The sequence below is a fragment of the Malania oleifera genome, chromosome 9 (genome assembly GCF_029873635.1).
Source record: "Malania oleifera isolate guangnan ecotype guangnan chromosome 9, ASM2987363v1, whole genome shotgun sequence".
NCBI classification, from domain to species: Eukaryota; Viridiplantae; Streptophyta; class Magnoliopsida; order Santalales; family Ximeniaceae; genus Malania; species Malania oleifera.
This window is the reverse complement of record NC_080425.1, coordinates 75,881,260-75,953,348: the sequence shown is the minus strand read 5'-3', so window position 1 is coordinate 75,953,348 and position 72,089 is coordinate 75,881,260. Positions and strand designations below refer to the sequence as shown.

Here is a 72,089-nt window from a genome sequence, read left to right as displayed (position 1 = left end):
TTTTCTACGCAAATAATTTCTACTCACGTATAAATATCACATCAATCATTATCATTTCAATATTTTATCAGAAAATACACATCATTATATTTCACATTTCAACACATGTCATGTGCCACACAATTTTCATCTAATACTCATAATATGTTAATTTCACACTGCAAAGCATTACAATTTAATATTACCAAAATGCCATACAATTTAATATTACCAAAATGCCACACAATTTATCTAATATTTATATCTTAATAATTTTTAGGTCAAATACAATATGCTCATTTTCATATATTAATTCAAACGGTAATTCTAAAAATACTGCTATAATTTATTCCCCTTACCTGACTTACTGAGAGACTCGTTAACACTCAGATTCCACGCCCTTGGTGCCCGAAACTCAAATCCTGAATTTCACATTTTTCCTAGATTAATTAACTTATTTCCCCCAAAACAATACCCAACTAACCTTCCCTAAGCTCCATATACCCTAAATTATCATTTAAACTACTATTTAACACCCTCCACTTAATTTTTTAAATTTTGCATGCGGCGCTCACCCGAGCCTTAAATTTCAGAAATCTTACTTCAACCTCAGATGCTCAATATTTTAGCATTTATAAATCAATACTAATTAATTAAAAATAAGCCTCTTAATAACCCCCTTACCCCAAATTTGGGGTTTTGCCCACGATGACCCCACGAGAATTCCATCCTACTAGACTTGTAGAGAATCACCCTTAGATTCTCGTGGTGCTGTCTGTTCGTCAATCAGGCTTATAATTTGCAAGAAATTAAAGAAAAATGGAAAATTGGCTTACCCCAGGAGATACGTCTATGCCGCTCCTACCACCAATCCGCCTCGATAGAAATGACGGTAGCGGAGAATGGAGCTCAACGGTATCTTCTTATTCTCAATCAAGCGAGAATTCGCCACGTAACTGAGGAGAAAGAGAGAGAGAGAGAAAGAGAGAGAGGGAACTTGGGCTTTGCGCAAGGATCTCTCTAGATCCCCTTTTTTTTTTTTCCTTATGAAATCCTCCTGAAGGTTTAGGAGGATTGTTGATTACATATATAATAATAATAATAATAATAATAATAATAATAATAATAATATTTAATTAATATTAATAATAATATATTTTATTAATAAAAATAAAAATAAATTTTAATTATTATTATTATTTTCTTTTTTTAATCCGATTAATTAATTAATTAATTATTATTTTATTTTTTTTGGAATCACTCCACTGATCTTCTATATCCCTTTTTGGGGTTATTACATTCTTCCCTCCTTATACAAATTTCGTCCTCGAAATTTGCTATTCATCACAATTTCATTATTAAAGAGAAACTCTCCAATTTTATTAATTACCCTCACTTATGGCGAAAGAATATCATGGTTACAAAGAGGGTTTTTGGAGATTACAACTTTTCCAAAATTCTCCCAAAGCCATTCATATTTCAAAACTAAAAACCCTATATATAATACGTTATACTGTACAAATAAAAATATACAATATTATTTCATTCACTTGATTGACTCAATTATAAGCTCCACTAAATAAGTGTGGATATCTCTAGCACATCTGATCCTCTAGTTCCCAAGAAGCCTCCTCAACAGCATGATTGCGCCACAAAACTTTCACCAGTGGAATCTTCTTCATGCGTAGCTCCTGTTCCTTCCAGTCAAAAATCTACACTGGCCCCTTACAGACTCTTTCAAAAACGAGATGTGAACCGTGGGTCTCTGTCTGAAACTATGGACACTGGGACGCCATGGAGTCTAACTATCTCCTAGATATATAACTCAGCTAATCTGTCCATGGAGTAGCTAATTCTGATCGGCAAAAAGTGGGCAGTCTTTGTCAGTCGATCCACCACTACCCAGATAGCGTCTTGTCCATGCAATGCCAGCGGCAATCCTGTAACGAAATCCATCACTATATGCTCCCACTTCCACTCAGGAATGTGGAGTGGCTGCAATGATCCCGCCGGTCTATGATGCTCAGCCTTAACTTGTTGGCATGTCAAACACTAATCCACATACTGGGCTATCTCCCTCTTCATGTTGCTCCACCAGAAGGACTCCCGAAGATCCCTGTACATTTTAGTGCTACTCAGATATACAGTATATAGGGACCAATGTACTTCTTCCAGAATGACCTTCTTGATCTCAGGATCGGCAGGAACATATAACCTGGTACGGAACCTCAAGGCTCCATCATCTGAGATGCTGAACTCTGTTTCCTAACCATCTTGTACCTTCCCCATAAGCTCTACTAGTTCTACATCATTCTTCTAAGCTACTTTAATTCTCTCCTGTAGAGTCGACTGCAAAACCAAGTCAGTAATGAACACCTGGTGATCACCTTCTACCAGCTCCACACCAAGCCTCTCTAGATCCATTTGGATCAGGTGCTGAATCTCCACTGCGGATATAGATGAATCCACTGATTTCTAGCTCAAAGCATCAGCAACCATATTAGCCTTTCCCGGGTGGTAGCTAATAGTGCAGTTATAATCCTTTATTAGCTCCAGTCATCTCTTCTGCCTCATATTCAATTCCTTCTACGTGAAGAAATACTTTAAGCTTTTATGGTCAGTAAATATCTCACACCTATCCCCATATAGATAATGCCTCCAAATCTTCAGCGTGTAAACAACCGCCGCCAACTCCAGATCATGGATAGGGTAGTACTTCTCATATTCTTTCAACTGTCATGAGACATAGGCTATCACTCTCCCTCGCTGCATCAACACACATCTGAGCCCTTTATGGGACGCATCACTATAAATCACAAACCCTTCTTCTCCTGAAGGAATCGTCAACATAGGCGCAGTGATGAGTCGCTGCTTCAATTCCTGAAAGCTCTATTCACATTCATCGGACCACTCAAACTTCAGCCCCTTATTGGTCAATCTGGTAAGTGGGCCTAACAGTCCAGAAAAGCCCTTAACAAATCTGCGGTAGTATCCAGCCAATCTTAGGAAACTCCTAATCTCGTGCACGTTCTTTGGTTGTACCCAGTCTACTACTACCTCAATCTTACTCGGATCAACAGAAATACCACCCCTGGATATAACGTGTCCAAGGAAGGTAACCTATTCCAGCAAGAACTCACATTTCTTGAGCTTCGTATAAAGCTTCTTCTCTCGCAATACCTGAAGCACTATACTCAGATGCTTCTCATGCTACTCTAGGCTCTTCGAATACACCAGCATATCATCAATAAATACTACCACAAACTGGTTCAAGTACTGGTGAAAGACCCTGTTCATCAAATCCATAAACACTGCAGGAGCATTCATAAAACCAAATGGCATAATTAGAAATTCCTAATGGCCATACCATGTTCTCAATGCCGTCTTCGGAACATCTTCTGCCCTGACTTTCACCTAATGATACCCAGAGCGTAAATCTATCTTCGAAAAGATCTGTGTCCCCTGTAATTGGTCAAACAAATCATCGATACGCGGGAGCGGGTATTTATTCTTGATAGTTACTTTGTTTATTTCTCGATAGTCGATGCACAATCTTATCGAGCCATCCTTCTTCCTCACAAATAAAATCGGTGCTCCCCAGGGCGACACACTAGGCCAAACAAATCCCTTATCTAACAGTTTCTACAACTGCTCCTTCAATTCTTTCAGCTCTGTCGGTGCCATTCTATATGGCACCTTCGAAATCGGCTCTGTCCCCAGAACCAGATCAATAACAAACTCTACCTCACGATCAGGAGGTAGTCCCTGCAAATCCTAGAGAAATACATCAGGAAAATCCCTCACCATTGAGATATTCTCCACCCTCAGCTCCCCTTCTGATACTACCTTCACACGGACTAAATATCCCTAACAGTCTTCTGATAGCAACCTACATGCCAGAATAGCATACAGTAACCGAGGTTGGGTATGCACACATGATCCCATGAATCTGTACTCCTGTCCCTCTAGAGGTCTGAATACTACCGCTCTCTAATGGCAATCAATGCTAGCATAGTGGGTAGCTAGCCAATCCATACCCAAGATTATCTCAAACTCATGCATGTCTTGAACCACCATATTAGCTAACAAAGACCTCCCCTGAATACCCACTGGATAGTCTCTAAGTACCTTTCAACATATCCCTACAACCCCAGTCGGCGTAGCAACAGATAAACTAATATCTAACTGCTGAGGCTCAAACCCACACAACTTAACATAATCTTGGGCGATAAAAGAATGAGTCACCCCATAATCAAACAAGATAGTAGCTTTAAATGACAGTATTGAAACAATACCCGTCACCATATCTCCCACCGCCTCAACGTCTCCTAGCATCAGTGCATAAACTCGTGCCGGGGTAGTATTCCTCTGTTGTCCATCTTGAGGTGCCTGATAGCCTCCTTTGTATGGTCGAGGAGCAACCGCTACAGTTGGCGATGCCTGACAGTTCCTTGCAAAATGCCTAGGCTGGTGACACTGATAGTAGACAACCTCCCTCGCTCGATACTCTCTTGGGTGCCTCCTCAAACATTTGGGACAAGGACAGGGCATCCATCTACCCTACACTACTCGCTCTCCTCCTCCCTGTCGTCGTTTCCCTCTGCTATCATATCTCCTCCACAGTCCTCGACTGGGCCCTGCCTAAAAATCAGAAGGCGTGGGCCTTTTCCTATGGCTCTAGGCTGTTGCGCCTCTCTGTATGCTACTCTCAATCATTACAACCCTGTCCACTATCTCCGAGAAGGTCTGAGCTCGGAAGCCTACCACCTGCTCATACATATTATGCCTTAGGCCCTCCTCAAACTTCCTTGCCTTCCTCTCCTCATCTAGCACCATATATGGGACGAACCGGGATAGCTCAACAAACCTCACTGCGTACTGCTGCATCATCATAGACCCCTGTGTCAGATATAGAAACTCTAACTCCTTTGCATTCCTAACCGTAGCAGGAAAGTACCGCTCGAAGAAAATCTCCTTGAAGCGACTCCATGTCATCGCTATAGGATCAGGCCTCTGCTCCTTTAGTACTCTCACTGACCTCCACCAGCGTTTTGCCTCCCCGGTCAATTTAAATGTGGCAAATAACACCCCCTGCTCGTCTGTACATGAGAGGACTACCAGTATGTCCTCTATGCCCTAAACCCAATTCTCTGCTACCAGTGGGTCCGCTCCTCTAGTGAAAGACAGGGGTCGCATACGCGTGAACTACTCGATCGTGCAGCTCCGCTCCCCCGAGCTCCTGACCATCTCAGCCATCACCTGCTAAGTGATGCTATGCAATACCACGTCAGGGTTTGCACTACCCATACTGGAAGGTCCTACTCCATCACCTCCCGCATTCGAGCTACTGTTCCCCGGATCCATCCTGCAAAGGAAACAACTAATCTCAGCATACAATTACTACGATACAATCATTACACTGCTATAATTCATAAATTACCCTTTTCTATGACCATTTATCTTCACATCCTTAATCCCCATTTAGGATTCAACCTTACCACTCAGAAACAAGACCCAGCGATAGTATCCATGGTTTTCCTAAAATCGTCACCTCAGGAAAAACACAGAAACAGCCCCGGTACCCTTGTCTCTAGGCTGCAAGATAGAACCCTAAATTCTCACCTCATCCTCAAACAACCACGAACTCACATTTCAATCTACCCATCTCCTATTTCCCTCAAAATCCACTCCTATACTTTGGTATTGTATTCCGCTGTTTACTAAAGTCTATAGAACCTAGCAACCTAGGTTCTGATACCAAACTGTGATGCCTCAATTATCGTACAAATTTTTTTCCCAATAAAAAATGAATTTTCACTTGTCATCCACAATATCCACAAATCGGCCACGTCAACAACCCTATTACCATTCATACAAGTCGACCCGCATTTGGTACTGGGTAAAAAGTCATTTTATTTAGACAACCTAACAGCAAAAGACAGTATATTTATATCATCCAGAATACAATATCCAGAGTATTAACATACATATTTACATAATACCATCTCATACCCAAAAACAATACAACCCTAGGGAATCACACCTCCCTAGTCCAAACTCACCCTGTATATCAGGGTTCCAGCTCCTTATGATCACAGGGCTCTATCACCTGGCTTATCCCTGTTCCCTGAAAAATTTAGATAATTTGGGTGAGACACATTTCAGTAAGATTTAATAAATTATTTACAGTATGTGGTCATATGAGTTCAGTTATAATATGCTTCACTCTTTTTTCAAAACAACATTTCATCTGAGAAAATACACTGATATTCACATTCTCATAATTATATGATATACAACACAAGCTTTTATGAGCTTTAAAATCATTTCTCAAGGTTATTCATTTCCAACACACATAATTACCCACGAAGTTCCTGAGAATAGGGAAGATTGCCCCCCCATACATGTAGCTTCTCTCTGCCCTAACACATTATGCTGTCAGGAATGACCACATCTGATACCTATCAGGGCACTCACTTTACTCAGTAAGCCCTCAGACGGAGAGTTTCACTTCGCCTCAATTATTTATTTTATAAAACACACACTCTTTCATTTTTCATAATCATTTTCCATTTTAATTTATTACATATCTATGTATACATAAATTCACATTTATGTACTTTACCTAATACATTAGATCACATAATTCCAATTCTCAACATATTCACGATTTTCATACTGAGCATACCTCCCTAACGACATCAGTAGGAATCTCAAGACACAATTTCCATACAGAGCATACCTCCCCAACGACATCAGTAGGAACTTCACACACACAATCTCCCTACTGAGCATACCTCCCTAACGGCATCAGTAGGAGTTTCACTTACACACACAGTCTCTATACTGAGCATACCTCTCCAACGACATTAGTAGGAACTTCGCGCACACACACACACACACACACACACAGTCTCCATACTGAGCATATCTCCCCAACGGTCTTAGTAGGAACTTCACACACACAATCTCCCTACTGAGCATACCTCCCCAACGACATCAGTAGGAACTTCACACACACAATCTCCCTACTGAGCATACCTCCCCAATGACATCAGTAGGAGTTTCATACACACAATCTCCCTATTGAGCATACCTCCCAAACTGCATCAATAGGAACTTCACACACACACACACACAATCTTCATACCGAGCATACCTCCCCAACGACATCAGTTGAAACTTCACATGCACACACACATAGAGTCTCCATACTAAGCATACCTCCCCAACGACATCAGTAGGAAATATCATCAATCATATTTCAGTATATCTCAATTTAATTTAATATAAATATTCTCATCATTTTTCTGTGCATATTTCATCATCTCATAATAATATATATTATATTTCATATATTTTCACATTTCCCAAAATACTCATATCAGCAATTTGTACAAACTCATTTTCCACGCAAATAATTTCTACTCACGTATAAATATCACATCAATCATTCTCATTTCAATATTTTATTAGAAAATACACATCATTATATTTCACATTTTTCAACACATGTCATGTGCCACACAATTTTCATCTAATACTCATAATATGTTAATTTCACACTGCAAAACATTACAATTTAATATTACCAAAATGCCACACAATTTATCTAATATTTATATCTTAATAATTTGTAGGTCAAATACAATATGCTCATTTTCATATATTAATTCAAACGGTAATTCTAAAAATACTGTTATAATTTATTCCCCTTACCTAACTTACTGAGAGACTCGTTAACACCTAGATTCTAAGCCATTGGCGCCTGAAACTCAAATCTTGAATTTCACATTTTTCCTAGATTAATTAACTCATTTTCTTCAAAACAATACTCAACTAACCTTCCCTAAGCTCCATATACCCCAAATTATCATTTAAACTATTATTTAATACTCCCACTTAATTTTCTGAATTTTACCTGTGGGTCCCAAAATTACACCTGTGGCGCTCACCCGGGCCTTAAATTTCAGAAATCTTACTTTAACCTCAGATGCTCAATATTTTAGCATTTCTAAATTAATACTAATTAATTAAAAATAAGCCCCTTAATAACCTTCGTATCCCAAATTTGGGGTTTTACGCACGATGATCTCACGAGAATTCCGTCCCGCTAGACTTATAGAAAATCACCCCTAGATTCTCATGATGGTGTCTGTTCGTCAATTAGGCTTATAATTTGCAAGAAATTAAAGAAAAATGAGAAATTGGCTTACCCCAGGAGATACGTTTACGCCGCTCCTACCACGGATCCGCTTCGGTAGAAATGACGGCAGTGGAGAATGGAGCTCAACAGTATCTTCTGATTCTCGATCGGGCGAGAATTCCCCACGTAACTGAGAGAGAGAGAGAGAGAGAGAGAGAGAGAGAGAGAACTTGGGCTCTGCGTAGGGATCTCTCTAGATCCCCTTTTTTTTTTTCCTTATGAAATCCTCGTGAAGGTTCAGGAGGATTGTTGATTACATATATAATAATAATAATAATAATAATAATAATAATAATAATAATAATAATAATAATAATAATAATAATAATAATTAATTAATTAATTAATTAATATTAATAATAATATATTTTATTAATAAAAATAAAAATAAATTTTAATTATTATTTTTTTCTTTTCTTTTTTTAATCTGATTAATTAATTAATTAATTAAATTTTTTTTTTTTGGAATCACTCCACTAATCTTTTATATCCATTTTTGGGATTATTACAAAAATATATAATATAATAGTTTCAGACAGATATATGATATAACAGTTTCAGACAGATATACAATATAACAGTTTTAGACACACACACACACACACACATACACATATATATAATAACAGTTCGGGCGACTATATGCCGAGATCAGTATGATATAACAATTCAGCCAGCTTTATGCTGAGTACGGAAATATGATAAGACAGATTTTATGCAGAATTATAAAAATGAGATCAAGATATAGATTTAATAGTTATGAACAGTAGTACTATATGTTATTAGAACCCCGATGGACTAGTAGGATTCAGATTCAGAGCATGGTACTGTAACTAGTTAGTCAGATCAGACAGTGTAACCCTCTTGTGTGCCGACCTGAGAAGTGTTTTAACGAGTAGGATGGGCGGACCAGGTTGGGTGTTTAGCCGACAGTGCAACCACATTATTCAGAAAGTGTTGGGTCGGAGGCTGATTAGCCTCGAAGTGTTATGGCAAGTAGGATGGGCGGACCAGATTGGGTGGGCAATCGTGCGTAGTTATGTTATGTTTCCGCTGCATGAGTTATATATGAGTTATGAGACAGGTAATCCTAGGACCCACTTTGGGTTCAAGCTGTCATAGTATGGTATCAGATAATGATTATATATTATATATATATATATATATATATATATATATATAAAATATAGCAGGATTTTCGAGTCATTACAAGATGTCCAAACATGATAGTTATTCTAATGACGCTATATATGATTATAGGGTTACCATAATGTATAATGTGAATGGTGATGTTGTTATTTGAATAATTCCAACGTACATTCATTAATGGGATTGTAAGTGAGGAGGGATAGTTGAAGCTTTTGAATTTTTTGAAGACATGACCGCGAGAGATGGTCAAGCTTGGAATTTAATAATAGTAGTGGTTATGTGGCAAGGGCAGATGTTGAAATTTTGAAAAGATGTTGAGCATGATTTCGATTCATGGTACGAATTTATAAATAATTTTGTGAGTCATTGACAGATGAATGATTCCCCCGTAAATACCAATGATCATAGATTCAATCATTATGAAAATATTAAGTAGCCTGATATTTAAAGAAAATCATGTTTTTTTTTTTAAAAATATCTATGGGTGTCTTTGGCTTACGCACCAGACTAATCTCATGCCAATGCCAGCCGTGCCCTCAACCAACACGTAAGAGGTAAATCGCAGATGTGCACTGCAGGCGACAAAGTTCAAACCCCAGACGTCACATTTGTCCAAAGTCGTATAATGCAAGCCCTTACCACTTGAGCTTATACCCAAGGGCAAGAAAATCATGTTTTTCTTCTAAAAGAAATATAACTACTTCATGATGTTATGTCTTGGACGAATTGTTTTATTAGTTATTTGAAGTAATACCAGGAGAGCAATTAAATTTTTTGAATTAATCCCAAGGTGAGGTGCAACTATGTGGAACCCCACAACGATTACATTAAGAAAAATAATTAAGGAAATTAACATTATGAAAGGTAGCTATTTTCAGTGGGCATAATTGCACTTTTTTCCAAAAAAAATAAAAATAATTTTCTTATAATTGCATTGAGAAGTTCAAATAAAAAAATTGATAATTATATGAATGGGATCACCATAGAATGGAATTTACCTCTTTTTTTCTTGAATGATTCGCAAAGAATCTTATTTAACATGTGTTAAATTATTTGAAAAAAGTTTGTTTCTAACTCTCCAATGGTTTTTTAGTATTTTAGACATCTTTTTATTTTAACTTAAGCTATTATCATCAAAAGATGTGGTCAGAGTTTTATAATATTTCATGAAAATCTTATTACTTTAGGTTATGACTATACTTTAAATATTTAAAATTTTTCGAGTTATTTGGAAGGCTAAAGCACATTTTATATTTTGGGTATACATAACTTTACTGGACACCCGACCCTTTTCACCATTTTTGTTTGGGTCCGTTCGAATCAAAAATTTTGTTTGAGCAAAGCAAAGAAAAGGAAAATCGGGAAGAAACTCGTTTTCCCTTATATTTTTTTTTGTCTATAAAATACTGTGAAAAATGGAAATTATTTTAATATGACTAAAAATTAAGAAAAAATCATTATTAATGATATGTAAAATCAAATCTTTATTCATAAATTTGGTATTTTTTATTTTTTTTATTTTTTTCTCATTTTCCTTGATAACCAAGCATGAAAATGTAAATTCTTTGATATTTTATTTTCCTTTTTTTAATATTTTTTGAGTTCCAAATAGGACCTTAATAAAATTGTTTTTCCTCCGTTTTGTTTGCATGATCTTACAATTGACCTAAGATAAAATTACTCACTTTGATGTTTTTATATTTACATTTTGTTTCCAATTGTGTAGTTACACTTAACACTAAATTTCGGAGCATGAATTTCAGACTTTGGATTTGGATTTGAATGAATTTGGACAAATTTCAATACAATTTTATATTACATCTTATCCAATTTTAATATAAATATAAATTTGAAAATTTTCTAAACATAAGGTAAAGAAAATGTGAACTCAATGAATTGGTTGGTGTTAATACACTTAAATTTTCTCTAAGATCCAAAAATCATACTTAATACGCTTAAATTTTCTCTAAGATCCAAAAATCATACTTCCAAACACAACATGAAATATTTTAAAAAGATAATAAAAATTATTTTAGTATATTATTAAATAGTAAGAAGGTATAAGAAAATGAGATTGAAGGAAATCTATATCTAATCATGTTCTCAATGAATAAATTGAAAGAAAATTTTCTCTCATGCATGCGGTCTTACTAATTGATTAAAATAAGTAAAGAAAGTAGAATTTACCATCCTCAATTAGACCATGAGCACTTTGATACTATGTTATGAATAATGATCAGGTAAAGGATGCATGACGGAATAAAAACGCAACAAGCAAATGAATCACAACTAGTAAACAAGAAATAACAAGCACAATAACAAGATTTACGTGATTTGACAAAACTTACATCCACAGAAGCAATGACACAAGAATTTCACTAAGGAAATATCAAAGTACACAATACACTTCATAAATGATCACTCTCTCTATTAATATACGTCCAGAATGACATATATAACATTCTCTCGGAGGTTTCCCTCCAATTACCCAACCACCTTAATGTTCAAATTCAAAATTACTCTAAAATGCACAACTGTTGTTCTTATTCTTCCAGTTGCCCTGCCTAGCACCAACGAAAGAGATGGGATGCACTGGCCTCTTCTTCGGGATCTAGACCTCAGAATCCTCTAACAGACTCTCCTCTGCTACAGTGACTTTGTCTACCAGAGTAGTAGAGTCCTGCAGCTACAAAATCGTTGTCTGCTTAAGAATCTCTTTTTTCAGACCCCTCTGAAACTTCCAGGAATTCATTGCCACATTTGGAATCATGAATGGAGCAAATCAAGATAGCTCTTGGAATCTGGTAGTGTACTGCCAAACTGTCAGGCCCCTACGTCAGACTCATAAATTCCTCCATCTTCGCGTTTCTGACCGTGGCTGGAAAGTACCATTCAAAGAATATATCTCTAAAATGGACCCACATCATCACTACTGGAATAGGTCAATGCTCCTCTAGCATCTTTATTGATTCCCACCATCTCTGTGCCTTACCTGTCAGCTTGAATGTTGCAAAGGCTACTTTCTGTTTCTCAATGCAGTTCAGAACATCCAGGATTTTTTCGATCTCTCGGATCCAATTCTCAACTCGAATTGGATCTGCACTTCCTATGAAAATAGGAGGCTTTAGTTGGGTGAATTGATCTATAGAACACCCAACTTAGCCATAGGATGGTCGTGCCCCCTATTTGTTCGCACCACCTTAGCCATAAGCTGTTGCGCGAAGTCCCGTAGTACCATAGTAGAGTCATTGCCAGTGTCATGGCTGGCACCCTCACTACTACTGCCTCTAACGTTGGCAGTATTGTCCTTGGATTCCATCCTAAAAAGCAATTATGAACATCAATTAGAAGCTTAATAACCTACATATCAACTAATACCACAATACTATAAACTCATTTCCCTAAATCAACATTCCTACTACTGACGTACCCTCATAATTCAACATTCTCATTCTAACTCAAGTTCTGCCCCTTCACTCGAAAACAAAACCGTCGATGGATTGCCATGATTTATTGAACCCTTGATTGATATAGAAAAACACAAAAGTCTGTCAATAGATTTCTGTCTCCACGTATACAAAGCTAAACTCAAGATCTTATTTCCATCCTAAACTCTAGTATAGTCTAATCTACAGAACCTATCAACCTAAGCTTTGAATATTTGCATAACTAGGCAGTGTGAATCACATCACACTTTCGGCTGGTTAAGGCTTTGATACCAACTGTAACGCTTCGACCCTTTATATGGCCCCGGAGTGCTACTACACTTGTATAATATACTTGTCTCTCATAAACATACATATACAACCCACCTTAAAAGGGGCATATGGGTGTTTCATACTGATTTGTATTCTCATGCACAGCGAAAAATATAAACATTCATACGGAATCTAATAGACATACCAGAGTTTCTAACTGTATCCTTACATACGTACGATTGTACGTTAAACATAGCCTGTTCTTACAATCCCCAAAAAAATATTATGAACTAAGTCTATTACATATACAAAGCACTTACACACAATACTACGCTCCAAGTCCCTCTAGCAACTAAGACCAATGTCCTGCAAGGCCTGAAACAAAGGTTGTATGTTGGGGTGAGATACTTCTCAGTAAGGTGGAAGATATTACATTAGTGTGTGACAACATGTGTTTAAACCAGTAGAAAATAGTTACATACTTAAAGCATTCTCAATCCTATAATATATGAGATCTATATATATAGATATAGATATAATTCTGACAATAGATAGTTTAGCATCGTAATGAGTGAGAATTCCCGAGGTTAGGGTAGGGTACAGGCCCATACACTGTACAATCCCTTCGTTCGGTACTCAAACTTATGACTTTGCCTATTTTAGTTTTTAAATCTTGTATATGCATATTTAGAACACCGTCCATCTATGAAACAATCATAACTAATGCAAACACTACCTCTTAGCGCGGGTTGTGTGATCATAAAGCCCTGAACTAGCCCTACCTTGCGCAGGCACTGTTAGGCATTATACATATTATAGCCTAACTGAATCTAATCCATATGGTCCATTAATCCACCAGTGGCCACACCTAACCAGCCGACTATCTCGGTACCCACACTGAAAAATAGATATGTGGTTGCACTGTATCCAAATTATAGCAACGGTACAACGCTTAAGCTTTTCAAGGCTTCCATATAATATTGAGCTTTTTAAGGCTCTCATAGTATCAAGCTACAATTTTAATATCATATATACAATTTATAATAAAACAAATTAACTTGTTTCCAATTCTTAAATCACTTGTACAGTTCCAGAATTTTCACAAACTCATTCATTCATACTATGGTATCAACCGACACACACACTCTTGGTTTAACCCTTTTTCACATATAGAGCTCGGTATGTAACGACCTGCTATTTAGCTAGGTTTTTTTTTTTTCTATACTATGACATTTAACAAGCTCTGATACCATACTGGATTAAACCCAATCATCAACCTAACCAGCGTGAAGCAGAAATCAAAAAACATAACCATATATAACTATATACAATACCAGAGTATTAAAAGGTTTCTCAAATATACATGTACGACTGTTCCTCGAAATACCCTCAACTGGGTTAGGGCTATACAACAATACTCCAAAAACATACTCACTTTCTACTGACAAGGCAATACTGAAGCCCCTCTATTTGCGATCCTGGTCTGCTCGCCTACTTGAATTACCTGAAAAATGTTAAATTAAGTGGGATGAGACGACGCTCAGTAAGACGAAATATGCTATTACTAGTGTGTGGCAAATGAGTTACAATACTATGAAAATTCGTTTCTATATAATCATGTATAACTAGAATTATGAATAACATATAAATAACAGAAACCACCACCAATTCCATATTACTTAACATATCTGTAATTTTCGGTTACTAGTCAAAATACTTCTAATGTACATAAGTATATTCTCTGTCTCTGCAAATCTGTATATACATAATAATAACTGAAAACTTCTCTGTGGATAACCGTGTGTCATGATTTAACCCCTCATAATAGGATTGTGCAGCCCGTAGGTGAGATCTACCTTGGCTGGCTGACCAGGGTAAACCACTATACTCCCTCAATCAGATCAGCCACTCCTCAACCCATATCCGATGAGGAGCCTGTCCACGTCTGGGCATGATCGATCTACTACCACGTATTATCTAAATAGGTGGTTGCACTCTAAAATGAAATATCTGTAGTTACAGTACCGTGCTTTGTAATTGTAATGGTCCAACAGGGTTTGATACTGTATAATATATTTCTACATACAACTATCTGAATTACCATGATTATGAAATAACTGTAACTGTATCAACTGTATTTCTGAACTGAACTGTAATATGTAAGTCATGGTATTGAAAACTATATAATCATGATATTCTATAATTATTATAAAACATATCCACTGGCTGTATATTCTACAAAACATACCCTAAAAATACTGTAAAACATGCTTCTGTACTATATTTATATTCTCAAACCACACAATGATTTAATACATAATATTCGTAATTAATAATATGTATAATGTCCTGTTGTGAATAATAAACTGGTAAAAATATACATTTCGTACTGGAAATCATTTTAGAACCACCTTGCATAACATATTTCGCTTACCTAACTTCTGCTACAATCCCCTTACTGTAATAGGTCCTACACCCGTAAGGTTCTCCACTCAACACCTTGAAAACCGTAAATCCTAGAACAAAACATTACTATTTCTACGTTTATTACATTTCTTACAATTGCTGAAAAGTCAAATTTCGAATAAAAGACCTTACCCTGGATTTGGGATGAATTCCAATTTCGTCCCACCGACGATCCACTCCGGTAGACTTGCAGAGAACTCCACCAGAAGTGTCGTGGTGGCCTAAGATCGTTGATCCGGCGACTGACGGGGCCGAAATCGAAGAGAGAAGGGGGAAGGGCCATAGGAGAGAAAGAGGAGAGGGTTTGCGACCAAATTTCTGCAATTAAAATCAATTTAGGGCTATTTATACTGCGGGATTCGTCGATGAGCCACGTCACCTCGTCGACGAGTCCTTCAATAATTTCGTCGACGAACTTCCTCCCTCGTTGACAAATTTCAGTCTGTCCCAAAAACCCTTCTCGGTATCTTCTCGTCGATGAGGTCCCCTTATGCACTCGTCAACGAACTCCCTGTGTTCGTCGACAAGGCCCTGTGGAAAATCTTTCGGGTTATTCCATCCAAAATGCCTCCTTCTGTTTCTGTTTCCATTTCCCTCTCTCTTAATTATTTAAATATCATTATTTTTTGGGTCGTTACATGGTATCTAACTGACACCTATTTTTCATATTTTCTAATAACAATTTGGAACTTCAGTTCCCATAGTTCATGCACGTGTTAATCAGTTCCACATATTCCATTCCATAACATATGCCACCCTCATTTGGGTAAAAACAGATCATACATGGTATATAGTTCGAAAAACATCATTTAAACAGAAAACAAGGGTTCCAAGCATCTCCTATGTTAAGTTCAATACAAATAAAGAAGTTTTGGATAGTTTGGAGGTCATATGCCGAAACTCGGCTTTTTACCAATACCGTAAAATCGTAAAATCGACATTTTTACCCGGTGAAACTTTGCAAATAAGCAGTCATATCGTACATATAAACATAAGTTATAGTTCTAACAGTTTAGTTTTATAAAATAAGTGATGTAAACAAATCCCCTTACCTTTCCCCGAACACTGAAACATGAACTATACGGCTCCAAAACAGTGAACCGAGTTCCCAAAACTTAAAAACCAAAGAACAATACTCCAACACAATCCTATTTACTATAGATCTACCGAACCAAAAACAAACTTAGGCACTTACCTTGATTTCGGGATAAAACTCAAGAATCCTCAAAACGAAGATTCGATCCACTACAATCGTAGATGTTTTCCCCTTGATCCACGTAGTAACGTCGGATCATTGATTCGAGTAACAGACAACTCGAGATCCTATAGAGAGAGAGAGAGAGAGAGAGAGAGAGAGAGTCCTTTGAGTTCTAGAGATAGAGAAAGAGAATTTTGAGTTTCTTAACCATGAAGCAATGAATAAAATATTTACAACTTAGTTAACTTGGCCAGACTCGTCGACGAAGTGGAGCGCTCGTCGATGAGCATTAGAAGGGCGCTCGTCAATGATGGAGTTGGCCACGTTGACGAGCCTGAGATTCTAAAATTCCAGAAATCTCTTGGTATCCTTTCGTCAACTATCCTTTGAATCTCGCCGACGAGCCATAGAAGAGATTTCGTCAACGAGAGAAGGATCCTCGTCGATTATCCCTACTGTTTTCACCTTTTTAAATTCCTTCCCCTTTTCTTATTTGTTTAATCCACATTTCTTGGGTCGGGTCCTTACACTCATCTTAAAGGGGGTGTTGGAGTATAGCATCTCACATAGATAACATGGAATTGAAATCCAAGGAAAAAAAGTTCAATGCTGAAAAGGAGGCAAAAAAATTTTAATAGTTAGTTGTTATTGTCATTTCGGTTTTTCTGTTATGGTCTTCTATATATATATATATTACAAAGACCTCTCTGTATTCTGCACTTATAGAAATTAATTCTTGTTCAATTCAGATTAAAGTAGATAAGTGAATTCTTCAATTTCCTTCTCTGTTTTTTGTTTTATGTTCTCTTTGTTAATGTTCATCAAATTCTTTTTGTTTGCCTCTCTCTTCATTGAATTCTCAATACAACCTAGTGGATTGGATCCGAATCATTAAACCAACCTGTTGGACTGGGTCTGATCCATTGACCTATAACCTAGGACCCATCATACGAATCCAATCTGAAAGCCCATTGGACCTGGGTCCACTATTCAATTCCATTTAATCAAACCTGAAGCCCAATTAGGCTAGAGAGAGTTTAGCCCATCAGATCCAAGTCCATAGGCTCACTGCCACGTCAACAATGTTTGTGATGCCACGTGGCAACATGACGTCACTATGCTATAGTAATTTTAAATAATAATAATAATAATAATAATAAAAGAGTGAATAGAATGTGCCACGTGTCACTACTTTGGGTGGACATGTGGCCCATTAAGCCGAATCGGTCGACTCGGTTCAGATCGACTGAACTAGACTACTTTACCTAAACCATATTTTTATTTTTATTTTTATTTTTTTAATTATTTTATTTTATTTAAAATTTAATTAGTTTTTAACTTTTGGAAATTGAGAAAAAATGATAAAAAATCAGAATAAAATAAGGAAAAATGTTTGAGTTATTTTGGCTCAATTTTTTTTAAAAAATAAAAAATAAAAAATAAAAAATAAAAAAGTCAAAAAATGAGAAAAAGTCTTTGAAAATCTTATAAAATTTTAGAAAGATGTTGAAAAAATTCATAAAATTTCTACAAAATTTTGAAAAAATCCGGGAATGTTTTAAGGATATTTTTGCTTAAAAATTTGACGACTTTACTTGATTTTTGTGTGTGTGCATCCTACTACAAAAATGGTAACGAAGTATTTCAGATCTCACTCGTAATTAGCCCTGAGGGGGGTTTTATCTAACAAGATCTCCTCGTTTGGAGGTCTTATTAGACATTCATAATCGCACTTTGATTTTCATTTTCCTTTCAAATCTTATTTATTTATTAATTTGTTTTTTTATTTGCTTGCTTATTTATCTAATTGTTTATTTCAAAAGGGGTTAATTAAAGACCATTTGCTTCCATTTAGGAATAATTCATGATTACTTAGGTACCATTTGTAGAGCGAGTGTGAAAGGGGTGCTGATACCTTCCCCTCGAATAAATGTACTTCTGATCCCAATTCTGGTAAAGTAAACTGAGACTACTTGTAACGACCCAAGAAAATTTATCAGGTCCCCATTGACGAACACAGGGGATTCATTAACAAGGGTACAAGAGGGTGTCGTCGACGAAGTCATGTTTCGTCAATGAGAAGATACCGAGGGACTATTTTTCAAATTCTGAATTTCGTTGACGAGGAGATAGCATTCATTGACAAACCTCCTTCTTGACCTCGTCGACGAGATGACGTGGCTCGTCAACAAAGCCCATGACATAAATAGTGCTAAACTCAGATTTTGATGCAGGAAAAATCAGAATGTTTTTTTTCTCTCTCTTTTTCTCTCTCCTCTACGATTTTTCTCTTGTCTCACTTCGATTTTGGCTATATCGTTCGCCGAATCGATGATCTGAGGTCACCACGATGCTCCTTGGGAAGTTCTCTCCAAGTCTGCCGGAGCGGATCGTTGGTGGGGTTAAGCTGAATTTCATTCCAGATTCAGGGTAAATCTTTTTACTCAAATTAGGCTTTCCGGTAGTTGTAGGAAATGTAGTAGACGTAGAAATAATGATATTTTATTATGGGATATATGGTTTTTTGGGAGTTGAGTGGGAAACCCTACGGGTGTAGGACCTGTCACAGTAGGGGACTTTCGTAGGAAACATGTAAGAGAAATATGCTATGCTAGGCAGTTCTAGTAATATTTTCAGTATAAAATATGTATTTTTACCAGATTATTATCCACAATAGGAATTTAATACAGTTATCAATTATGTTTAAGATGTTTTAATTACTGTGTGGCATGAGAATATGGATACAGTACAGAAACACGTCTTACAGTATTTTCATGATTATGTTTTACAGAATATACAGATAGGGAACATGTTTTACAGTATTTTTTCTCCGAATACCATGGTTATACTATTTTACAATACCATGACATACAAATTTATAGTTAATTTCTGAAACACGATTGATATAGACACAGTTTATTATAGCGTCATGTTTAATAAAGATATTATAGAATCATGGTAAAACAGATATTTGTATATAGAAACGTATTATATAGTATCAGACCCTAATGGACCATTACAGATACAGTTTACAGAGCACGATACCATAGCTATATACAGTTCAGAGTGTAACCACATATTCAGATAATATGTGGTATATAGAAGTCGATTGTGCTTATGTTGTGGATAGGCTCCCCATCAGATATGAGTTGAGGGGGCCAATCTGACTGTCAGAGTATAGTGATTTATCCTAATAGGCCAGCTAGTGATAGATCCCGCCTACTAGCCGCACAACCCTATCATGAGGGGTTAAATCATGACATACAGTTATCCACAATAAAGTTTTTCAATATTTATATGTATATACAGTTTACAAAAATAGAGGATGTATTTATGTATATTAGAAGTAATATGAATAGAAAACTTAAAAAGACAGATATGTTAAGAAACGTGATTAAAAGTGATGTTATACATTATTTGTACCTATATTCCTAGATTCAGTTATGCATGTTTTTATAGTATCATATTTTTATAGAAAAGTAACTCTCTTGCCACACACTAGTAATAGTATATTTCGTCTTACTAAGCATCGTCTCATCCCATTAAATTGACATTTTTTAGGTAATCCAGCTAGGCGAGCAGATTAGGCTCGCAGGTAGAGGATCTACAATGCTGCCCTGTTAGTAGAGTGAGTATTTTTGAGAGGTCACTTCTGTATAGCCTAGTTTCAGTTAAGGGTATCTTGGGAATAGTAGTATATGTATATTTTAGGAGCATTTTAGCACTCTGGTATTGTATATTTATGACAACCCGAATAATAATGGGATTCAAATAATAAAGAGGAAGGGAAATGGAAACAGCGACAGAAGGAGGAAGTCGATTTCGTCGACGAACGCTGTGTGTTCATTGACGACAATGCATTTTGGAAATAATAACCGAGGGAAATTTCAGGGTCTTGTCAACGAAGCTAAATTTCATCGACAAGAAAATACCGAGAGATTTTTTTTGAGCATACTGAAATTCGTCGATAAGGAGTGGATTTCGTCGACGAAATTATTGAAGGACTCGTCGACGAGATGATGTGACTCGTCGACGAATCCAGTCCTATAAATACTAAAAATCTGAATTTTAACTTCAAAGTTAAGCAAAACTCTCTCCCTCTCTCTCCTCCCTTCATCTCCCTCTCCTTCTTTCTTCAATTTCGGGGGCCAAATTTACGTCGGATCAACAATCTGAAGCCACCACAACGCTTATGGGGAAGTTCTCTCCAAATCTACTAGAGTGGACTATAAGAACCCGAACCGTGATAAATGGGATTAAATATTTAAAGAGCGGGACATTTTGGTAAAAGAGCAAAAAATTCGTCGACGAAGTCTTTGTTCTTTTCATGGACTAAATTCAGAGACTCGTCGATGAGAAGAAGCCAAGGAGTCTCGGAAAATCGGCGATCTTAGATTCGTCAACGAGGCCATCGATTCATTGACGAAATCAATGAAAAATTTGTCGATGAGAACACTATTTTGTCGACGAAATTGGGCCGAGTCAAAGGGCTATAAAAGGAAAATTTCATTTCTTCTTCACTAAGTAACTTAGATTTCTCTCTCTCTCTCTCTCTCTCTCTATATTTCTTCACCGATCATTGACGGAATCGAAAATCTGAAGTTACCACGAGGATCGTGGAAGGATTCTCTACAACTTCTATGGATTGGAATCTCGATTTAGAGATTTTCAGGTTTTGGTGAAAAATCGAGATAAGGCTTGGTTTTCATTTCTGATCTGGTAGTTTTGTAGGTAATGGTCTTGTGAATATATTCTGTACTATGATTTGTAGGTTTTGGAACTCGGTTCGCTGTTTAGGGGCCTTGGAGTTCGGGATTTGCTTTTCGGGGAAAAGGTAAGGGGAACTATGTTTATATTGGTTATTTTTGAAATCAGACTTGGTGGAACTGTGGGTTACAGTCCTGTGTGTGTTTTAGCTACTTATTTGGGGGGATCTAATAGGGAAAACTTTAGGTTTTTCATTATTACAGTTTTGGGAAAAAGGGGGCGATGGGCTGCATCCCTGATTTTGTTGAAAACCGTGGGTATATGTTGATTTATACTGTGATATTGGGATGGTCGTGCCTTGACTTGTTTAAACTGTATTTGTTTGAAAAACCATGATTTAGATTACCAAATGAGTGTGATTTGTTTGGTTATATGAGCATGCATGTGTGTGTGTGATATGTTGAAATGCTAGTAGGAACTGGGTTCCAAAATTGTTCTAGGTACTGAGAGTGTCCGGCTCTATATTCGAGAGCATGTGTTTATCGCCTGCCACGTAAGCAAGAGTGTCCGGCTATATATCTGAGGCCGTTAGCCTATACTAGTAGATCAGGCCGAAGGGTGTGGATCCACCAGTTAGCGTCGGTACGATGCCATGGGAGTTGGGGACTAGCCATGTGCCGGTGGTGTCGTGCTTCGCGGGTTGGCCAGGCCAACCTTGGATTTCGCGGATCGGCTTCGGGACGAAGGGTGTGACGACACCAGGATTGCTGATCATGTGTTGTGTGTGCGTGTATGCACTGTGTAAATTAGTACTGGATTGCATTCAACTGCATATATGTTGCATCATGATAACACTCAAATGCTACACACCGATATAACATGTGTTCTTCCTTACTGAGAGGTGTCTCACCCCTGCTGTACGTATATTTTTACAAGTCCTTCGAGTAACCGGAACTAGCGTCCTGGTGTAGGGAGCGTAGTGGCCGGTGTACTGCATTTAGTGCTTGGGGTAAGTGCTAGGACTGTATTTTGTTAGGTAGCCATTTTGAGATGTATTTGGGCACTCAGTTGTACGTTTTGATAGAGTCATGTTCTGCTTTTGTATAGACTCTAGTATGGTACTGCATATGTATGTATGGTTTTTCCGCTGCGTATATGATTGTGTTTGGATGTGTTTAGGGTGCCTGGGAACCCCATGGGGTCGGACCCTCATCCTTTGTACAGTATCTGTGATGATTTGTATGATACAGAGACAGGTTAGGTTACATTTTCACCCCTGGGTCCCATTTCAGGGTTCGGGGCTTGACAACTTGGTATCAGAGCTAACCAGGTTACTAGATCTTACAGACTTGGTTAGGCTTAGTTATGAGTACATATCAGAGTATAGGATGTGGATATGGGTAGAGTTGGTTGAGGGTTGTTCGGTTGCTAGATCGGGATTTGTCGATGGTATTCCGTGTTTTTCCTAGGATGATGATTCTAGTAAAAGGCAGGGCAGATCATTGATAACTTTCGTGTCAGTGTGATAGGACAGACCTAGACTTGGCAGGGAGTAGTTAACACGATTAGTGTTGATCATGGTGTTAACTGTATGTGTTGTAGGGATACTGATAGATTCTTATTGTCCTGCAGAATGGAGCCCAAGGATAATGGCCTGGGAAGTGGCTCCGAGGAGACTGCGAGTGATAAGTCTCCTTCTGTGCCTCGAGGTTTGATGAGGCAGGTATTGCGGGAGATCGAGCGAAGTGTGAGGAGAGGCGAGCGCTCTCCTACTGTTGCGGGGTGCACCATTGAGAGGTTCACACGCATGCATCCTCCAACATTTTCTAGAGGACCTGACCAGACGATAGCAGAGGATTGGGTGGAAAAGACTGAGAGGATCTTTGAGGTCTTACACTACACGGATAGGCAGTGAGTTCTTTATGCCACCTTCCAACTATTTGGGGAGGCGGGTCGATGGTGGATTGTGGTAAGTCTATTGGAGAAGTAGAGAGCTGGTCTTGAGGAAATGACATGGAGCTGTTTTAAGGAGGTGTTCTTTGATAGATACTTTTTGGTTTCTGTATGTGATGCGAAGGCAGATGAGTTTTCTACTCTGACTCAGGGGAGTATGACAGTGCAAGGGTATGCGACTTGGTACATAAAGCTGTCCCGTTTTGCACCATGCATGATCTCGAGCGAGTATGAGAAGACTCGGAGGTTCGAGAAGGGTTTGAGGAAGGATATCTGCAGACTGGTGGGTATGCTTCAGATCCGCGAGTTCTCGGTGTTGGTGGATAAAGCCGCGGTGATTGAGACTGATATCCGAGAGGACGAGGCAGATCAGGAATCGAGGAAGAAGACAGTACCATCTGGTTCTCAGATAGGATCTCGTCAGGGATCGTGGAAGAAAAGGAACAAGGGCTCGGGCTATCATCAGAATACCGAGTGTCAGGATTCTCAGTGGAGTCAGGCTAGTAGTTGTTGTACCAGGTGCCATAGGCGACACGAGGGTGAGTGCCGGTCATTTGAGGGTAACTGCTACAACTGTGGCCAGCCAGGTCACATGGCTCGGGAATTGTCGAGCACCGAGGTGAGATGTGCCTGCATTCAGTGGGAACAGAGGGAGCAATTAGATACCTCAGGGAACTGCTCAGACGAATACAGCTCCGGCTAGAGTATACTCTCTTACTCCAGCGGACGCTGAGCATGCAGGTAACGTGGTGACAGGTACCTTATTATTGCTTTCGAATAAAGCTTTTTTTTTTTGTTTGATTCGGATGCAACCCATTCCTTTGTGTCTGTAAATTTTGTGGGACGGTGTGCGTTTGAGACCCGAGACAAGAATGAGGTGTTATATGTTACTACGCCATCTAAGAGTGTATCTTTCTGTAGGAAGATGTTGGTAGATTGCCCAGTGGAAGTTCAAGGAAAGCTGCTACCGATAAATCTTGTTGTATATGACATGTCGGGATTCGATGTCATTCTGGGGATGTATTGGTTGTTCTCCAGTTATGCCGTGATCGACTGTCGTAGGAAAGTGGTAGTTTTCAGACCTCCTAGGGAGCAGGAGTACGAATTCATGGGATCGTGTGTGCGTCCAGCGCCACAGATTCTATCGGCACTACAGGCGAGGAGGCTACTCTTGGATGGATGTCAGGGGTACCTAGCTTGTATGAAGGAACCGCCGCGGGATGAGTTGAGACTCGAAGACATTCAGGTAGTCAGCGAATTCCCGGATGTGTTTTTAGATGATTTACCCGGTGTACTCCGAATCGTGAGGTGGAGTTTGCGATAGAGTTGCTACCCGATAAAGCACGGATCTCTAAAGCTCCGTACCGGATGGCTCCAGCAGAACTTTGGGAGTTGAAGGAGCAATTGCAAGAATAACAGGACAGGGGTTTCATTCAACCTAGTGTTTCGCCCCGGGGAGCTCTAGTATTGTTTGTGGAGAAGAAGGACGGGTCGATGCGGATGTGCATTGATTACCATGAGATTAACAAGGTAACTGTGAAGAATCGCTATCCTTTACCTTTGACTAGTTGCAAGGGACGCAGGTCTTTTCGAAGATTAACTTGCGGTCAGGATATCATTAGGTGAGGGTTAGAGTGGAGGATGTAGCGAAGACTACTTTTTGGACCAGATAAGGCCACTACGAGTTCTTAGTTATGCCTTTTGGGTTGACGAATGCTCAGGCGGTGTTCATGGATCTGATGAACAGGGTTTTCCATGGGTACCTGGACCGATTCGTGGTGGTGTTCATCGATGACATTCTGGTATACTCGAGGAGTATGGAAGAGTATATGGAACATTTGAGGTTAGTGTTACAGATTCTGCGGGAGAGAAACTGTATGCTAAATTGAAGAAGTGTGAGTTTTGGTTGAGTCAGATTGCGTTCTTAGGCCATATGGTTACTGGGGATGGTATATCAGTTGATCCTAGCAAGATTGAAGCTGTAGTCGACTAGGTAAGGCTGAAGAATGTGCAAGAGGTTCGGTGTTTTCTAGGACTGGCGAGTTACTATCGTTGGTTTGTAGAAGGTTTCTCTAAAATGTCTGGACCTCTAACACGATTGACCAGGAAAGGAGTGCAATTTAAGTGGACCAGTGATTGCGAGCAGTGCTTTCAGGAGTTGAAGCACCGGCTGGTTACTACTCCAGTGTTGACCATTCCTTTGGGGGATGGTGGATTTTTGATTTATAGCTACGCATCTCTGAAGGGTTTGGGATGTGTGCTTATGCAACAGGGTAAGGTAGTAGCGTATGCTTCTCGGAAATTGAAAGAGTATGAGAAGAATTACCTTACGCATGATTTGGAATTGACTGCTGTGGTTTATGCATTGAAGATTTGGCGACATTATCTGTACGGGGTGCAGTGTGAGATCTTCACTGACCATAAGAGTCTCAGGTATTTCTTCACACAGAAGGAATTGAACATGAGGTAGAGGTGGTGGCTAAAGTTGATTAAGGACTACGATTGCACGATTAGTTATCACCTGAGGAAGGCTAATGTGGTAGTTGACGCGTTGAGTTGGAAGTCAGGGCCTACGGCTGTATCTGCGATTGTAACTCGACGTCACATTAGACGGGATTTAGAGAGCTCAAGTATAAAGTTGGTGGTTGGTGATCATCAGGCTTATCTTGTTGGTTGGTGGTCCAATCGACCTTATTTGAGCATATAAAAGCCACATAGGCTAGTGATGCAAAGTTGGCAGAGGTTATGGAAAAGGTACGACAGGGACTAGCTACAGAGTTTAAAATCTCTAAGGGAGGTGTGCTAAGGTTTGGGACCAGGCTATGTGTTCCGAACGATGATGAGATCAAAAGGACAATTCTAGAGGAGGCGCATCGTTCTATATATACAGTACATCCTGGTAGTATGAAGATGTATCGGGACTTGCACGAAACCTTCTGGAAGTCTGGTATGAAGAGGCAAATTGCTCAGTTCGTGGAGCAGTGTCTGATGTGTTAGCAGGTGAATGTTGAACATTAGAGGCCGGCAGGGCCGTTGCAGCCTTAGCCTATTTCGGTGTGGAAATGGGAGCATATTTCCATGGATTTTGTGATCGGATAGCCGCCAGCGCTACATGGGCAGAATGCTATATGAGTGATCGTGGATGGATTGACGAAATCTGCTCATTTCATACCGATGAAAGTTAGTTATCCTTTGTGTAGGCTAGCAGAATTAAACGTGCAGGAGATTGTGAGAATGCATGGGGTACCGGTGTCCATTGTGTCAGATCGAGATTCGAGGTTTACTTCTCGATTCTAGACGAGCTTGCAGGAGGCATTGGGGACGAAGCTTACTTTCAGTACATCATTCCACCCCCAGACTGATGGACAGTCGGAGAAAACGATTTAGATATTGGAAGACATGTTGCGAGCTTGTGTGTTAGACTTTGGTGGTAGCTGGATACAATTTATGCCATTTGTAGAGTTTGCTTATAATAACAGCTTGCAGTCTAGTATCGGGATTGCACTGCTCGAGGCTTTGTATGGTCGGAGGTGTCGATCTCCTTTGTGTTGGGATGAGGTTAGTGAACGTCAAGTGTTAGGACCTGAACTCGTGTAGCAGGCGTCTAAAAAGGTGGGTTTGATTCGGGAGAGGATTAGATCAGCTTAGAGTCGGCAGAAGAGTTATGCATATGTTCTCTGCCGTGATTTAGAGTTTGAGGTGGGAGGTAAAGTATTTCTGCGTATTGCTCTAATGAAAGGGGTGATGAGATTCTGCAAGAAGGGCAAGCTGAGCCCGAGGTATATCGGACCATTTGAGGTACTTAAGCGAGTGGGTCCGGTAGCCTATAGAGTTGCATTACCTCCAGCACTTTCAAGGGTTCACGATGTGTTTCACATATCCATGTTAAGAAGGTACGTGCTGGATCCTTCACATGTTCTTAGTTATGATGAGTTGGAAATTGGGGATACTTTAGCGTATGAGTAGATACCTGTTCAGGTTCTAGATCGTAAAGTTTAGAAGCTTCGTACCAAAGAGATACCGTTAGTGAAGGTATTGTGGCGAAACCACGTGGATGAGGAAGCTTCTTGGGAACTGGAAACGAAAATACACCGGAAGTATCCACAGTTGTTTTGAGCACTTGTACATGATCCTACTGTGGGATTGGATAGGTGGTTATTCGTCGGGAGTGTGTGTGTGTACTGTGAACTCCTGAGACTGTTGTATATGTAACCACAGTATTCCTCTGCCATAAGTGAGGGTATGTAGGTGTATGTGTATGATGGGACTGCGCTATGGTAGTCGCCAGTTTATTGTTGGTAAATCGTACATGTGTATTCCGGATATGACTTTATGAATGAGAGATGGCGAATTTTGAGGACGAAATTTTTGTAAGGAGAGGATATTGTAAGAACCCGAACCATGATAAATGGGATTAAATATTTTAAGAGAGGAACATTTTGGTAAAAGAGCAAAAATTCGTTGACGAAGCCAGATTTTGTCGATGAAGCCTTTGTTCTTCTTGTCGACGAAATTCAGAGACTCGTCAACGAGGAGAAGCCGAGGAGTCTTGGAAAAACCGGCGATCTCAGAATTGTCGACAAGGCCACCGATTCGTCGATGAAATCAATAAAAGATTCGTCAACGAGAGCACTATTTCGTCAACAAAATTAAGCCGGGTCAAAGGGCTATAAAAGGAAATTTTCATTTCTTCTTCACTAAGTAACTTAGATTTCTCTCTCTCTCTAAACCTCTCCCTACTCTCTCTCTCTCTCTAAATTTCTTCACTGATCGTTGACGGAATCGAAAATCTGAAGTTACCACAAGGATCGTGGAAGGATTCTCTACAACTTCTACGGATCAGAATCTCGATTTGGAGGTTTTTGGGTTTTGGCGGAAAATCGAGGTAAGGCTCGATTTTCATTTCTAATCCAATAGTTTTGTAGGTAATGGTCTTGTGAATATATTATGTATTGTGATTTGTAGGTTTCGGAACTCGGTTCGCTGTTTAGGGGCCTTGGAGTTTGAGATTTGCTTTTCAGGGAAAAGGTAAGGGGAACTATGTTTATATTGATTATTTTTGAAATCGAACTCGGTGGAACTGTGGTTCACGGTCCTGTGTATGTTTTGGCTACTCATTTGGGGGGATCTAACAGGGAAAATTATGATTTTCATTATTACAGTTTTGGGAAAAAGGGGGCAACAGGCTGCAACCCTGGTTTTGTTGAAAACAGTGGGTATATGTTGATTTATACTGTGATGTTGGGATGGCCGTGCCTTGATTTTTTTAAATTGTATTTGTTTGAAAAACTATGATTTAGATTACCAAATGGGTGTGGTTTGTTTGGTTATATGAGCATGCATGTGTGTGTGATATGTTGAAATGCTAGTAGGAATTGGGTTCCAAAATTGTTCCAAGTACTGAGAGTGTCCGGCTCTATATCCGAGGGCGTGTGTTTATTGCCTCCCACGTAGGCAAAAGTGTCCGGCTCTATATCCGAGGCCGTGAGCCTATACCGGCAGATCAGGCCGAAGGGTGTGGATCCACCAGTTAGCACCGATACGATACCATGGGAGTCGGGGACTAGCCATGTGCCAGTGGCGCCGTGCTTCACGGGTTGGCCAGGCCAACGCCGGATGTCACGGACCGGCTTCAGGCCCAAGGGTGTGATAGGATTGTTGATCATGTGTTGTGTGTGTGTGTGTGTGTGTGTGTGTGTGTGTATGCATTATGTAAATTAGTACTAGATTGCATTCAACTGCATGTATGTTGCATCATGATAACACTCAAATGGCACACACCGATATAACCTGTGTTCTTCCTTACTGAGAGGTGTTTGACCCCTGTTGTACTTATATTTTTACAGGTCCTTCGAGTAACTGGAACTAGCGTCCTGGTGTAGGAAGTGTAGTGGCAGGTGTACTGCGTTTAGCGCTTGGGTAAGTGCTAGGACTGTATTTTGTTGGGTAGCCATTTTGAGATGTATTTGGGCACCTAGTTATACGTTATGATAAAGCCATGTTCTACTCTTGTATAGACTCTAGTATGGTACTGCATATGTATGTATGGTTTTTCCATTATGTATATGATTGTGTTTGGATGTGTTTAGGGTGCTTGGTAACCCCACGAGGTCGGACCCTCATCCTTTGTATTGTATCTGTGATGATTTGTATGATACAGGGACATGTTAGGTTACATTTTCACCCCTGGGTCCCATTTCGGGGTTTGGGGCGTGACAGGATTGTGGGTGAAAGTAAGTTAGAAATCATCCCTGAATTGAGGTAAGGCTTTTTAAGTCAAATTTGGTATTGTGGTAGTTATAGGAAATGATATACATGCGAAAATATTGAGGTTTAATACTGGGAATTTTCAGTTTTGGGGTATTGATCAGGAAATCCTACGGGGGGTTAGACTAGGATATTTTAGGGGCTTTTTCAATAGTCAGGTAAAGGAATAAATTAAAATAGTTACTTTTCACGCAAATTACTATTATTTATGAGAAAATTAATTTTTTGAAAAATATGTACGGTATTTGAATATTATGGAATAAATGCATATTTGGGAAAAATACTACTATATACAAGAATTACGATTTTTGAATGAAACGTATGATTTAATTCAGCATTGTGTGGCATAAGTATTGTTTTTCACGAAATATATTATGTTACAACAATTTTACGAGTAAGCATGTTTTCGGGAATTACATAATAATGCAGTATATGATAATTTTGAAATACATGATAAATGATTTATTTTCAGAATAATATGTATAAGATGTGCAGCACGAGGCCGTAATTATGAAATGTTCGGCATGAGACCGTATTTATGAAATGTTCTGCACGAGGCCGTATTTATGAGATGTTCAGTGCAAGGCCGTATTTATAAAATGATTTCAGCGCGAGGCTGTACTTATGAAATGATGAAAAATTCTATATTATCATGTATTATATGTCATCAGAACCCGGATGTTAGTTTAGTTCAGTTCAGGAGCTCGGTACCGTAGCTATATATGCATAGATTAGATATCTATGTTCAGACTTGTGCTAACCACCCCACGAGGGGGTGGGATATGGATAGTTGATGTGGCTTTCAGTGTAGAGTTGTAGACGTCCACCTAGTAGTCCGGACCAGGGTGCGGCGGGCCCATCGTACTTACAGACATTTTTTGACTTGGCAGTGGTCAGCCAGCCATTGTTAGGTCCTGCCTTCAGGCTACACAACTCGTCATGGGGGGTAATACATGACATTGGCTAGCTATTCATCCTGGGTATGTTTTTAGTATTATCAGATATAATAGACAATTTATGAACAATATGAGTTACTAGAAAAAAAATATGAAAGTATGTGATGATTCGGTATGTTATGACGTATGTTCACAGATATATGAAATGTATTGTATATGTATAATTGCATTATATATATTCATGTTGCCACACAGCTGTATTTAGTTTATTTTCCCCTATTGAGAAGTGTCTCACCTCCGAATATTAAATGATTTACAGGAAACCCAGAGGGACCGGCGGGTCAAGGCCGCAGTTGAGTGGGTTTAGCTTCCTTACTAGAAGGGTAAGCATTGAACACTATGATTAGGAGATTTTTTTTGTTGTATGATCCTAGTGTTATTTTGACTTTTTGGAGATTGTATATATATATATATATATATATACACAGTATTTTGATGATGTAGTAAACTCTAGTATTATGTTCTATGGTTGGATGATTAAGATTTTATTTTTACTACTGCTCAGGTTTCCGCTGTTTATGTCAAGCTATCCCCGCTATCCATGGGTTCGAGTTGATTTTTATATTTATTATGCTACATTTTATATTAAGAATTTGAGATTGTTACAATATTTGCCATTTTGGTTATATCAGCTTCCCACTACATAGGTTGATAGTTATGTATATATATATATATGAGAAGGTATCAAAGTAGTGGAATTTCATAGTATTTATTATTGAAAAGTTATAAAATATTTATAAAATATAGCACGTCGTTACAGTTTGGTATCAGAGCATAGGTTGTTAGGTTCTGTAGACTTTAGAGAACAGCGGAAGCAATACCAGAGTATAGGAAAGGATTTGAGGATTGTTCTATAGTCTAGGTATAGGATTTCTGTGGTGGTTTCTATGTTTTTCCTGGGGTGACAATTTCAGGAAAACCATAGTAAACTATTGTTGGGTCGTGTGTCTAGTTTGCAGAACTAGATTTTGAATTAAGATTAGGGAAAGTAGTTAATTATGAATTGGAATAGAATAGGTTTGCAGGAGAGATAAGGTTTTTAAGTGTGTTCTTTATTTTTCGGGATGGACCCAGGAAGCAGTGACACGAATGCTAGGGAGGACAAGCCAGGACCTTCCAGTATGGGAGGTGGAGATAGTAACGCCGTACTGCGCAGCGTCACCCAGCAAGTGATGGTTGAGATGACTAGGAGCTCTGGGGAGCGTAGCTGCACGATATAGCAGTTTACGCGGATGAGGCCTTCATCTTTTTCTAGAGGAGATGATCCAGTTATAGCTAAAAATTAGGTCTAGGACATTGAGGAGACGTTGGCTGAGCTTCCTTGTATGGATGAACAAAAGGTGGTATTTGCGGCATTTAAACTAACAAGAGAGGCGAAGCGCTGGTGGAGATCGGCGCAACTGATTGAGGAGCAGAGGTCGGTTCCAGTGCTAGTGATGTGGGACCGATTCTAGGAACTATTCTTCAAGCGATATTTTCCTGCTATCTTTCGGAGTGCAAAGGCAGTAGAGTTTATGCACCTGGTACAGGGGCAGATAATAGTATCTCAGTACGCAGCTCGATTTATCGAGTTGTCGCGTTTTGCCCTACATCTAGCACTAGATGAAGAGAAAAAAGTAAAGAAGTTTGAAGATGGTCTGAGGAAAAACTTACTTGAGCAGGTGATTGGTTTCAAGGATTAGACATTTGCAAAGGTTGTAGACAGAGTTGCTATTATTGAGAGTGGTATATAGAGAGGTATAACAGCCCAGAGTAAGAGGAAGAGGCTTGCACCTTAGGGTTTTCAGGCTAGTTCCAGTAGGGGCCCATGGAGAGGAGGCCGTGACATGCGAGATTAGAGGCAAATGACAGGACCTAGAGAAAATCAGGGTATGCAGACCTACCCGGTATGTCAGACTTGCGAGAGACGACATTTAGGGGAGTGCCGTGTAGGGAGAGATGTTTGTTACTGATGTGGGAGACTTGGCCACATGGCATGTGCATGCCTAGGACAGCCAGACTAGGTTCCAGCTCTCAGACACTATCGTGGGGGATATCAGGCGCCTCGGGGAGGTCAGCAGAGGAATGTGGCCCTGACAAGAGTGTATGCTTTGACACCAGGTGATGCTGAGGCTACCGCGGATGTAGTGATAGGTACTTTTATTGTTTTATCATATCCAGTTGTCATTTTTTTTTTATTCAAGTGCCACTCATTCCTTTTTCTCTACATCTTATGTCAAATTATTAGCAAGTGAGACCCAATCATTAGATATAGAATTGTTAGTAGCTACACCGTTAGGCTCAGTGATGAGGCGTCAAAGGGTACTCAGAGGCTATTCGATATAGATTCAGGTGAGAGTGTTACCAGCTGACCTGATCTTGTTAAATATGTGTGGGTTTGATGTAATAATTGGTATGAATTAGTTGACAGTTAATCACACCAGTATTGATTGCCATTAGAAAGAAGTGATTTTCAGACCACCTGGCGAGCAGGAATTCAGATTCGTTGGTTCATGTGTACGTGCTTCGTCGCAGTTAGTGTCCACTGTTCAGGCGAGTAGATTGCTCCTAGACGAAGGTCTAGGGTTGCTTTCCGAAAGCGAGGTGGATTTTTCTATAGATTTACCTCTAGGGACAGCACCAATCTCCAAGATTCCTTATCGTATGACTCCAGCTGAATTGGGAGAATTGAAGGATTAGTTGCAAGACTTGTTGGATAAGGGATTTATAAAACCCAGTGTATTGTCATGGGGAGCTCCAGTGCTATTTGTAAAGAATAAAAATGGGTCTATAAGGATGTGTATTGATTACAGGGAGAAAAACAAGGTTACTATTAAGAACAAATATCCTTTACCCCGTATAAACGATCTGTTTGATCAGCTCCAGGGTACACGAGTGTATTCTAAGATTGATCTCAGGTTAGGTTATCATCAAGTAAGGGTAAAGGCAGAGGATGTTGCGAAGGCAGCCTTCAGGACCAGGTATGGGTAGTATGAATTCCTTGTTATGCCATTTGGTCTGACGAATGCCCCAACTGTGTTTATGGACTTGATGAATAAAGTTTTTCACTAGTATCTAGATCAGTTTATAGTGGTCTTTATTGATGATATACTGGTTTACTCAAGGAGTTTTGAGGATCATGAGGTGCATTTGAGACAGGTGTTGTAGACTCTCAAGAAGGGAAAACTCTATACTAAGTTTAGCAAGTGTAAGTTCTGGTTTGAGAAAGTTGCCTTTTTGGGTCTTGTGATTTTAGGAGATGGTATTTCAGTGGATCTTGACAAGATTGATGCGGTGGTAAATTAGGCAAGGCCGAAGAACGTGCAAGAAGTCAGAAGTTTCTTGGGACTGGTAGGTTACTACTGTCGATTTGTTGAGGGATTTTCAGCTTTATCAGGGCCTCTCACGTGTCTGAATATAAAAAATACCATATTTGTGTGGGATGAAGAATGCGAGCAGAGTTTTTAGGAATTAAAGCAATGACTTATCACTGCATCAGTATTGATGATTCCATCAGGAGGCGATGGTTATGTAATTTATAGTGATGCGTCTTTAAAATGGCTCGGTTGTGTATTGATGCAACATGGTAGGGTGATAGCTTATGCGTCCAGGCAATTGAAAGAATATGAAAAGAACTATCCTACTTACGATCTAGAATTGGTTACAGTGGTGCACGCACTAAAAATCTAGAGGCATTACTTATACGGTGAGAGATGTGAAATATTTTCTGATTATAAGAGTTTAAAATATTTCTTCACACAAATAGAGTTGAACATGCACCAGAGGAGATGGTTGGAACTTATCAAGGATTATGATTGCACCATTAGCTACCACCAAGGTAAAGCAAATGTGGTGGCTGATGCACTAAGCCGTAAATCAGAGGATACAATGCAGTTAGCAGTAGTAGTTTAGCACCTAATTCAGATGGACCTGGAAAGGCTTGGTGCGGACTTAGTTGAAGATGATCCTCACACGTTTATTGCCAGTCTGGTTGTACAACCTACATTATATGAAAGGATTAAAGCTGCTCAAGGGGATGATCCAAAATTAGCAGAAGTGACAGCCAGAATACAGGATGGTCAGGGAGAGGAATTCAGCATTTCTAACGATGGGGCTTTGAGATCGCACTAGATTGTGCGTGTCTGCGGATGATAGCATTAAGAGAACCATTCTTGAAGAAACTCACAGATCTCTATACACTGTTTACCCTGGCAGTATGAAAATGTATAGGGATTTGCAGGAGTATTTCTGGTGGAGTGGCGTGAAGAAGGAAATAGCATAATTTGTGCAGTAATGTTTGACGTGCCAGCAGGTTAAGGCTGAGCACCAGAGGCTGACTAGTCAGTTGCGGCCACTTTTCATTCCTGAATGGAAGTGGGACCACGTATCCATGGATTTTGTTATTGGGTTACCGTAGGTGCCGCATGGTCAGAATGCCATCTGGGTAATTGTTGATAGGTTGACAATGACGGCTCATTCCCTACCTATTAAAGTTAGCTACCCTATGAACAGATTAGCATAGATTTACATACAGGAGATTGTTCGACCCCATGGAGTGCCGGTATCTATAGTCTTAGACCATGATCCACGCTTTATGTCACGGTTTTGGAAGAGCTTGTAGGAGGCTTTGGGGGACTCAATTGGCATTCAACATAGCATTCCATCCTCAGACAGACGGACAAACAAAGAGAACGATCCAGGTACTTGAGGATATACTGCAAGCATGTATATTGGATTTTGGGGGTAGCTGGACCCACTATATGCCTTTAGTGGAATTTTCTTACAGTAATAGCTATCAGACTAGTATAAGCATGGCACCGTATGAAGCCATTTATGGTAGAAGGTGCTGATCTCCTCTATACTAGAGTGAGCTGGGTGAGAGGCGAGTTTTGGGGCCAGAAATAGTACAACAGGCGTACGATAAATTCTGACTTATTTGAGATAGAATCAGTGCAGCATAGAGTCGGCAGAAAAGCTACGCATATACTCGCCGCTGAGGACTAGTATTTGAAGTGGGTGATCATGTATTTTTAAAAATAGCACCATTGAAGGGAATCATGAGGTTTGGGAAGAAGGGTAAGTTGAGCCCTAAGTTTATTGGCCTATTTGAGATACTTGAGAAGATTGGGTCAGTAGCCTATCGGCTAGCTTAACCACCATCTTTATACAGGATTCATGACGTATTTCATGTTTCTATATTAAGAAAATACGTCCCAGATCCTTCCCATATTATCAGCTATGTAGAATTGGAACTCAGTGATGCTTTAGCATACGAGGAAGCTCTAGTACAGATCTTAGATAGAAAAGAACAGGAATTGCACAGCAAAAAGATACCATTAGTGAAAGTCCTTTGGAGAAACCATGCAATAGAAGAAGCTTCTTGGGAGCTCGAAGATGAGATTAGACAAAAATACCCCCACTTGTTTAGTGATTTATAGCAATGATGTATCAGTTAAGGGAATAGTAAATTTATTTTGTTTAGTACAGTATAATTGTAATCTAGAACATAGGATAGGTAGTATTTTGGTTTTGGGGAAATTTTTTTTATTTTATAGTTGTAATCTCCCAGAATTATCTATGTAACGATGATATTCCTCCGCCATAAGTGAGGGTAGGTAATAAAATAAGTAGACCGTTTATTTTAAAGAATAAGGAATTATATGGATAAGTAAAATTTCGAGGACGAAATTTTATAAGGAGGGGAGAACGTAATGACCCAAGAAAATTTATCAGGTCCTCTTCGATGAACATAGGGGATTCGTCGACGAAAGTACAAGAGGGTCTCGTCGACAAAGTCATGTTTCGTCAACGAGAAGCTTTCAAGGGGCTGTTTTTTGAATTTTGAATTCCATCGACGAGGAGATAGCATTCTTCAATGAACCTCCTTCTTGACCTTGTCGATGAGATGACGTGGTTCGTCAATGAAGCCCATGGTATAAATAGTGCTAAACTCATATTTTGACATAGGAAAAATTAGAAAAAAATTCTTTCTCTCCTCTATGGTTTCTCTCTCTTCTCACTTCGATTTTGGCTCCATCGTTCACTGGATCGATGATCTGAGGTCACCACGATGCTCTTGGGAAAGTTTTCTCCAAGTTTACCGGAGCGGATCGTTGGTGGGGTTGAGTTGAATTTCATTCTAGATTTAGGTTAAAGCCTTTTACTCAAATTAGGCTTTCCAGTAGTTGTAAGAAATGTAGTAGACGTAGAAATAATAATATTTTATTTTGGGATATATGGTTTTCAGGGTGTTGAGTGGGAAACCCTACGGGTCTAGGACTGTCACAGTAAGAGATTTTCGCATGAAACAGGTAAGAGAAATATGCTATGCTAGGCAGTTCTAGTAAGATTTTCAGTATAAAATATGTAATTTTACCAGATTATTATCCACAACAGGAATTTAATACAGTTATCAATTATGTTTAAGATGTTTTAATTACTGTGTGGCATGAGAATATGGATACAGTATAGAAACATGTCTTACAGTATTTTTAAGATTATGTTTTACAGAATATATTGACAAGGAACATGTTTTACAGTATTTTTTTTTTCAGAATACCATGGTTATACAGTTTTACAGTACCATGACATACAAATTTATAGTTAATTTCTGAAACATGATTGATATAGACACAGTTTATTACAGCGTCATGGTAAATACAAATACTACAGAATCATGGTAAAACAGACAGTTGTCTATAGAAATGTATTATATAGTATCAGACCCTGATGGACCATTATAGATACAGTTAACACAGCACGGTAACATAGCTATATATACAGTTTAGAGTGCAACCACATATTCAGATAATATGTGGTATATAGAAGTCGATCGTGCCTATGTTTTGGATAGGCTCCCCATCAGATATGGGTTGAGGGGGCTGATCTGACTGTCGGAGTATAGTGATTTATCCTGGTCGACCAACCAGTGATACATCCCACCTACTGGACGCACAACCCTGTCATGAGATGTTAAATCATGACATACAATTTTCCACAGGAAAGTTTTTCAGTATTTATATGTATATACAGTTTATAGAAACAGAGGATGTACTTATGTATATTAGAAGTATTATGAATAGAAAACTTAAAAAGACAGATATGTTAAGCAACGTGATTAAAAGTGATGTTATACATTATTTGTACCTATATTCCCAGATTCAGTTATGCATGTTTTTATAGTATTAGATTTTTATAGAAAAGTAACTCACTTGTCACACACTAGTAATAGCATATTTCGTCTTACTGAGTATCATCTCATCCCATTAAATTGACATTTTTCAGGTGATCCAGTTAGGCGAGCAGATCAGGCTCGCAAGTAGAGGGGCTACAGTGTTGCCATGTCAGTAGAGTGAGTATTTTTGGGAGGTCACTTCTGTATAGCCTAGTTTCAGTTGAGGGTATTTTGGGAACAATAGTATATGTATATTTTGGGAGCATTTTAGCACTCTGGTATTGTATATTTGCGTTTTTGGTTATATGAATTCAGCTTCCCGCTGCATAGGTTGATAGTTATGTATATATATATGAGAAGGTATCGGAACAGTGGAATTTCATAGTATTTATTATTGGAAAGTTATAAAATATTTATAAAATATAGCAAGTCGTTACACTACTGATTCCTTGACCTAGGAATAGTCTAGAGATCAATCAATGAGTGGTAATTAGGTAATGTAACCACACCAAGTTAATAACAGGATAGTGATGACTCCATTCAAATTGCAATATTATTTTTCCTCGCCATTCGAACCCTTCTCTAGGACGTTGCGACAAAACATTTGAAAATTTGTACAAAATAAACATGTGAGTGAAATCAAAATTTAAGGCAAACATTAATGGATCAATTTAACTATTGATCAATCAAATTCTAATTAATCAAATCAAAATTAATTGACTTGTTCCCTTGAGCCTATATATAGTAAGCTTCAGAAAGGATATAGAAGGGGGAGGAAAAAAGAATTGCTCACTAAAGAAAGAGTATGGAAAAATTTTGAGAGATAAATATTGGGAGAATTGTGGAAGATAAGAAGAAATGCTCATTGAAAAAGAAATTTTGAGAAAGAATTGTAAGGAAACTTTAAATGATTTAGAGTGAAATATTGGAAAAAACCGAAGATTGAAGGGTTTGAGTTGCTGCCACTGGAAAGCGCTTGGTAAGTGGAGACCTAAGAGAGTTCGTGTGAAGAAAAAGTAGGTTGACAAATTGGATAATTCACAAACAAGAGGTTGATTCTTTAAACCTTGTTGTTGCTGAATTTTTAATTTTAGATTTTATAATTTGAGTTTTGATTTGAATAACAACCTTGAACAGAATTCAATTTCAAACTCAAATTTTTTGCCTGGATCCGAAAGCTTGGATCCAAATTTGGATATGAAAAAGCTCAAATTCGAATATCTCTTGATCCAACCCAGAGACCCATGTCAACTTAGTCTAGGTTTGAGTCAATTGGCCTAGGACCCAGGTCAACCCTAACTTGGATCCATTGACCTATTGACGTGAGCCCATTTAAATTAGAACTCAGGAAATCAAATTAAATCATATTTGGCCCAATCGAGTTGCCCAACCCCAATTAAGTTTAAACCCAAAGCCCAATCTGGATTAAATTATAACTCAAGTAAAATCAAATCAAAACCTATTTTGTTTGCAGGAAAGAGAAAGAAAATGCAAGAAAATTCAAGAAAAAAGAAAAAGAGAAAAGAGTGGTGATCATAGAAAACTTATCTTTGGTGGGGAAATCCGAATTTGGATATGGGAGTTTTTTTTTTTTCCTTTGAGACTTGTAAAATGAGAGAACGAAATCAGAAAAATAACAAAAAAAATGCAAAGAAAATGAAATAGAAGGATAAAAAAAAACAAAGTGAGATGAAAGGGAGAGAAAGAGATAGAGAGAGAAAAGATGGAGAGAGAGAGAGAGAGAGAACAGAAATATGAGAAAAAGAAAAGAAACGAAAAAAAGGTCTTTATATAAGATTTTCAAAAAAAAAAAAAAAACTAAGTGAGTCACGTGTCACCATAAGGATGATGACATGTGGCATGCTCAAGACCGCATATTTTGAGAGGCAATGTAACACGATTGTGACTGTCCAATGTATATTTTCTTTAAATGACCGAATCACTATCACTTTATTTATCCGTGTCACAACACCCAGGGCCTGTCGCATTTTGCCACATGGTGAGCCGTCATGATGATGTCATTTGCTTGTAATAAATTCAAAGAAAAAAAAAATGAAATGAAAATTTTACAAATAATAAAAATTTCTACACCATGTGTTACCACCTTTGGCTGATACGTGGCGGTCCTACATTAAACCCAACAATAACATAGACATTGTTTATATGTTTATAATATATATATATATATATATATATATATATATTATAGTGCAAATCTAATGGAAGTATTTTCATAAAACTGATATTTTGTTTTTATAAATAATTTTTATTATGTATGTTTATGGAGTTTTGATAAATCCAAACATTTCACTGATAGATAAAGAGATAAAATTTTATCGAATGAATTACACTCCTTCATATACTATATGTCAAGAATTTATTGATGAGAAAGAAAATTTTGAACCCATAAGATTTATATAGAAGCATTATTTCACCATACTATTTTAAAATTTTTGAACTAAACACCCATCTTAGCAATGACACTTGTAAAGCATAAGATAAGCCTTCAAATTTAGTCAATTAACTTTTATTCTAACAAATAAAGTTGACACATTTTTATCAAAATCTCAAAATTATCAATAAAATAATAATTAAAAAAATCTAAATAGTAATTCGAACATCCATATAAAGATGATAGAAGCATTATATCCATGGAAATTTCTAATGAGTAACTTCCATTTGATTTATGAAATCAGGACTAGAACTAAATCCCTTAAGGAATGCAATTACATTCGTACGTTTAGTTTACGAAATCAATAGGAGAATTGTATTTCATCTCAAACACTAGTTCTATCATTTCGAATGAATTGGAATCATTTCTCATTTCATAGAATCAATAAAAGTTCCATGATACCCTCCATCTCAGTTCATCTTCTCCTTTCCTCCGCTCTAGCAACCTATGCTTCACCATCGCTCATGTCGCCACCACCATCCATGATCTTTTTGTCATGATCTTTTTGTCTTTCATCATCATCTGTAGCTTTGTTGTCCTTCACTATGGACATCCATGGCCTTGCCCTTTGCTCTACCGCCATCAAGGTCGAGGACGCTGAAGTCGTGCCCTGGATTGCAAATTGAGTCCCATTGTTTGAGAACTTAGCTCTCGACATCGTTGCTGCAGCAAGCCATTGACACTATGGTTACTCGTTACTGAAGCTTGCATTTTCGCCATGGTCGATTCATCTTGATTGTGGAACTTTCTTTGTCTTCTTCAACAAAAGAAGATTTTTGTTTAAATGCAAATATAAAAATAAAATTATTTATTTATTTTATTTAAAAATAGAGTAATTTATTTTAAAAATAATGAAAGAAGATTTTATTTAAAAATAGATTTAAAAATAAATTTATTTATTTTAAAATTTAAAATTTTAAAAATAGATTTTAAAATATCAAAAAATAATAATCAAAAAGTAAAATTTTGATTTGAAAAGGATATTTTTAAAAGAGTCAAAGTTTATCTTTTCGAGATGTAAAAACGACCATTGCTCGGCCTTTAATAAATCGACTCTTCCCCTTTCCCACGCAGCCTCCCAATTCTAGAAGACCCCACATCGTACGGCTCAGGATTTCCCACGTGTAGATCAATGCGTCCAACACGTGTATATATTACCATCACAATTCACAGACAACCCAAGTGGCCAACCATATATTCTCCGCGTGACTTATCCCTATATAAAGTTGAGCTACCTCTGCACTCCGATTTAATGCTCTGTTCTTCCGCTCGTGTTCTAAATCTCACGCGAAGAGTTCTCTATTTCGCAGCCGCGTCTGCTTCTGTTGTTTCACCTAAGAATTTCGGTTTTCGTTCGGAGCAAACCCTTTTGTTTTCATCATCTTCTTCGAATTCTCCCCCATTCGAAGGAGGGTTTTTGTTCCCTTGTAAACAGAGTCCTCTGCTGCCTTTTCTGAGGTCGGATCACACAATGGCAAGCCAATCAAATAAAGGGTCGATCCACGACTTCACTGTTAAGGTTCGTCATTTACGTGGTTGCGAATCATTTGATCTTTGTGATTGTTTCCCTTCGCTAATTTCCCCCTTTTTCTGTTGGGGAGGTTCAAATGCTGTTAGGGTTTTTTCTTGATTAATTTTTTTTTTTTGGAGTGGATGAAGTGTGCGAATTAGAGCACTGATTCCATTTCGTATGGGTTTATGGGCTATGGTTTATTCATTGATGAACTTGTTTCGGTGATGTTCTTGGATGTATATGCTAAATGCTATCTTTTCAACGTTCTTTCATTAGTTGCCGAAATGCTAAGATTGGTGCATGTCACCTATTGAAAACCGTAGGCAAAATTTTTGAAGTTCATCTTTCTTCCTGCATTACCTGATGATGAAATTCTAACGTTGAACGAGAAGTTCCTATTTATGACAACAACCTGTTCGAAATCATTACCCCAGAAGTTGATAATAATGCCCATTATAACGGATATTTGAGCTTTTTCTCTCCTTCTATGTACTAACCGGCACTCGAAGTTTACATTGTTGAATTCTTCTCATTCAAGAGGCTCTTTTTCATCTTTTTATTTGATGAAACATGTAAACTTATATTGGGTCAAAGACACATCTTATCCACGTAAAATATATCAATATGTAAGCTATTATTGGCTCTGTGCTAATACATAGCTTGTAAACTATATTACAAGTCTACAAGTATAGTTTGACACTTCTTTATTGTCAAAACTTTATGTGTATGTTAATATGTTCCAATTATATGCAGGATGCTAGGGGAAATGATGTCGACCTTAGCATTTACAAGGGAAAGGTTCTATTGATTGTCAATGTTGCATCCCAATGGTATAATGAGTTTTTTTGTCGATGTTATTTGTTCTTCCCTGGAACTGCTGATTGATCATGTATTACAAACCTTAGCTTGATACATTCCTAACTTTATAACTATTTCTTAGACTAAATTATAAGATCAAAATAAGGCTATTATGAAGATGTCTTGGTATGATTTCTCTGGGCTTGCATGATTGGCTTGTGGCATGGTTTAATATGAACAATAGCATCTGTTGTTGGGGCTGCATGCCAATTCCATCCCCATATTTAGCATGCTGCACAACTTATGGTTGCATCTTTGTCTATTTGTTTGATTACCCAGCTTTGTCTTGGATACGTAATTTCTCCTAAAGCTTTTACTTCTTAAATCTGTCTCTGTTCTGCTTTTTGAATTGAAGTCAATCCACAAATTTGGCTTTGTGGCTCCCTTTGGGACAATAAGATCGTTTGGTTTGGAGGGGAGCCAGCAGAGAAACATTAGTAGAACAGTACCCATTACTACTCAAGAAAGCATGAGGTTGATGATACATTGATGCCACACCCTTCTAAAGTTTCATTGTAGTTTTAATTTATGTATTTATTTGTTAGTTTTTTTTTTTTTAGTTTTCCTTTATGTATTTATTTATTTATTTCTGCGAGGAAGGATAGCTTTGGTGGTTGTTTCTAATGCTTTTCTTTGTATTGTGACATTACCATATCCTATTAATCCTCATTTATATATTTATTTTTCCCTGCAGCGGATTGACTAATTCAAACTACACAGAGTTGAGTAAATTATATGAGAAGTATAAAAACCAAGGTTTGAATTCTGGTCATCCTTGGCCACCTTTTTGTTCTGTTCTTTTGTTGCTTGAGAGATATTCTCCATTTGTGAGAGTGCATGCATGCACTTTTTTGGGGAAAACACTCTACCCAAAGAAAAAGAGGGTTTTGACACATGTTCTCCTGTTGTTATACAGGTTTGGAGATTTTGGCATTCCCATGCAATCAATTTGGAGCACAAGAGCCGGGAAGTAATGAGGAAATTGTGGAGTTCGCCTGCACTCGCTTTAAGGCTGAGTATCCCATCTTTGATAAGGTAGAGAGTAGCTCCGCCATTGTGAAATTATGTTTTGATAGTACGAACAAATTCTAGATTTCTTCATGTGCATTTATTGCTGGCTGAGTTTCCTGTGAATTTACAGTGACTACTCAGATTGAACACTATGTCTCTTACGCTGATGAGCCAAAGCTTGTCAAAATTAAAATATTTTTGGAAGAATATTACATGGCATTTTTGAAAAAGGAAAATCACGCATGTTTAGTAGAATAATGTTGGCTGAAAGTTCTATTGCCACACTGTTGGGTTCTTTGGTATCATATGGCTTAAATATCACCACCAAAAAATATTTAACTTTGTAATACCTTGTTTTGGCAATCATCTGATGAGAAGTGATAAGAGTTCATACGCTCCTTTGCACTTCATCATCTATGTTCTCTCTCCTACAATTTTTTAAAAGGTGGAGTTGGGGATATTTTACAATGACCTCAATTTTGTTTTCTTGATATAGGTTGATGTGAATGGTGCGCAAGCGGCTCCCGTGTACAAGTTTTTAAAGTCTAGCAAAGGAGGGATTTTTGGGGACGGCATCAAATGGAACTTCTCAAAGTTCCTGGTTGATAAAGATGGCCAAGTTGTTGATCGTTATGCCCCAACGACTTCTCCTTTGAGCATCGAGGTTAAAAACCCTGTCATGCCATTAGATATATGCATATCTGATTTGGTTGCGGAAATCAACTTACGATATCTCACTTACAAAACAACACTTTTTGCTTTGTGTTTTTTACAGAAAGATGTGAAGAAACTGTTGGGCATCTCCTAACTCCCAAGTGCGCGAAGGATGATTGCTTGATCAGCTCTCTGTTAGTAAATAAATGCACACTTGGACGTGGGTGTCTCGACTAATAAGCAAATATTATCAGAAGTTTTTTCTCTCCCCTTCCCTTGGCATTATCCCAGCTTTGGATTGTTCAATGTACTATTGATGTCGTGTTTGGTCCCAATAAAATTTCAGGAATACATAATCATAGTTGACATAAATCCAGAGTCCTAAAGGAATTTTCTCTCTCTCTCTCTCTCTCTCTCTCTCTCTCTCTCTCTAAAATCTTGGTGATGCAAAAATTTGTATTCTTGTAATGTTGTTACAAATTTGAAGTTGAGAAGATGAAATAAAAAGTACTCGGGGGCAGATAAGACACCGAGAATATTACCGGCGCAAGACAATAGTTCCCTACTTTTGTATGTGCTCATGTATTCAGTGTCTGTGAATACATTATGAAAAAATATCTCAATTTTAGAGAAGAATTTAGTACAGCCATGTTTGTTTTTATGTCAATAAGCATGAGTTTGAAGTTGGTGAGATAAGAGATGGTTGGTGACTCTTTGAACCTAACGCTGACTGCGTTAGTAGGACACGAAGCATAGTTTTGCCCTTCCCCCCTCTTATAACAAGTGGTTGCATTGAGGGATCGAGTGAACAATCCAATTGTTTTAGTCCCAAGACTGAACCCAAATTCCCACACAACAATCTCATTTTATTGATACTCAAGACGCATTGAGGAGGTAAACAATTCAATTTATGAAATTAACAATAGAGAAAAACAAGAATGGAGAGTGCGAATTTTGAAAAAAAAAAAAACACAAGCATTATATCCTTTAAATAAATAAAAAGATAACCCTTTAACAATCCTTACATAACATTTGATTTGCATAAGGGAGTAGAAATGGACTAATAATATGAATAAATCAAGTGATGAGTTCGATTCTGTTCAACATCATTTTATTAACGTCTACCAAACATACAATTAGTACTAAAATAGACATTTATAAAATAGAATAAAATTTTAAATATTATCCTTTTATTTTTAATAAAAAAAACCTTGCGTAAAATTTTTTAAACTTTTTAATATCCAACAAAGTTTAGGCTTTGGGCTACTGCATCAGAAAGAAGAATCATCTGAGTGTTGGGAAAGGAACTTGCTATAGTTTAAGGAATGCCACCGCGGAAGGCCATCTTTTAAAAAAGTTCTGCTTCAATCGAAGGAAATGGCTTTTGAACCAACCTATCTGCTCCTTTGGTTCCATTTGCAAGTATGAAACTGAAATGCCAACAACCCTAATCATCCAGTTTCCCATTAAATTAGGGTTCAAAAAAGGTCAAAAGCTTCCCAGAGGAGGCTTAAATTTTCCGGCTCCCCTATTTCAGCTCCCTTTTCTCAGTGTGCCTAATTGACATCAAGCTGCTAACGTTCACTTCCAAGACATGGCAGCCCAATCAATCTACGACCTCACTGTTAAGGTTGGTTGTCTTAACGGCTGTTTCTACCGTCCACCACCCATCTATCTGTTATCTGTCTTGTCTTACATGTATGTTTTATTTGATTTTAGCACAGATTAATGTCTCTTTTTAATCTGTTCTCACCTTTCAGAATGATCTTCTTAGCAAACAAAAACATGGGTTTTCTTCTATTTCCCTATTCCCCCCCCCCCCCCCCCCCCCCCTCCTTTTTATATGCTGTGTTTTTGTGTTCACTTGCAGGATGCTAAGGGCAATGATGTTGATCTTAGCATGTACAAGGGGAAAGTCCTAATGATCGTCAACGTTGCATCGAAGTGGTCTGGTTCTGATTCCGTGTTGCTCTCTCTTTTTTGGTAGATTGGACGTTTGAAAACATATTTGTAGAACAAATTAAACTGATTTGGGTCTTTCAAATTTGTGTGTTCTTCTTTTCCCTTTGAATCCCACTGTTTGTTGGCTGTGCCAGTGGACTGACCAACTCCAACTACACAGAGCTCAATCAATTGTACCAGAAATACAAAGATCAAGGTTTGCCTTTTACTCTCTTCCTTGGTAGAGACATGATCATCACTGGACCTATCTTCGGTCTTCTTTCTTTTGGGTTTTATGCTTTTTGTTTTGTTTTGTTTTGCGCCTTTTTTTTTTTTTTTTTTCTATTTTTACTTATTTAATTTTAAAATTATCGAAATATTCCAGCAGACAATAGGAATATTTTATGGTCCTAAATAAAGCAAAAGGCTTTGTTCATTTTTCCCATAAATTTGTTAGCTGGAGTGGGTCTAAAATCTGAATCGCATGCTTGTTTATATGTTTATATTACTATGATTATTTTGTTCATAGGCAGACTCACCTAGATTGGATTTGAATGTTCTTCACTTCATCTTCGAGAAAATTTCCCCAATACAGGAATGAATATATGGACAATCTCTTTTAATGATTTGAGTTCTAGTTTCGTCCCCCAGTTTGTACTTGTTCTTAATGCAGGCCTGGAAATACTAGCTTTCCCATGTAATCAGTTCGGTGAGCAGGAACCTGGAACTAACGATCAGATTGTAGACTTCGTCTGCACTCGCTTTAAATCTGAATTTCCAGTCTTTGACAAGGTTAATCTAAATGAAAAGAGAACTGTGTCAATTTGAGTTTTTGTTTCCATGGATGATGTTCTTTCTAGTTTCTTCTGAGTTTTCCTCTTCCTGTTAACCATTCATCTTGGTGTTCCTGTATTAGGTTGAAGTGAATGGTGATAATTCCTCCCCACTGTACAAGTTCTTGAAGTCTGGCAAGTGGGGAATTTTCAGCGATAACATTCAATGGAACTTCACCAAGTTCCTCGTCGATAAGGATGGAAAAGTTGCTGATCGTTACTACCCCACAACTTCCCCTCTCAGCATTGAGGTAAAACCTTCTCTTAGCAGTTAAGCCTTGATTTTTTTGATTATGCATTGTGCTTTTCCATACGAGAAATTTGATTCTTCTGGCATTGTGGCTTTATTGCAGCACAATGTGAAGAAGCTCTTGGGAGTTCTGTAAGCAGATATGAAGAAGCCTCTGCCTCTGGTGGTGAAAGCAAGTTGTAATAAATGATACAATGTAAAATGTGGTACTCAATAAATTTAGCCAATGTTTGTGGTTGTTGAATCAAAATATTTCCTTTATTGGCATTTGGCATCTCTGTAGTCTGAAAATATGGGTTCATTTTGGACTTATCGGACTAATCCAAGCTATCGCCATCTCTAAATATGGCCTTCATTGTTTTTGCCCCACAGCCCAAAATCGCCCTCCATGGTTTGGTAATTAAAGAGTTTTTAAATTTTTGTTATCATTTCATGGAGATGAATAAGGTTTCAAATTGATTTACAACCTGTCCACTGTGGTCATGTTTTCTTATCAAATTCATTCGAAGTTGGTCTTTAAACCAAACTTGAACAGTCGATTTGAGTTTATGTTCATGTGAATACTGCATAATCCTCAATTTTCCTACCTGGCTGCTGAAGAACAATGCCAATGCCCGGTTTTTTTCGTTTTCATTTTTGGGTGTTTTTTTGGGTGCCCCTACTTTTTTTGATCTTGAGAGAAGAAATACATCATCGCACAGCATGATTTGATGGATTTCATTTGGATGTTTGAAAGAAAAGGTCAAGAAACAGAATCAAAGACTAGAAACAGGATTGAAACAAAAGCAGAATTTGAGAGAAGGAGAAGAAGAGCACAAACAAGAACCAGCAAGAATGAGAAGGAAGATGGAAAGGAAAAGAATATGAGGTCGATATGGATTCGGTAAAAGAAAAATATGACATTATGACTTCATTTGAAACTCGAAAAATATGAAAGAAAAATATTAAACAATTTACATTGTTCATGTCTGGTTATCAAGTAAAGTGAAAAAGAAAATAAAAAATATATATCAAAATCATAAATAAAAAAATTTGATTTTTACTCGTCATTAATATTTGATCCTTCTTGATTTTAAATCACACTAAAAAAACGAACAATTATTTTTAATAAAATATTGAAGGAAAATACAATGACAAATGATTTTTTTTTTTATTTTCCTTTTTTTTTTTTTTGGTTTTCTCAAACAAAATTTTTGATTGAAATGGACAACAAAGCTTATTCTTATTGAGAAGTACATTTCAAATAACATTAAATATTAAACTTTCCCTAATTGGGATGCAAGCCCAAGATAATTTAGGCAAACAGGACAACAATCATTCGGTTTTATTACCTATCCCTATTGTTTTTTGGTCAAGTTAATTTTGATGGATGAGTTACTTAGTGCCTAACTATTTTTTTTCAAGCCCCTATTGCCTTAGCTTTGGTTATTGTCTATGGTCAATGTGCTCCTTCCTCCACCAGGTTGTGTGTCAAATTTGAGACTAGCTTTTGGCCTTGGGTGATCATCCGCAACCCTATTTTCTTAGTCAATCCTACAAACTTAGGGCTTATTGGGTTCGTGGAATGGGATCATCGGAAGAATGAAATCGAATGAAGAATGGAATAAAATGATGGACGGAAAAAAGATATGTATTTCCGTTCTGTTATTTGGTTGCATTGTGAATCATGATCGAAACGAAATGCCATTTGCATTTCCTTGTTCTGCAACAAAATTGGAACTAGTGCTGGAGCCATCGAGATAGACCCTTTCAGTTGTGAAAAATAATTTTTATTTTCTAATTTTTAGTTTTTCAAAGAATTATAAAAATTTTACCTCATCTTTTTAAAAAAATTTAAGATTCGTATTGAAAACGTAAAAAATAAAGAGTTTGATTAAATGTACAAAATATTTTTTTTAGATTTTAAAATAATAAAAAGAAGACAACTTGTTTTTCAATTTTTAAATTTGTATAGAGGGTAATATTTGGAAAGGATTGAATTTGGATTTGTGTGAATTTAAAAGAAATTATATACATATTTCACAAATATTAAAAGGTTGAATTCCATGCTTCCATATGCAAAGAGTGAGTTGAAAATTTATAAAAATAATGAAATGATGTTTGCTAACTTTTCTGTATAAGTTCAAAAAAGAAAAATAAGGAGAAATTTTATAATTATTTTGAAAAATTAAAGATAAAAAATAAAAATATTTTCACAAGGAAATAGTGTTGAAAGTATTTATTTTTATTTGTTTATTTTATACAAGTATCATAAAAATTAAAAAAAATCTAATATTTCAATAGTTTTTTAAAAAATTAAAAAAAATTGAAAATTATTTCTAAAATTAAATGGACCATAACACCTCTACCTCTATCGAAAAGTACTAGTGACTCTTACTTTGTATTGCTTACATATGCAAAGTAAGAGTTGAAGCATGATGCAAAGAAAATTTTAGATAATTACCATCCCCTTCTAATACAAATTCCTTCTAGCCAAACAACCCACTAATCCGCCTTTTGAGCTTCGTGCTTCCTAAGCGATCTCACTTCCTAGATTCAATACCCTTGGCCTCTCTATCTGTTGGAACTAGTGTGATCCCAAGAGAGGGGGCAAATTAGGTTTTAAAATATTTCGGTTAAATTAAACATTTACACCGATTCACCACAGTTCATATCCCATTCAATGTATACACGTGTATGTAAAATAATTTTAACAATCAAAGCAAACATACACGTGTGCAGTATATCTTATTTAAATTAAATGTATATATGCAAATAATTATGACATTAAATAAATATTCATACACATGCTGAAATTAAAGTGCGAGAATTTAAATAAGATAGAGAGAGAGTGACATACAGATTTGTTATTGAGGTTCGGTCAATACTGCCTACGTCCCCACCTTAGGCATACACTCCAAGGATTCCACTATCCTTACTCACTTAAACGGATGGAGCAAAAGCCGTTACAATCTCTCCTTACGGGGTAAGGTAAACCCTAACTCAATTATAAGGTTAAGCCCAACTTGTATCCCTTACGGGGCAGAAACTCCCTAGTTCAATTTAACGGGCTAAACCTAACCGGTCTCACTTACGGGACTGAGACTCCCTAGTTCATTTTGGGTTGAACCCAACCGATTTCACTTGCGGGGCTGAGACTCCCCAGTTCAATGTACAGGATGAACCCAACTGGTACATTAAAAAATATTTTTCGTACATATAAACATACTTCTAAAAATACAAGCAGAGATGTATACATTAAGGCTCAAGTGCATACACTCAAATATGATATGCAATAATGCTCAGTAGAGTAAGGGTGTATTTTTCAAATAACTTTCTCAAGATAATATTTTTAATCTTTGAAGGAATGATATATATATGATAAAACCATTCAAAGATTTAAACCCTAATAAAGTATTTGTCTATAAATATTTTCAATGAGAAGTAGGAGAACCAAGGGCTTTGGTTTTTCAAATAATTTTTGCAACATAAACTTTTTCTATGAAAGCATGGATGCAAAAATAAATGCTCTAAAATAAAGATGTTTTCTTTCAAAAGATTTTCCAAAGAATAATAAAAAGAGTTGGAGAATGTAAAAATTTAACCCCAAATTGATTTTTGAAAAGAGTGTGTGTGAGGGAACTTTGATTAAGTGAAAATTTTGAAAGAAAATATTTGTGCAAAGCAAATGAAGGGGTATTTATAGTTTTTCATGAATTTATGACCGTCAGGGACGTATTGTGGATTTTTGAAATTGTTTAATTAGAATTTAACCCCAATTACCACGGTTAATTTTAGTAAACCCGAGAGGTTCGGTCGCTTGGTTCATAGGGCCGGTCACCCGAACAGACTTATAGCCAAAATTGGGTTTGATTTGCCGTGGGGGATTGGCTGGGACAAGGTGATTTCCCAAACCTTTGTAGGTTCGGGCGCCCGTTGCATGGTTCGTGAAACCTAAGGTGTAGTTCTAAAAGGGAGGGGGGTATGAATTGGGTTTATTAAAAATTTCTTTGATCCTCTTTATGAGCTCTTGTCTCTTTTTACAATTTCTTAAGGTTTTCTCGTATTTTTGTTAATTAGGCAGTACACGCTAACTCCTATTTCCTTTTAATCAATTCACAATCAATAAACACAATCAATTAACTTACCATTCACATACAACAACCACAAGACAAGAAATCAATTCCGAAAATTTAAAGGTCCTGCAAATGAATGTTCAATTCTTGTTGTTGATTTTTAAATTTGAATATTGCAATGACAACCAAACACCTTTTCAATATCAGAACTTAATTAAACCTTCAGCTAACAAGTTTTGGGTGTTAACCAATCAACGTACTTCATTTCGGTTTCGGCAAGAGCCAACGTACTCTCTTTTGGTTTCTGCAAGCTCAAGAACAAATTAGGTCTTTTTGGGCTTCCTTAAATTCTAATAAGTATTACTTTATGATTTTAAGTATTAAAACATTCACGCAAGTTATATTGTTTATGAAATTAAAAGGAGAGTAACGAGAAGAGAATAATACCACCACTTTTTACGAGGTTCGGTTTACCCCAGCCTACGTCCTCGCCCTAGGTCAACCACCTAAGGAGTTAACTAAATTTTGTTTTTTCTGGGTGGAACAAAAAACCTTACATAATTTACCCTCTTTTTCAAGAAGGGAAAAACCTTTCTAAGCACCAGCCTGTGCTTGGTCCAACGATCCAATCAATCCTTTGAACTGTTCAAAGTACAAGAAGATGAAAAATAAATTTGCGTACAAAAAATACTTTCAAAATTTAGAGCAGGTTGTAAAAATTGAGATCTAAATTGTGCTTCTAAAAATCAAAGTAAAATAGAATATATGAAACTTTAAAGTTTTAGAAGTCACCGATGGTTCTAAAAAAAATTGAATTGCAACTCGAAACCGAGTTTTGATATTTTCAATCTACCAAAATGGTAGAATTCCTCTCCAGCAAAGGATGTGAGCATATTGAATTCAAGGAGAATTTCAACAAAATGATGTGGGCAGATGGAGCTTAAGGAGAATTTTAGCACAAGAAGAGTTTCAGTAAAAGACTTATTAATCTCTCTTCTTTTGTATTCTATGTTATGTATATTTTTCATTACCTAAGGTGGTATTTATAAGTTTTTTCAAAGATCAATGTCCCCATCAAGTTAGGTAATATTTGAAAAAAAATGTTGACTTAATTTTGAATTTCAAAATTTTTCATTATCTAAGGAGATATTTATATACTTTTTAAAAGATCAATGTCTCCATCAAGTTAGGTAATATTTGAAAAAAAATTATTGACTTAATTTTAAAATTCAAAATTTTTCATTACTCAAGGGGTATTTATATGCTTTTTCAAAGATCAACATCCCCATCAAATTAGGTAATATTTGAAGAAGAATTGTTGACTTAATTTTAAAATTTAAAATTTTTCATTACCCAAGGAGGTATTTATATGCTTTTTCAAAGATCAATATTCCCATCAAGTTAGGTAATATTTGAAAAAAAAATTATTGACTTAATTTTAAAATTCAAAATTTTAAAAGAGAACTTCTCGTTTGAGATTTCAAATCTGCTTCGCGTGGCAGTCGTCTGCCATGGTTAAATCTGAAACTCAAAATGCTGGCAGTCGTCTGCCAGGACACTATCTTTAGTTTAAAACACTCAAATTTTGCTAGTCATCTGTCCATAGACAGACAATCATCTGTCAGGTGCTTGACTTCTTTTTATTTTTGAAAACTTTTCTTCCTTTAAGACCTTTGTTGTTTTGATTTTAAAAATACATTTTAAGCTCTTTTAATAAGGCGTTTCTTAGTTTCTTTTGATTTATGAGAGCTTCGTATATCTAAATGACATTTGGTTTAGAAGTACTTACAACAATCCTTCTAATTATGATCTCTTTAAATTAGTAGGTCCTTCAGCCTTCTTCAGCCTCTTGAAGTTCACTTTTGATTTTGGGTTTGCTTGCCCTTAACTTCTTCATTTGTCGTCCATTGCCTTTGATATTCAGAGGAGCTTCCACTAGATTAGCATTGAGCTTTTAGTTTATCAACCTTGAGAGTCCTTTTACCTAAAAACACATTACTCAACACCACATGTTAAAACATCCTTCATTTTGTTATCATCAAAACAAGATTGAAAAGCCTAGTTAGGCCAACAGTTCGGTCTACCGGTTCATAAGGTTCAGTCGCTTGGGGACAGTGGAAAAGTCAGTGACTGGGGTTTGGTTGAGCGTGGAAGTTACGTTCATTTTGGTTCGGTCGCCCGAGACATGGTCAACTATTGACCTCTAGCTAGTTCGGTCGATCGAGACATTTTATATTGCCAAGATTCGGTCGCCCGAAACATCACAAAAATGGCATTTATGTCCCGTTCGGTCTCTTATGCAATTTCAACCCTAGTGAAAAAGCATGTGACATTCAAGTGTAAGGGTCATGGTTCCTATTGTCATTCTATGGCCTAAGATTTTTAATTAAGCCAAAAAACCCAACGTCGGTCGATGTCCTAAGGTCTGTCTATGACCTATCTAGGCATTAGGTCGTATCATGCAGGATGTATGCATTTATTACAAACCAAAATATATAAACCTAAATGCATATACAAATTAAATCAAATATGTCTTCTTCTTCGCTCTTCTAATATCATGGAATGTGTTTGAGTGTATAGTTTTTACGTCCTTCAAGACTTCCATTGCTAGTCTCCTTACGTGTGTGTTGAATTATAACATGTTTAATTATTAAATACACGCATAAGTAACTTTTGCTTTGTCAGCATTAAAATAGGGATTGGACTCAAAAATTCAACAATCTCCCCTTTTTTGATGTTGGCAAACGCATCAGAGCAAAATGGGTACAACTTGAAAAGACTCCCCATAAGAATATGCATAATGTAAAATATAGACAATAAAGCTCAAGAATATTCACGAAAGAAGACATTACAAGAAATTATGCATTTAAATTTTTGCGTTAAAGTACAAGTTCAGATATTTTACCCCTATATTTTTGTCTAAAAAAAAAATTTCTTTTTGGTCATTATCATTTTGCTCAAAAACATTCTCCTCCTTTTGTCATCATCAAAAGGGTTAAACTAAATAGAAAACATTTTGATAATTTAGAAACAGACTTAACAAAGAGAACTCCCCCTTTTTAAAAATGATATTTATTTTTCTTAAAAAACTCTTCCCTTTTTAGTATAGATTATGGGCATAAAAATCATTTGTTTGAAAGATATGGTCATTAAGTATCCAAAATAGTTTAATTGGTCATTTAAAAGATTAAAATGACATGATGAACAAGGTCAGATAAAAAATATACATAAACCATTTTAATTTAATTACTATGTAAGTCCTCGTAAAGATTGGAATTTAAAACATGTGACATATGAAAAAATAGGTTTGAATATAAACATGATCTAACAAGTTCACATACATTTCTTGTAAAGTCAATGAACTAGTTATGTAACACCCTTATAAAAAATATTTCATGACACAAAATTTTAACATAGAATAGCACAAGTCATGAAGGCGTTTCAGCACACAATAAAGACAAAAAAATGTTCTATATAAGTTCATATCTTGCCTTTAAAATATGTGTATATGTATATATATGTCCCCTTATGATTTTTGATAAATATTGGGGGCAATGCTTACTGAAAAAGAACTTTAATATGAAGTTCAAGTAAGCCTCACTTTCCTAGTTAAGCATTTGAGCATAATTCATAATATAACCAGAAAAATGCAATCATATAGATCCAAAGATATTAAATAAATTTAAAAATAGGGATCATATGGCAAAGCAAAGAATTGTGGCAAGCAGTATATTTTCATCCAAGGTATTCAATAGAATCATTTCCTTTAAGCACAAGCCACAATGAATTCAAAAACAAATCTAAGCCTTAAAAAATGTTGGTGAGCATAACTAGATGGGAATTTATTTTCAGATGCTCTCCCTATCAGTTTGAGTTTGTGCTTAGATACTGCCACCTACTTTTACTGATATTAATTGTGAAAAAATCATTAAGAGTTTGAACAGTATAAGTATTATTTTTCATTCTTAACAGATTTTACTGGACATGAGTTAAGCCATTTTTATTTCACAATAAAACTGTTCCTAGAGCACACATGCGCCAGAAATTCAATATTAAATCATGTGCAAGGTGTCTATCCATACCATGAACAATTCATATCAAGGACTGATTTAGTAGAGATAGGACATGATGCTTATGGTATCTGAAAAGGATTCAGACTCAAAAAGTAGAAACAATAAGAATGTGAGTCCATGGGGCAGGTGACTTAAATCATTTTCTCAAGGATGGGGCTTAAACTCCTCGGTGTAATCTCAAGCACACATAAGTGCATTTACATTCAAGGATGAATTTCATTCAAGCACATCCATCACATGTTCATCCTTCTTAATATTACTTAGCATGCAGGAGATTATAGGCATTAAGCACTTATTTATTTTTCCTAAAAGTGGGGCTTAAGCTCCCCCTGTATATTTGTATGCATACATACTTGCATTTAGCTCAAGGATGATGTTCATTTAAGACCATTCCTCATATATTCATCCTATCAAGAGATTTCAGCATGCAAAAAATATTAAACATTCAGCATATAAACATGACATATTGCATTTCAATTTAATGCACGATAGCCAAATAAGGCTATACTTAGAGGTAATGCAATAGGGGTTCAAAAAGGATGACACAACTCAAAAATACAATGAGTGTGTACAATACGAAGCCTACCCCTAAGTCATGCAATTGCTCTAGTTTATGGACCATCATCAGAACATGTGACGTTTAATTTCAGAAATAATGCTTTACCATTTAGGTTCTGAGTGAGAGTGCTTAACCCAAAGATTTGGACCAAATGGTGTCCATGAACTAAGTTCATCCTAAACACAAAAAAGTGTGTACATGTCTTCAAGACATCTGGTGGTTTGGATTTTACATGTACTAACTTGTTCAATTATTGTGCATCCTAGGAAGGGAAATGTGTTGCTTATACTAATCAAAAATTAATTTCACTATGTATAACAGACAGTATAAGCACTTCTTTTAACGCAACTACACTAGTTATCTATTAAAGCATTTTATCACGTGACCAGTGCAGTCTTCCCTATATGTTCATGCGCATGCATCTTCTACTAAGGATGAAAAATTTATATTCTTCTATGATTCACTCATCCTTTCAAACATATCGTAGCATGCATTTGATTGTTATCTTAATACATGGTTTTATTCTTGGGAAAAGTTCTACTGAAATTTCGGCAGCATGCCGTCTGTAAATTGAACATTTTACCATTTTAAGCATGTACCTGAAATGTGACGCCCCAATTTTCATACCATTTTTTTTTCACATAGTAATAAACATTCAAATTACACATCGGCCACGTTAGGATATCTGATACCGTATCAGCATAACTCGACCCTAAGTGGGATACTGGGTAATCAGTCAAACTTATATAACAATTTTGTCAGTGGAAGTCCATATATACAAATTATCCAGAATACAAATAACCTAAGTACTAAACATCCATGCACATGTACATAACTAACACATTCCAAAAATTAATCAAAAATCTAGGGGAATCCTCCATCCCTAGCTCAAAACATTCACCCTATCTAATCAAGGCATCAGCTCCCCTCTATCTCTGAGTTCTATCTCCAGGCTTGTCACGGTTCTTTGAAATATTTAGATAATTGGATGGGACACATCTCAGTAAGATGGAATAAATTATTTACAGTGTATGACAGTATGAGTTTCATTATATCATAATATACTTATGCATTTCAGTGATAATATCATCTGAGAAAATACACCAATCATTCTTGTAATCATATAGATATAAAACACAAGCTTTTATAAGTTTTATTCTCATCTTTCTTCTCATTCACAAGTAACCCATATTTACCAGCGAAGGTTCCTGGGGATAGGGAAGATTACACGCCCATACATGTAGCTCCCCTCTGCTTTGATATCGTTTGTAACCCTTCTCGATTATCTTGGGTTCGGGTACAACTGATACTTATCAGAGCACTCACCTTACTCAGTAAGCCCTCAGACGGAGAGTTTTACTTCACCTTATTTATCTATGATATTAAATTCACACTTTTTCTTTTCACTTACAATATCATCTCATCATTTAGCACACTGCTCTAAGAATATTCTTTCTAAGCTATGCTTCACCCCATGGTCGAGGTTATACCGCCTTGAAAAATATTTCCCATGCCATGCTTCACCTCATGGTTGAGATTATACTGCCCTGAAAATATTTCTCATGCCATGCTTCACCTCATGGTCGAGGTTATGCTACCCTGAAAATACTCTCCACGTTTCATCACTCACATTTCACATTTCTGTATGCACAATTCATTACTCATACTACATTATTCACAATCACCATTCATTATTCACATTGCAATGTTCTCATTTCAGTATTCTCATTTTAGTTTTCACAATTCAGTATTCCTATCTCAATATTTACATTTCAAGATTTACATTGTAAAATTCACATTGCAATATTTTCATTTTCAGCATTCATAAATTTATCTCATCATGTCAATGATATTTTCATCATTCCAATACACATTTCATCTCATAATAACACACACACACACACACACACACACACACACAGATATATATATATATATATATATATATATATATATATATATATATATCCCAATTCACGTTATTCAACATTTCTTAGTAAAGCATTTCCATTTTTCATATTTCATCATTTCTCAGAAGTTACACTTCAGTACTTATCACTTTTCAATGTTTCTTAATAAAACGATTCTCATATTATCCTAGTTTAGTATATAAAACATAACTGGTTTCCGTTATTTCCATTTCTGCATAAAGCCTTTCAATAAATATTATTCTTAGTGCAAAAACACACACTCAATTTCAAACACATTTTCAGAACAAATCATATGCTACACATATTTTATCTGATATTTATAACATAATAATTCCAAGCAAAATACCATGTTCACATTTTCACATATTAATTCAACCGATAATTCTCAAAATACTTGTTATAATTTATTTAGTTTACTTGGTTTACCGAGATCTTGTTAAATTACCCAAATTCCTACACTCCACGGCGTTTGCAGCTCAAAAGCCTAAAATTCATTTTCCCCAAATTATTCAACACAACCTTCAAAATATTACTATTTAGTATTCCCTAGGCCCCAATTACTCTAATTTAACATAAAAACTCTAAAATACCCCACTTACCCTAATTTTGGAATGGTGCCTCGGAACCCCAAATTAAAAATCTGCTCCACCTAAGTTGTAGAGAATTCTCCCACAAACCTTGTGGTGGTTTCGGATCGTCAAACCGAGCTACGATCGGAGCGAAATCGTAGAGAAAAGGGAGAGGGAGCCATAGGGTTTCCAAGAGAGAGAGAGAGAGAGAGAGAGAAATTTGGTTTAATAAAAGAATCAAGCTCACGGGATTCCTTAATACCCTCACCGCAGAGAAAACCGACGACGATTTTCTGTGCCTCTCACAAAACCATCGACGGTTTGGGTTTTAACCCACCCCTTTTTTCTATTTTACCTATAACCGACCCACGGTAACTTCAAAACCGTTGACAGTTTTCTACGTCCCTCACCTAACCGTCGACGGTTTGGTCTTCAACTCTAGGGGAATTACACCTCCCCTAGTCCAACAACTCACCCTGTGTGTCAGGGTCCCAGTTCCCTATGATCACGGAGCTTTATCACCTGGTCTATCCCTATTTCCTAAAAAATTTAGATAATTTGGGTGAGACCTATCTTAGTAAGAAGGAATAAATTATTTACAGTGTGTGGCTATATGAGTTCGGTTATAACATGCTTTATTTTTCAAAACAACATTTCATCTGAAAAAATACACTGATATTCATATTCACATTATCATATAGATATACAACACAAGTTTTATAAGCTTTAAAACCATTTCTCAAGTTTATTCATTTCCAACACACATAATTACCCATGAAGTTCCTGAGAATAGGGAAGATTACCCGCCCATACAGGTAGCTTCCCTTTGCCCTAACACCTTATGCAGCCAGGAATGGCCACATCTAATACCTATCAGGGCACTCACCTTACTCAGTAAGCCCTCAAGCGGAGAGTTTCACTTCGCCTCAATTATTTATTTTATAAAACACACACTCTTTCATTTTTCATAATCATTTCCCATTTTAACTCATTACATATCTATGTATACATAAATTCACATTTATGTACTTTACGTAATACATTAGATCACATAATTCCAATTCTCAACACATTCACGATTTCCATATCAAGCATACTTGCCCAACGACATTAGTAGGAATCTCACAACACAATATGCATACTAAGCATACCTTCCCAACGACATCAGTATGAACTTCACACACCCACACACACACAGTCTCCATACCGAGCATACCTCCCCAACGACATCAGTAGGAACTTCACATACACACATAGTCTCCATACTGAGCATACCTCCCCAATGGCATCAATAGGGACTTCACACACACACACACACACACAAAGTCTCCATACTGAGCATATCTCCCCAACAACATCAGTAAGTACTTCACACACACACACACACACACACACACAGTCTCCATACTGAGCATATCTCTCCAACGACATCAGTAGGAACTTCACACAAACACACACACACACACACACACACACAGTCTCCATTCTAAGCATACCTCCCCAACGGCATCAGTAGGAACTTCACAAACACACAGTCTCCATACTAAGCATACCTCCCCAACGGCATCAGTAGGAACTTCACATACACACACAGTCTCCATACTGAGCATACCTCCCCAACGGCATTAGTAGGGACTTCACACACACACACACACACACACACACACACACACACAGTCTCCATACTGAGCATACCTCCCCAACGACATTAGTAGGGACTTCAAATCACACACAATCTCCATACTGAGCATACCTCCCCAACGGCATCAGTAGAGACTTCACACACGATTTCCATACTAAGCATACCTTCTCAACGACATCAGTAGGAACTTCACAACACAATTTCCATATTGAGCATGCCTCCCTAACGGCATCAGTAGGAACTTCACAACACAATTTCCATACTGAGCATACCTCCCCAACAACATCAGTAGGAACTTCACAACACAATTTCCATCTGAGCATACCTCCCCAACGACATCAGTAGGAACTTCATACACACAATCTCCTTACTGAACATACCTCCCCAACGGTATCAGTAGGAAAGGAATACCACCCACCTGCAATTATTGTGTGGTATTGACATATCATCAATCATATTTCAGTATATCTCAATTCAGTTCATTATAAATATTCTCATCATTTTCTGTGCACTTTCATTATCTCATAATAATATATATCATATTTCACGTATTTCCACATTTCCCAAAATACTCATATTAGTAATTTGTACAAACTCATTTTTCATGCAAATAATTTATACTCACGTATAAATATCACATCAATCATTCCCATTTCAATATTTTCTCAAAACATACACATCATTATATTTTACATTTTTTAACACATGTCATATGCCACACAATTTTCATCTAATACTCATAATATGTTAATTTCACACTGCAAAGCATCACAATTTAATATTACTTAAATGCCACACAATTTATCTAATATTGATATCATAATAATTTTCAGGCAAAATATCATATGTTCATTTTCACATATTAATTCACACAGTAATTCTAAAAATACTATTACAATTTATTCCCCTTACCTGACTTACTGAGAGTCTCGTTAACACCCAGTTCCTATGCCCTTGGCGCCCGAAACTCAACTCCTGCAATTTACATTTTCCCCAGATTAATTAACCTATTTCCCCAAAATAATACCCATCTAGCCTTTCCTAGGCCTCATGTACTCCAAATTAACATTTAAACTAATATTTAACACCTCCACTTAATTTTCTGAATTTTGCCTGCGGGTCCCAAAATTACACCCGCAGCGCTCACCTAGACCCTAAATTCTGAAAATTCTACTTCAACTCCAAATGCTCAAAATTTTAGCATTTCTAAATTAATCCTAATTAATTAAAAATAAGCCCCTTAATCACCCCTTTACCCCAAATTTGGGGTTTTGCCCACGACGACCCTACGAGAATTCCGTCCCACTAGACTTGTAGAGAATCATCCTTAGATTCTCGTGATGGTGTTCGTTCGTCAATCGGGCTTATAATTTGCAAGAAATTAAAGAAAAATGGGAAATTGGCTTACCCCAGGGGATATGCCTACGCCGCTCCTACCACTGATCCGCTCTGGTAGAAATGACGGCAGCGGAGAATAGAGCTCAACGGTACCTTTCGATTTTCAATCGGGCGAAAATCCGTCATGAAATCGAGAAGAGAGGGAGAGAGAATGAGAAGAGAGAGAGAGTGTCAGCGTGCAGACAAAAAGAAATGAAAAAGAAGAAGAAGAAGAAGAAGCAGGGGGGCGTGAAATTCAGGAAAACACTTGAAGCTTCTTTGAAGCTTCAGGTGATTTAATATAATAATAATAATAATAATAATATATTTAATTAATAATAATAATAATATATTTTATTAATAAAAATAAAAATAAATTTTAATTATTATTTTTTCTTTTTTTTAAATCTGATTAATTAATTAATTAATTTATTTTGCAAATCACCCCACTAAACTTACATAGTCCCTTTTTGGGGTTATTACACCAAAAATCCTCTTTTTCCAAATTTCTTTGTTATTATATTTCCCGGGTCTCTACATGAAATCTGATAGATTCAAGCAAGCAGTTTAAAATAATCTGCATGATGCAGATACCACTTAGTTTAAGCATGCAAGAACCAATGTCCACTACCAGCATACAATTCACATCACTACATCAGTCATGCAGGAGACATTCAGTACAAGCATGCATTCAGTAGTTCAAATAACAGTTCATAAAAATAAACTATCCATTAAATAATATATTCACTTTTACAAGCATTGGAAAGTGACATTTAGCTTAAATAAATTATCCATCAAATAAGATTGAACTTTAAGCGGAGGATGGATATATGCATTAATCACTTAAGTCATCTAATAAATATAATAAGATAAGCATAACATAATTTATTACTTATTGGATGAAATTTAAAATTGCTACTCCCCCTCAATTATGCAGTCAAAGAATTATATGTTCAATTAATAGTATTTGGTGTGACTAATATTTTCTAAAATAGGGATGAGCTTATGAAATCTTTAAATTTAATTTATCATAAAAAGTTATTTTATCATTTAAGCTCAATGATGAGTTTAGGATAATATGATATAGACAGAATTATTTCCCTAAACCACAAATCTATGTGATGGACAAGGTATGCTGTATTTAAAATTTTTAAAGGTTAAGCATATATACAACATTGAGAATCACTTTATCAAATGAATATATCTTTGTCCATGTGTAGGGGATTTACTTCAAGCATACTACGACCAATATTTTCAAAATTTAACCAATCATAATATATATGATTTAAGCAATTGGATTGGACATTATTAATTTAAAATCACATATTGGCACATTTCTCTTATGACTACTAAACTCAATCTGAGCTAGTATGTTCACCTTTCGGTTCAATACGAGCCAGAGTCTACGGTAATTGGCTCAATCCAATCTGATCTCTCTACTACTCAACTCAATCTAAGCCGAGCAATCCACCATTCTGCTCAATTTGAGCCCATGTGTTCACCTTCTGACTCAATCTAAGCTAGCACCTACACTTATCAGCTCGATTCGAGTTGATATGCTTATTTTCATACCCACTTTGAGCCGACTTATGCATTATTTGGATCAATTCAAGCTGACAAGTATGCTCTAAAAAGAGTATTATGACTAGTATGGCCTTATCTGAGCAGCACTCGTTAGATGGGATATTGCAGGTGAGTAGTGCCCACCCCCTTTGTTGACTCATGAGTTGGGCTCACCAAATAGGCTCGTCTTCATGGCCTTATGAGTTGTGCTTATCAAATGGGCCATTGTAGGTGAGTCGTGCTCATTCCTTTGTACCTCATGACCTATGCTCATTAAGCGGTCAAGTCTTCATGGCCTAAAGAGCTCTGCTCATTATATGGGCCATTACAGGTGAGTCGTGCTCACTCCTTTGTGCCTCATGGGCCATGCTCATCAAGTGCGCAAGTCTTCAAGGCCTCATGAGTTTTGCTCATCAAATGGGTCATTATAGTGGGTCGTGCTTACTCCTTTGGGTCTTATGAGTTGTGCTTATCAAGTAGGCAATTCTTTAAGGTCTCATGAGTTGTGCTCATCAAATGGGCAAGTTTTCAAGGTCTCCTGATTTGTGCTCATCAGATGGCCCATTATAGGTGAGCCGTTGTTGGTCTAGGCATGTTGATACATGCTGTTGAAACTTATGCCGTTGGAATTTGCACCTTTTGGGTCATGGTCAAGGACATAAAATCTCCCAAGGGTTCCTATAGACAGTGCTAACTGTTGCTACTAAGAATCGTATGACTTTTGTTAAATCGTCTTTTGACCACGACCACCTGAAAGCAATTAAAAGAGAATGGCTTGGAGGACCCAAGGTGTATTTCGGGGGATCACTCCGATGCCTAAGTTAAGGAATGAGAGGTTCAGATTACAACGGTAAGTGAAAAGTGAGTGAGAATGAGATGCTTACCTCCTCCTGAAATCTTCTTTTCTATAGTGATGGAGGCATACCCTCATTCATCTTAGAATTTATGAACATGTCATTATGGTTAGGAGGGTTATGGATAACTTAAGGATGGTTATGCAGGATATCAATAGTGGCTCTTGTAATCGTACTGAGGGGTTATAGACAACCTAAAGGCGGTTATGCGAGGCATTAATCAAATGGTGGCCTTATAACTGTTTAACCCTATGAGTGCCTATTAAATTTAGGTGTATTAACATTAAATTGATTGAAATTTGGAACCAACTGATAATTGATAAGTTTTTTTTTTTAAAGATTATTATTTCATTTGGCCGGTTTGGTGATTTTGATTAGTTCATCAATCTAGAAAATTAAGGAGAAATTAAACGAATAAAATGATTGTTTAAAAGGAGAATCCTTATTTAATGTGGTAGATGTTGACAAGTTTTTCAAAGCCTAAAAGTTATGAGAGAAATTAAAGGAATACAATGATTCTTAAGTTAATGATGACTTAAATCAAACTTTGAGAGCATATGAATATGGCAACTAGTTATGTAACATCCTCAAATTTCTATCAAATTATATATATATCCATACCTAAGCAGCGGAAACATAAATCATACAACCATTCACATATATATGGTATACAATACCAAAATCTAGTGTATATTCACCATAGCCATACAAGACTTGTCACGACCTGGTCATTTTCACATATATATATTTTATTTTTTTAAAAAAATAAAAATCAATATCACACACATCTCACATTCCAGCTCAGCAGGTCATAATCCACCTAGACCCGTGGGTACCAGGGATACATCAGAACATACAGTAGAAGCTTACACAGCAAAAAGTATAAAATCATATACATCTCATCATAATGTGCAATACAACATACCAGAATACTACAATCACTATCTCTCCGTATATACATTCCAAAAATGGAATCTAGGGACAATTCCCACAAAAACCCAACTGTTCCTACTTACCCTTCCAAAAAGGGCTGATAATCCACACTATGTCAGCGGGGCTTTTCTCGCTCTCCTATCTGAGGCTCCTAAAAAGTTTATGAAATTTAGGGGTGAGACACCTCTTAGTAAGGGAAATAAATTAATAGTAGTGTGTGGCAACATGAGTATTCTGTGTTCTACATATACCATACATAACATATTCAATAATGTTTATTAGATCTGGGAAAACATAAGTACATCAAAACATGGCAGCACATATTGCATTTCATAAACATATCTCATCTCATATCATAATAATAACATAAAAACAATCCTGGTAGGTTAGTTGGCTGTTGTCATGTATTACCCCCACATGACTAGGTTATGTGGCCCGAAGGCGGGACCTGACAATGGTTGGCCAATCACTGCAAAGTCGATAGTCTAGTCTCTAGGTCCGATGGGTCTACCCAGACTGGTCCGTACACTAGGGGCGATAACAGCACAATTCTTGAAAATAACCACATCGACCATCCAATCTCACGACCACTCCGTACAGCAGCGTTAACACAGATATCATGATCGCGAAGACCATGGACACATAACAACGGTACCGTGCAAGTGCTAGCCTAAACCAAGCCAACCAGGTTCTGATATAATATACATATACTAAAATCGTGATACATAAATATCTCATATAATTTATTTTCACATCAATCATATCATTTCACATATATACGTGTATCATGAAAATCATCGGCCCGTATGCCGGAATTACACATTTTATCATAACTCGGCTCGTATGCCAGCTACACATAGCACAGCCCGTACGTTGGCAAACCATAATCACATAGCACGGCCCGTACGCCTGCAAATCACATCTCATAGCACGGCCCGTACGCTAGCAAATTACATCACATAGCACGGCCCGTATGCCGGCAAATCACATAAAAATCTCGGCCCGTACGCTGGTTTTCCATCATAAAAATCCGTATCATCACATTCCCAGAAAGCAGTATTTCACAACATTTTTACTCGTGCCACAACAGATTTTCCACATATTCAACATACGATCATTTTCACAGTATTTTGGAAATAAAAAACATATATATATATATATATATATATATATATATATATAAACATATACGTTTTTCCATAAATCAAATGATAAGTATATATATATATATAAGCATTTTCTTAAAAACAGAAACTAGCTTAGTTTATCCCCTTACCTGGTTCCTGAACAGCCCCTAAGAAAATCCTCCCCGCACCCGCAGGGTTCCTAACTCAACACCCTAAAAATGAAAAATTCCAGAATTAAACTTCAGTATTTCTAAGCATATAATACTTTCCTCAACTGTCAAAAACCCACATATTGAGTAGAAGGTTTTTACCCAAAAGCATTCAAGTTTAACACCTGAGGGGTTCCCTGACCAACACCCTGAAACTGAAAACCCCCAATATTAAACTTCAGTATTTTCATGCGCACAACATTTCTTATAACTAGCGCAAGACCAAATATGGCTTAAAAAGCATTACCTCAACTCTGGGATGATTTCCAATTAGCTTTCTTCCACGATCCGCTCCAGCAGATTTGGAGAGAACTCCGCCAGGAGCGTTGTGGTGACTTCGGATCGTCGATTCGGCGTAAAAATAGCCCAAAAATGAAAAGAAAGAGAGAGAGAGTGAGCTGAAGGGGAGATAGGGGGAAAAAAGTTAGCTTCTTAAAGAAGCTTAAACCCGGATTTTCATATATATATATATATATATATATATATATATATATATATAAAACAGGGAATTTCGTCGACGAGCCTGTTCTTCGTCGACGAGTCCTTCACAAATTTTGTTGACAAGACCCTGTATTCGTCGACAAAATTCAGGCCGCTTCAGAACCCCTCTCGGTATTTTCTCATCGACGAAGCCCTGTGTTTGTTAACGAAATCTTTAAAGCCTTCGTCGACGGCCTCCTTCTGTTTTCGGTTTCCATTTCCCTTTCGTTATTATTTAAATTTCATTTTAAATTCGGGTCGTTACAAGACTAACCTCTCTAGTATCATCTACCCCAAAATATATACAACTCTGTCAAAAACTTACCCTATAATCTGGGTAATTTATACTCTCTCTACCCACGAGCCTGATCTGCTCGCCTAACTGGCTCACCTGAAAAATGATAAAGTAATGGGGTGAGTCGACACTCAGTAAGTGGAAATATGCTATTACTAGTGTGTGACAACTAAGTTAAGAGTACTTTAAGTAGTAACTGAACTGTAATGAAATAAATAATCTGTAAAGCATATCTTTCTTTCATAATTTAAAATATACTGTATCGTCTGTATTTTCTACTTTTCATACTGATGATATCATACTATACTTATCATATACTGTAAAACTGTATACATGTATATATATATATATATATATATATATATGTATCATGAAACTATTCGTACAAAAGCCGTATATGCATGTAGATTTTTAGTGTATAATCTCTGTGAACATCTATCCCCATCTATACACTCCATCATTTTGTAAAAGAAAAAGGGTCTACTTGTTTTATTATCTGCCCTCACTTGTGGCAGAGGAATGTCGTGGTTACATTTACTTTCTGAGAAATTACACATATAAAACGAAAACTATCTACTAACTAAAATCAATACATGTACTTGCAAAAGAAACCTATCTAACTATTATACTTTACCTGAGTACCTCTATACCTCTTGGAACAACTGCGGGTATCTCTGTTTAATCTGATCCTCCAGCTCCCAAGAAGCTTCCACTATAGCATGATTCCTCCACAAAACTTTAACTAACTGTATTTCTTTAGTGCGTAAAGTCTGAACTTTCCTGTCCAAAATCTATACTGGTACTTTTTCATATGCCAATGAATCCTTAAGCTCTATCTTTGCATAGCTAAGGATGTGGGATGGGTCTGGGACGTATTTCCTTAACATAGCAACATGAAACACGTCATGAATATGAGCCAAAGCTGGCGGTAAAGCTAGCCTATAGGCAACTGACCCTATTTTCTCAAGTATCTCAAAAGGGCCAATAAACCTAGGGCTCAACTTGCCCTTCTTTCCAAACCTCACAACTCCTTTCAGAGGAGTTATCTTCAAAAATACTCGATCTCCCACATCAAATTCCAACTCTCAGCGGCGAGTGTCTGCATAGCTTTTCTACCGACTCTGCGCTGTATTAATTCTTTTTCTAATTAATCAGACTTTGTCGGACGCTTGCTGTATTATCTTGGGACCCAAAACTCGTCTTTCACCTACTTCATCCCAGAAAAGAGGAGAACGACATCTCCTGCCATACAATGCCTCGTATGGAGCCATGCCGATACTAGCTTGATAGCTATTACTATAAGCGAATTCAACTAACGACATAAACTGAATCCAATTGCCCCCAAAATCAAGCACACAAGCACGAAACATATCTTCTAATATTTGAATCGTTCTCTTAGTCTGACCATCTGTCTAGGGATGAAAAGCAGTACTAAAAGCTAACTGCGTACCCATGGCCTCCTAAAAACTTTTCCATAATTGTCAAGTAAACCGAGGATCTCGGTCTAAAACTATGGATACTGGTACTCCATGAACACGAACTATCTCTTCAACATATATCTACTGCCTCCTTCTGTTCCTGTTTCCATTTTCCTCTCTCTTTAATATTTAAATATCAGTATTTTCTAGATCATTACAAGTTAAGTTTTTTTTCCATATATGAATATGATGATCTATTAATCATCCACAATTTTTACTTATCAAGAGAAAAATAACCACTATCACATGAGTGTGTTTAATATGTCATTGAATTAGAAAATATTGTCAAAATAAAATATCAAATTAAATTAAGAATCAATTGGTAAATGTATTTTTTTTTAAATATGGTTATTTCACTAGATTGCCTTCGTGATTGATCAATTCATCAATCTAGAAAATTTTTAACATTCAATTACTAAACAAAATAATAACCCAATAATTTAAGTCTCGCATCTTCTCCTTTAGAGGACGTTGGAGAAAGGTAGGAACTAATAATCCCCTAGGAAAACAAACAAAATTAATCAATAATAATGTTAATGAATAAAAATAATCAAAATTGAATTCAATAACATTATACAAAATTAAATAAATTTGTCTAAGAAAATAATTGTTTTGCGTATTTTAAAATTTTTTTTCAAATTTTATTTTAAAACAAAAATTGAAACTAGGATTTGTGATAAATGAAAGAACCAAAATGTTTTTAAAATTTAAATATGAAAATGATTCCATTGGACCTTCTATTCGAGTTTTTTTATGGAATTATTAAGAAAAATAAATAAAAAACACAAATATGAACTGGTGGGGGTAAATTTATGGAAATAATCCCAACCGACTTTTGAAAAGTCAATAGGGTATTTAAAAAAAAAAAATACATAATTGACTTTTGGAAAGTCCGTTCTAAACGGATGAGACATCTCCTACCAACCTACTAGTCAGCGCAACAAAAACCATTACGAAAAAAAAATAAATTAAAAAAGTAGCAAAACCGACTTTTGGAAAGTTGGTTTTGCACCTAACACACTGGCACACATTAATTGAAGTCAAAATTGACTTTTGGAAAGTTGATTTTGACACGCATATACCAAACCATGTACGCTTTTTTTACCCCCCTCATGTTTGCTTACCCCCTCCCCCTTAGCTACTTGCACGCCCATCTGCCCCACCCTGTCTCCTATTTATTCTTCTTCATCCTCCCACTTTCCACTCATCCTTTCTTCTTATTTCATTTCATTTCTTCCTTTCTCCTCCAACCTCACTCACCTCCTTCAAGTGTTGTGTGAACTTGTTGGAAATTTACTCTTAGAAGTACTCTCTTTCAAGGGTTAGTAATGCTGTTTTCAGTGACGGTTTGACTAATTTTTAGTTTTTACTTTTATGTTGTTCAGTAATTTCATTTGATATTGAGATATGTTTATGATTATGGTATAATTATGTTAATATATATTTCTGGGATAATTGTTTATGTATATGAAAAAAGATTTGTTTGATATTATGGTGATTTACTTAGAATAATTATTATTGTGTTGAAACTTTTTTTATGTTGCAGTTAAACTATATTTTTGAAAATTCAGAATGGCGTCAAGTTCGGCAGCTAACAAAGTTACGATCTTATAACACATTGACAGTGAGATTATACATGGGTCGACCAATATTGAGTACAACATAGGGCCAACGAAGGTGATTCGAGTTATAAGGAGGATGAAGATAGAAAGTTTGAAATGAAAAATATATGAAGGATTAGATATTGATCCAAATGAGTACATGTTATAATTGATATTGAAATATCAGCAACGAGGGGGTGGTGAAAATTTTTTGTATATCCATATCCCAATAAAAGATGATGCTGATGTCCTAATTGCGTTAGACCCGCAAAGTTCTTGTCTTGATGTGTATATAGTTGAGATTTTTGTAACGCATTCCTCGAAGCAGGAGTATAGGTGGAGATCCAACTGTGCAGGGGGAGGCATTTCTTTATCCTCAATCATATAACGAAAACAATACTGCTAAGACGAGTAGACTATTTGATCACCTTTCACAGGTGACAACAACTTTTGGTTTGAATGAAGTTCTTGGTACATCATTTCAGCCAAAATTCTTGCCAATGGAGCTTGGACGTGAGGAGGCTAATTTGCAAGGATTCAATGTGGGAAATAGTTTTTATCACAAACCATAACCATTAACTGAGTATAGGCATGACCAATGTTCAGTTGAAGCTGTATCAATACTAAAATTCCAAACTTCCATCTATTGTCATGAATGAGAGGAGGGTATAAACAGTCTAACCATTGCAACCTGATACGGACTATGACCGTGAATTAGAGGAAGAAGATAATTTACAAGATGATTTTGAAAGAGGCACATGCAAGGGTAGATAAGGTCAGTGGACAGAATGATTATTGGATTTAACATGAAGAAGTTGTCATGCCTCCTGAGAACACAGTTGTGGGTCAGAGACAGGTACGTGACGTGCCACCATTAGTGTACATGATCGATGTCAAATCCGGTCATATAAGAACTAAATTTGAAAGTTCCCTTGAGAGCACTCGATGGGATGGTGTCTTGAAATTTGGTAAGGGTACGATTTTTGACACGAAGGATGATCTGATCCACTTTGTGTGCGTCCATCATGTGTAAACACACCACAACTTCAAGGTGGTACAATCCAGCCCAACAACATGGGTGGTCATGTGCAATGCGGACAAGACTTGTGCTTAGAGGCTGCATGCTTGTCAACGTAAAAAGCATGGTCTCTTTGAAATGAGACAATATAGAGTGCCACATACATGCATAAATGAGACTCTTTCGCAAGACCACCTGTAATTGAAGTCGAGCTTAGTTGCAAATGAAATCATCGAAATTATCAAGAGTGATGTTGGAGCTTCTATTGCAGTTTTGCAAGCACAACTAAGGTCAAAGTACCAATACCATGTATCGTATAAAAAGGTATGACTCGGGAAGCAAATGGAAGTTGCAAGGGTTTTTGGAGACTGGGATAATTCATATCAAATGCTTCCAAAGTGGATGCATGCTATATATGAATCAAATCCTAGTACAAAGGTGAAGTGGGTATGGACAGAAATTCCTTATACTAACAACACTGCTATTTTGACATGTGTATTTTGGTTATTTGCACCATCAATTGAGGGATTTCGTCATTGTCCTTCATACAAGAAATCGTAATTTTTTAGGAGGAGAGTCTGTGATAATTTGTTTCTTATATCAGACAAACATCCTGGTATTTTGGTGTCATTAGTTAAAATGTTGACTGACAACTGCTGTGTGCGCACCATAAGGTTTGCTTGCGTCACGTCATTAGTAACTTCAACAAGAGGGTGCACAATACCATTGTTGTGTAAAACCCCTAAATATTGTAGAGACCCAAACCCATATAAGCTTTGTTCGTCGACGAAGAAGTCACGTTCGTCGACAAAGTCCTTCAGAGCCTCGTCGACGAGGAAATACTGAGCGGGTCAGAGAAATATCCGGAACTTGGGCTTGGCGACAAAGGGATGGCTTTGTCGACGAGCTGTGTGGCGAATTCGTCAACGAAGACGCTGCCTCGTCGATAGGTTGGACTTGGTCAAAGGCCATATAAATATCCATTTTGGTTGCTTAGAAGTTAAGTTTCTTCCCAAAAGCTCTCTCTCTCTACCAAAAAAATTTCTTTCTCTCTCTAAGATTCTTCGCCTTTCGACGTTTT

General features: G+C 37.0%; 2 protein-coding genes across 2 annotated transcripts; both read left to right on the top strand.

Annotated features, from left to right (window-relative positions):
• The first annotated feature begins 41,262 nt into the window (after positions 1-41,262).
• Positions 41,263-44,770, top strand: LOC131164843 (probable phospholipid hydroperoxide glutathione peroxidase). The gene is made up of 6 exons (XM_058122355.1): positions 41,263-41,703; positions 42,451-42,527; positions 43,250-43,311; positions 43,472-43,590; positions 44,063-44,230; positions 44,342-44,770. Exons 1-6 carry the CDS (start codon positions 41,317-41,319, stop codon positions 44,372-44,374), a joined length of 846 nt encoding a protein of 281 aa, XP_057978338.1. The 5' UTR covers positions 41,263-41,316; the 3' UTR covers positions 44,375-44,770.
• Positions 44,771-45,473: 703 nt separating this feature from the next.
• On the top strand, positions 45,474-47,494 carry LOC131164844 (probable glutathione peroxidase 8). The gene is made up of 6 exons (XM_058122356.1): positions 45,474-45,850; positions 46,091-46,167; positions 46,317-46,378; positions 46,835-46,953; positions 47,078-47,245; positions 47,348-47,494. The coding sequence occupies exons 1-6, from the start codon at positions 45,815-45,817 to the stop codon at positions 47,378-47,380; spliced, it is 495 nt and encodes a 164-aa protein (XP_057978339.1). The 5' UTR covers positions 45,474-45,814; the 3' UTR covers positions 47,381-47,494.
• Positions 47,495-72,089: the final 24,595 nt, after the last annotated feature.

What these genes read in the sequence shown, in the direction of transcription:
- LOC131164843 (XM_058122355.1), top strand. Translation starts at nt 41,317, where the DNA reads ATGCGTCCAACACGTGTATATATTACCATCACAATTCACAGACAACCC. An exon ending in GTCAATGTTGCATCCCAATG is followed by an intron (nt 42,528 to 43,249) that starts GTATAATGAGTT and finishes TTTTCCCTGCAG; the next exon opens with CGGATTGACTAATTCAAACT. An exon ending in AGTATCCCATCTTTGATAAG is followed by an intron (nt 43,591 to 44,062) that starts GTAGAGAGTAGC and finishes TTCTTGATATAG; the next exon opens with GTTGATGTGAATGGTGCGCA.
- LOC131164844 (XM_058122356.1), top strand. Translation starts at nt 45,815, where the DNA reads ATGGCAGCCCAATCAATCTACGACCTCACTGTTAAG. An exon ending in TCTACGACCTCACTGTTAAG is followed by an intron (nt 45,851 to 46,090) that starts GTTGGTTGTCTT and finishes GTTCACTTGCAG; the next exon opens with GATGCTAAGGGCAATGATGT. An exon ending in GTCAACGTTGCATCGAAGTG is followed by an intron (nt 46,168 to 46,316) that starts GTCTGGTTCTGA and finishes TGGCTGTGCCAG; the next exon opens with TGGACTGACCAACTCCAACT.